The sequence below is a fragment of the Sminthopsis crassicaudata genome, chromosome 1 (genome assembly GCF_048593235.1).
Source record: "Sminthopsis crassicaudata isolate SCR6 chromosome 1, ASM4859323v1, whole genome shotgun sequence".
Taxonomy (NCBI): domain Eukaryota; kingdom Metazoa; phylum Chordata; class Mammalia; order Dasyuromorphia; family Dasyuridae; genus Sminthopsis; species Sminthopsis crassicaudata.
In genome coordinates, this window is record NC_133617.1 from 391,362,822 (window position 1) to 391,434,910 (window position 72,089).

Genomic DNA, 72,089 nt, shown 5'->3' on the forward strand with positions numbered 1-72,089 from the left:
TTCTGAGGATTTAAATTAAAAAAAATTCAAGGTGAACTTACTTTCTAAAAAGGGAAAATAATATATGTAGGAGAGTAATGGCCATGGAAAGAAGTTATAATTCTTTCTAAAATCCTTCTAGTGTTGGCAGTCACAGGGATTCTGAGTTGAACCACAGGGTAGTAGATTGTCATGTCCTTTCCGGTAGTTATGTTGAGATCAGGTTAATTATTGTTCCCAAAGCATGAGGTGGAAAGGGAAGGAATGGCTGGAAGATAGTGTCTTGGTAGATGACTGGATTGGACCTTAGTATATTTCATATACAATAATGACATGAGAAGCTTTTTATCATTTTTTTATTTTCTTTTTTTTTCTGTGGGAATTGGGGTTAAGTGACTTGCCCAGGATCACATAGTTAGGAAGTGTTAAGTGTCTGAGGTCAAATTTGAACTTAGGTCCTCCTGACTTCAGGGCTGATGCTCTAACCCCTATGCACCCTTGCTGCCCCATCATTCATTTTTTAATTGTTGAAATCTTTTCCCATTTTTCAGATTTAAGTCAGGCCGCATCCTTCTATGAAGTCTTATTGGATTTTTTCTAGGCAGAGGCAATCCCTGCTTTCTCCAAATTCCCCAAATTCTTCTCTCCAATACCTTCTTGTGTATTTATTTTATTATTATTATTTATATTATTGTGTATTGTGTACTTCTTGTGTAATTATTAATTCCATCTCTCATTATTCAAAATAACATATACTCTTTATTAATCTGTGAGTTCCTTGAAGGCAGAGATTGTGTCTATCTCTATCTTGCAGTCTAGCAAAAACAAAACAAAACAAAAAAAAAACCTTGTATTTTTTTTTAAATATGAATAAAATCAACACTTAATAAATGATTGTAAAATTGAATCTGCTAAGGCTCATTTATTCCCTCATTTTATAGATTCTATGACTAAGGCTAAAAGAAGAGAAGGCACTTGAATGAGGGAATAATAGAAATTTCTCTAAGTAGCACCTTGAAAAACTGGGGTCCTGGGTACCACCACACACCTCTCAGATTGGCTAAAATGATAGGAAAAGATAAAGATGAATGTTGGAGGGGATATGGGAAAACTGGGACACTGATACATTGTTGGTGGAGTTGTGAATACATTCAGCCATTCTGGAAAGCAGTTTGGAACTATGCCCAAACTATTATCAAACTGTTCATACCCCTTGATCCAGCAGTGTTTCTACTGGTATTATATCCCAAAGAAATCATAAAGAAGGGAAAGGGACCCACATGTGCAAAAATGTTTGTGGCCAGAAATTGGAAAATGAATGGATGCCCATCAATTGGAGAATGGCTGAATAAATTATGGTATATGAAGGTTATGGAATATTATTGTTCTGTAAGAAATGACCAGCAGGATGAATACAGAGAGGCCTGTCGAGACTTACATGAACTGATGCTGAGTGAAATGAGTAGAATCAAGAGAATATTGTACACAGCAACAACAAGGTTATATGATAATCAATTCTGATGGATGTGGCTCTTTTCAACAATGAGGTGATTCAGATCAGTTCTAATGATATGTGATGAAGAGAGCCATTTATACCCAGAGAGGACTGTGAGAACTGGATGTGGTTCACTCTTTCTGTTGTTGTTAGTTTTTTGTTTGTTTGTTTTTTTCTCAATTTTTTCTTTTTTGACCTGATTGCTCTTGTGCAACATGATAAATGTGGAAATATGTATAGAAAAATTGCACATGTTTAACATATATTGGATTACTTGCCATCTGGGGGAGAAGGTGGGAGGGAAAAAAATTGAAACATAAAGTTTTGCAGGTATGAATGTTGAAAATTATCTATGATATGTTTTCAAAAAAATCTTGAATAAAAAAAAGAAAAAAGAAAAACTGAGGTAAGTCCTAGCTTTTGTTTTGCCCACAACTCACTGTTATCAATTCATACTCCTAGTCTCAGTCCCCTCCCTGCCTTGTCTCTGATGTTTTTGGTTCTATATAAGATGAAAAAGTCCTAGTGGAATATTGGGCAGGGGAATATTATTATGGCCTATGTGCCACACTACTTTAGGATGTATGACCTACTAAGGCCTGCCAAGCCCCACTATTGGTTCAGTGAAGAGTGTAGTCTATTGTAACCCACAAGGTCAGGGCCTCGTGCCAAGGACTTGACCTTGCTAATGTTCACCAGGATGGCCTTGTCAAGCTTGACAAACTGGTTCCAAACTGGATTTGACTTCAGGCCAGCCTTCCTATGTGGACACAACCATACAATAAAGATTTCAGGAACACCAGAACTAAGGGTGAAAGACTATACAAATGTTGGAGATGGAGTTTTTCAGTCTGAGTTTTCAGTTTCACCTTTATTGGATGACTAACCTGTTCACTTTTGATAATTTATATCACCATCTGACATTTCTAGAGATGCTGGGGTGAGTCTGTATAGAATTCTGGGCAAAGCCCTCCAAGGTTCCAGGAGATTTTGACTTGGAAGGAAATTCCTTCTGGGAAGAAACTATATGGCTGAAATACAAAGAAGCCTTGGGGAGAGATGGAGAGAGAAGACTGATTTCCACAGAGAGTATATGAAGATGAGGCTGTTGGGGAGCAAGTTAAGGGAGTAGACTGGAGTGAAAAGTAGTTCTGGTGGTTGGTGAGTCAATAGGAATCCAGAAATACTTAGGAATACTTGAAATACTGCCCAAGAATACTGTCCACCTATTTTGTTTCCCTTTTTCTTTCAATGTGTAAAAGGTCTGGTAGTGAGGTCTCCCCTACTACTCCCCACAAATGTAGCCATCACGTCCTATAAGTAGAAGCCTGTTTTTTGCTTATTTGCATGTCTATATTTCTTAGAAATGCTATTAAATTATTTTTGTACAAATCTACTTGGACTGAGAAAAGAGACATAAACTCAAAAGGAAGAATATTTTCCTCATTCAGAAAGTAGAGTTTCGAGGCTGTTGTAGAGCCAACCATAAAGAAAAATTTTATATTAGTAATCTTAGAAATATCCCTATTGCAGATTGCCTATGAACTCAAGAAAAACTTAACAAGAAAACAGCCCTGAGCAAGAAGAGATAAATGTTGGTGTGACTGTTCAAGTGATCAATACCCCACCAGGATATAATAATAAGTCTATATCATAGGACCACAGATTTCAATCTGGAGGGAACTTAAGAGGTTATTTAGTCTAATCTCTAAGTTTGATGGATGAGAAAATTGAAATTAAATGACTGGCCCCAAATCACATGGGTAACAGGCAGCAGATGGGGATTAAACAGAGGAGCAAGACCTCTAAGATGTTCCAAATTAGCACATATCTCTTAATGTCTTACTTACTTACTGTCAAAAATATTTCCCAAAGATATGATCTTCCCCAACCTTTCTTGAAACCCATAGGGTCTCTTCTTTGTCCATCAACATCAAAGGTGTATTCTATTTACTGCTGCCATTCACTTCTCCTGAAATGCCCTCCCCTCTATTATACACCCAACAATTGTCATCTCCACCATAAAATGTTTGATTTGCACAATGAGAAATTATATTTCCTTTCTCCAAACTTCAGAAGCACTGTCTTCATACCTTCCTGTGACAATTAGCATATGCTCTCTAGTATTATGGTTACCTATGTTAAAATGTTATTTCCCCTACTAAACTGGAAGCTCCCTGAGAGCAGGAACTATATAATTTCTACCCTTCTGGATGGAATAGAAGTCTGTGCACATAGAAAATGTTTGCTTGATGCACGTGGTGGTCTCAAGAATATGGGTCTATTTATCTCAATAAAATAGAAGAGATAAAGATTTCTGGGAGGGGGAACTATTTCTTCTAGAGAAGACTTAGAAGACTTCTTTCAGACAAGTGTTAAAATCTATTTAAAAACACATACTTCTTGTGCAATTTCTTTTCTTTGCTTGTGGGAAATTCTCATTTGAAACATAGATATGTTTTCTCATTTAATTAAAATACACCTGCCTTGATAGATTAATCCTCTTTAATAAGCAAAACTCACATTGTCCTCTCCAGCAACCTTTGGATGAGACATTAATTAAATGCCCTGGCAGACTCTGATGGTGCATTGAGTTAGCAGTGTGAGGGGAAACACAGACCCCCTCAGATTCATTGCACAGTCAGAGTTGTACTGCTTCTCTCCAGGACTAGTGTCTTTTGTCAGCAAAACCCAATATTAAATGGAAGTTACATAACCAACACCTGTCAGCATTTTCTGTTCGCTTCAATGAAGAAAAGCAACTTTCAAAATAAAGAACAGAGTCGACCAAACTCCCATAAAAGAGAAAGAGAGAAGAGAGAGAGAGAGAGAGAGAGAGAGAGAGAGAGAGAGAGAGACTGAGAGACAGAGACAGAGAGAGAGACAGAGACAGAGAGACAGAGAGAGAGACAGAGAGAGAGAGACAGAGACAGAGAGAGACAGAGACAGAAAGAGAGACAGAGACAGAGAGAGACAGAGAGAGAAAGAAAGGGGGGGAGAGAGGAGGGAAGGGAACTAGAACTGAGATCAAGAATAACTGGAGTCAAATCCTATTTCAGAAACTTAGTAGGTAAATAATCCTGGACAAATTGTTCAGGTTCTTTTGACCTCTATTTCTTATATGAAATGGGGACAACCATGACTGAAACACAAGATTGCTATGGGGCTCAAATGAAATGATGTATGAAAAGTGCTTTGCAAACCTTACTATATTATATGATCATTATTTTGCTATAGCTATCCATAAATGGGATGTATATAAGGAGTATTAGGAAAGCTATGAGAATTTCCTCCTCTAGCCTACTATGTTTCCTAAATTTGCTCCACTTGAGTGTAATTCCATTGGAAGTAATTCTTTCCCTCTCAGGGTTCCTCTGTCTTAATATACCCCACCTCTGGGAGTGGGGTGGGTACATATATCTAGTACTTAAAACCAGAGGGAGCAAGTTGATCCTATGCTGTCCCTCTGAAGAGGAGAGCCTATTAGGAAACCTGCACTGAAGCTGAGGAAGGAAGTCAAGGGCGCAGAGAGGGCACTTGGGGGTGGCTGTAGACAAACTTTGCTGAGCTGGCCTTTTGTCATAGCCAGGTTTGCAGCCATCCTTTCCCTGTTATAATAGGAGACACTGAGCTGCTTGGACATTTAAAGAGAATTCTGAAGTGCCAATCTTTTATCTCTTACCAACAGATAGCAGAACATTAAAAAGAAAGATAAGACTGAAACCTTCTGTATCACAGGTTTAGCATCTAAGGAGGGCTCAGAGCTTGAGTTTCATACCCTGGATATTTTTACTTCAATTAGAGCTTGCCAAAAAGGTGGTCAAGGAATGGGTCCTGGTCTCATATTTTCCTGTCACCTTTGGTTATTAAAATGATCCCCCCCACCCCAGTTTACTCCTAAACCTGATGACAGGCTGACATCTAGAGTAACCCTTAATCCCAGCCTCAGGTCACAAAAAGGCCCTTATCCCTGACTATAGTTAGAGCCAAATTGAATCCTGAACTAACCTCTAGTTCTGGAGATAGATATACCTCTAGATTTAGTACTGACCTTAGTTTCAAAACAAGTCCAAACTCTGTACCTAAACCAAGGCCAAACTATAGCTCTGAATTTAGTCTTAACCTTGCTCCCTTATCTGCCATGACTGAAACCTCATCCTATTTTTATTTTGAGAACTAATCTTAGCAGAGAAATCCATGTCACAAAGGCATCTTTGGTCATAAAAAAGGGATGCTCAATATTAATCTATCCCTACAATATAACCGAAAGAACATATTTGACTAGTGAGAATGTATTTCCATACACAAACCCAAGGAGATTTTTTTGAACATGTTCAATAGTCTTCTTCATTGCAAGACAGTTCTAAAAACGGTGAATTAAATTTAGTGGATAGTATTGATACGTTAGAAAAATGTATCTATGTAACCTTTGGTTTACAGCCATTTTACAGCCATAGTATCCTCATTTGTAGAGACTGATTCCAAATGTTCCTCTCTTGTTTCTTTTCAGAGAGAAGAGCCAGAAAGGAGAAGATTCTGAGCAATACATACATACATACATACATACATACATATCTGCATCCCTTGCCCATTGTAGCTTTTCCCACTGTGGTTTAGATACATTGCGGGTCAACATAAAAAAACTAAATTGAAAGTTTTGAAGAGTTTTGGGGAAGCCATAGATGACACATGAAGTCCAGATGACATAGAAAAAGTTTAGAAACTCAGAAATACATAAAAATATATGTATAATATATTAACATCAACATATTTTATCTCTTAATGCCATAATAATTCAGACTTATTCTCTAGTATAAAGGGAAGGTCAAAATTTTTTACATAGATTTTTCACATCATGGGACCTCCATGCCCTAACCCATGTGATATGGAAGGGATAACTGTACATGTTACAAATATATATCCACATATGGAAATATATGTACACAAATATCAACAAAAGAATCTAAGCCCAGTTATATATCTTTAGAAAGGCATTGTGATGAAGCAGAAAGAGTTCTTCTAAGAGTCCAATGATTAAGAGTTCCATCTTGGTGAAATTTAATTATATAATTATAAATTTAATAAATATATTAATACATAAAATCTTAATTTAAGCAAACATTAATATTAATCCTAAATATTACAGGATTCTGGGGATAAAAACACAAACAGAAAATATAATTCTTCTATATAGGGCTTTTATTTTAATAGGGGAAGCAGATAAGTAAATATAATTGGAGGAGAGAACACTGCCCACCTGTGGCTGGGGAAGATTAGGAGAAGATCCCTGAACTGAGTCTTGAAGGAAGGATTCTGGGAGGCAGAAAAGAACAAGGAGTACCTTGTAAGGGAAGGGAAGGAGTCAGACTGTAGAGGACTTTAGATGCTCTGAGGTTTGTATTTTATTCTAAAGCAATAAAAGGGGGTCACTGAAAATTTTTGAGCAAGAAGGATCATGGCCAGACTAGTAATTTAGGGATATTATTTTGGCAGTTGTGCAGAGCTTGGATTGGAGAGAGGGCAGACTAGAATCTAGTCATCCGTTATTACAATCCAGACAAGAGGGCAAGAGAATCTGAACTAGATGGTTATAGAAGTGGAGAAAAGGGGATGGATGAGAAGAATGTTGAGACTGAAGGATCTGTAAGACCAGATAATTGATTGGATATGAGAAATGAAGGCAGAGCTAAGGAGAACTCTAAAATTTTAAATCTGAGTAGTTAGAAAAGAAGATAGATCTATACTGGGTAAAGCTGCATGGCTTTGAATAAGCCATTCAACATCTCTGGGCTCCAATTTTTTCGTTTGTAAAATAGAGATGATAATAGTTGTATTTCCTATCTCCCAGAACTCTTCTAAGAAAAATGTTTGGTAAACATAAAATGCTATAGGAATCTGATTTATTACATACATAAGAGTTTATACTGCCTACTCATACAGTTCTTTGTGATGACCATCCTTTCTAAAGCAACATAAAGTTATTATTGTTGTTTTTAAGTGGTGTCAGACTCTTCATGACCCCATTTGGAATTTTCTTGGCAGAGGTATTGGAGTGATTCGTCTTTTCCTTCTCCAACTCATTTTACAGATGAGGAAACTGAGGTAAGCATGGTTCAGTTACTTTTCCAGAGTCATATATCATACATACATACTTTGTAAGTGTGTGAGACTGGATATAAACTCATAAAGATGAGTTTTCCTGATTCCAAGCCCAGTGCTATATTTACTGTAGCAACTTGCTGCCTCAACATATAGTTATAAAATGCTATTATAAGAAGATTGCAATCCACCTGAATCAGCAATGTAGTTTTAATGCAAATTTTAGCTACATTTCTTATGTGTAGGGTATAGAGATAAGACATCTTTTTAGGTAGGTAGATGGAGCATTTATCAAGGGCTTACTGTCTGCCAGGCACTATGGTAAAGAAAAGCAAACAAGACAACTACTCAAAGAGATTTCATTTTAAAGGGAGATTTTAGCATGAAGAGAATTAAAGTAGGTTTTGAGTTTGTACCATTATATGTGCTATGTGAATGGAGAGAAGAGGAAGTTATTAATAATAATAATAATAATAATAATAATAATAATAATAATAATGTGTTTATAAAGCACTGTAGGGTCTACAAAATAATTTGTATCTCAGAACAACAACCTTGGATAGGAGGTGCTACTCTTATTTCTATTTTATAGATGTGGGAATTGACATAAACAGAAATTATATGACTTGACCAGAGTCATAGGACTAATGTATGAGATAAGATTAAATGTCTTTCTGATTCTAGGTTCAGCATGACTAACCTGACTTTTTTAGTCATAAATCTCTTTGAGAGTAGTGAGGTGATACAGTAGATATAAACTGGGTTTGGCATCAGGAAGACCTGAATTTTAATCCTGCTAAAGATGATACCTGTATGGCCCTTGTGAAGTCACTTCTTTTTACTTCATTTGGAAGATGCTTGGAATAATAGAAATATGATATTGTGGAACAAGGGCATGATCAAGGAATTTAGATCCAAGAGATATTGGAAAAGAGCCCCATTTGATATATACGATATATATATATATATATATATATATATATATATATATATATATACATATATATATATATATATATATATATATATATATATATAATGATATAAGAAATGATTTGCTGATCATTTCTTATAGAAAATTAATATTTCATAACATTTATATGCCATAACTCATTCAGCCATTATCCAACTGATGGGCATCCACTCAATTTCTAGTTCCTTGCAACAACAACATAAAATATTGCTACAAACATTTTTGCACATGTGAGTCATTTTTCCTTTTTAGTAATCTCTTTGGGATACAGAACCAGTAGAGAAACTGTTAGCTCAAAGGGTACACACAGTTTGATAGCTTTTTGGTCATAGTTCCATATGGCTCTCCAGAATGATTGGATCAGTTCACAACTCTACCAAAAATGTATTAATGTCACAGTTTTCCCTCATCCCCTCCAATATGCATCATTATCTTTTTCTGTCATTTTCGTTAATCTGAGAGGTATGTGGTGGTAGTTAAGAGTTATCTTAATTTACATTTCTCTGATCAATAGTGATTTAAAGCATTTTTCACATGACTAGAAATGGTTTTAATTTCATCTGAAAATTCTCTTTTCATATGCTCTGACATTTATCAATTGGAGAATGGCTTATATTCTTATAAATTTGAATTGACTCTCCATATATGTTAGAAATGAGGCCTTTTTTAGACCCATTGGGTGTAATTTTTCCCCAGTTAACTGCTTCCCTTCTACTCTTTTCTGCATTGGTTTTGTTTGTATAAAAGCTTTTAATTTAATGTAATCAAAATTATCCATTTTGCATTTCATAAAAAACTTCAGCTCTTCTTTTGCCACTAATTCCTTGCTTCTCCACAGATCTGAGAGTAGACATTCCCTTTTAATTAGGTCTATTTTTGCTTTTACTTTGTCTGAGATCAGGATTGCTACCCTGCTTTTTATTTTTTCTTCAGATAAAGAATAATAAATTTTACTGGAGCTGTTCATCTTTATTCTCTGTGTGTGTGTGTGTGTCTCTCTCTTCTCCAGGTATATTTGTTTTTAAAGACATATTGTAGGCTTTTTTTCTTTTTTTTTATAAAAGTTTTTTATTTACAAAACATATGCATGGGTAATTTTTTCAACATTGACCTTGCATAACCTTTTGTTCCAAATTTTCCCCTCCTTCCCCCTATCCCCTCCCCTAGCTGGCAGGTAGTCCAGTCTACCTCTCAGACCTGTGGAGAAGAAAGGAATTAGTGGCAGGTAGTCCAATACATGTTAGATCAAATACATGTGTACATATTTATACAGTTATCTTGCTGCACAAGAAAAAAAATCAAATCAAGAAGGAAGAAAAAGAAAAACTGAGAAAGAAAACAAAATGCACACAAATAACAACCTCTCTGTTGTGAGAATAGTGAGAATGCTATGTTGTGTTCCACATTCTGTTCCCACAGTTCTCTTTATGAGTGTAGATAGCTGAATTGAATCATCTCCTTGTTGAAGAAAGCCACATCCATCAGAATTGATCATTGTATAGTATTGTTGAGCCATGTATGTTTTCCTGGTCCTGCTCATTTCACTCAGCATCAGTTCATGTAAGTCTCTCCAGGTCTCTCCGAAATCAGCCTGCTGATTGTTTCTTATAGAACCATAATATTCCATAACATTCATATATCATAATTTATTCAGCTATTCTCCAATTGATGGACATCCACTCAGTTTCCAGTTTCTTGCCACTACAAAAAGGGCTGCCACAAACATTTTGCACATGTGGGTCCTTTTTCCTACTTTATGATCTCTTTGGAATATAGACCCAGTAGAGACACTGCTGGATCAAAGGATATGCACAGCCTGATAGTTTTTAATTAAGATAGAAGAAAAATGCTATGAGAGTTTTTTCTCAATTATCTTTTGTATTTCCTTTTCCTTAAGGAATTATTTTCTTCAGTGGATTTTTGTATCTCCTCTTCTATTTGGTCAATTCTAATTTTTAAGCAGTTTTCCAAATTGTTTTCATAATTATCTTGCATCACTCTTTTTCATCTATCTTAATTATAAGATTTTAAAGTTTTTTTTGAGCTCTTCCATTAGTTCTTTCTGGACTTGATACCACTTCACATTTTTCTTTGGAGTTTTACCCGCAGGTGTTGGGATGTTGTTGTCCTCTTCTGAGTTTGTGTCTTGGTCTTTCCTCTAATCATAATAGTTTCCTATGGTCAGGTCCCTTTTGCCTTGGTTTTTTTTTTGTTTGTTTGTTTTTTGTTTTTGTTTTTGTTTGTTTGTTTTGGTCTTTTTTTGGTGACATTTCCCCTTTCTTTTAAATTTGATCTCTGCTCCCACCCAGTAGTGTTTCAGTCTTCCTGTGACAGTGGCTGCAGGCCTTGGCTGTTTACCTGGTTCTGTTCTCATGTTGTCCTGAGACTCATAGGGGTATCCTCATCTCTGATGCTGTACTGAGGGAATGTGTGAGTGTGGCTGGCATTTATGGAAGCTGTAGGGGTCTGGCAGCTTACCTAGTGCTGAACTACAGCCCTAGTAGTGGTGACTGGCATGTTCTGTGGCCTGGTGGGGTATTTCTGCATTTCGCCAGGATTACACTGCATCATATGGTGGTTTGTAAACTGGAGGACAACTGCCTATCTTGAGCTATCCTGTTGCACATGTGGTCTAGCTTCCAGAGGATACCCACTTACTTGAGTCTAAAGCACTTGGAGGCCTGGTCAGTGGAGAATACCTGCTCTTCCAGGGGCTGTGATGAAGAGGTCTTGCCTCTGTATTGCCTACCATTGATCCTACACTGAAGCACTTGGAGGTTTCTAGAGCTAGTGTTTGTGGACTCTCCTGGATATGCCAAGGCACATGGGGAATCTTGGTATTGACATTTGCCTGCTCCATACAGGGGCCCAGGATCTTCTATGGTTTGCTGAGGTAAGACTTAATCACTGTTTCTCTGGAAAGCTTCCTGTCCTGGGCTACACCTTCTTACCCCAGTGAGATGGACCCTTCCTGCTGATCCTCCAGGTTTCTTGAGACAACAGATTGTTTTACCCTATCTCCTTTTTGGTTTCACTGCTCCAGAACCTTGTGTCCCTATTTTATGGTTGCCTAGAGGTGAACATGGGGAAGCAAATTCATTGCTTATTTCACCATCTTAACTCCTGTGATGATCCCCATTTTAACAGATAAAGAAACTGAAATTCATGGAGATGAAATAATTTATTCACATTTAGTTCACATAACTAGTAAGGGGTAAAATCAGGATTAAAAATTTCGTCTCTTAATTCCAACTTTAGTGACCTTTCCAATATGCCAGCCTAATTCAAGAAATCTGCATTCAAATACTACCTATGTGATCCCCTTTAAGCCTCAGTTTCCTTTTTGCCATTCAGCTATTATTATATTACCACCCACTACCTTACAGGATGGTTATAAGGGAAGCGTCTTATACACTGGAAAGCACTATAAAAGTGAGCTAGTATTATTATTATAGATCCATTGGGGAAGTGGGAGCAGATGCAGGCTTTACAAATTCTTGTAATAAATACCAATCTAGTATTCATCCTGACCATCAGTTTAAATAAGGATTGTGGGAGGCAGAGGTTTTATTGAAGCTGCTGTAACAATCAGATGTAACTCGGAGTTCTCTCCAAGGAGTGCTATGAATTATCGAGTTCTACCAGAGTTCATCACTAACATTCCTGTTCTCACGGGAAATTACCTTGTAGGAAACTGATGTTATATACAGGGGGCTAATTGTTCTGTTTCTGTCAACATCTTTGTGAAATCATTAGCAAGTCTTGATTGAAAGGTACTACTGAGCAATGAACACTCCTTTTCCTGAATCCCAAGGGAAAACAAGTGCTCTGTCCTTCAAACTCTATCTATGCCTGTTTGCACAGCACAATGGGAGAGAGTATTGAACAGCACCTAATACTAGGCATTGTTAGAGGCCAGTTAGTGTCATGGCACAGGTGGGCTTCCAGTATCTTGAATCTACTCCTCTGCTTGCCTGGTGGGAATTCCAGATTCTCTCAGAGGACAGTTCAATTACCAACTTTTACATCAGGCATCTCCTGATTCTCCCTATCCTCAGGAGTTGGTGTTCTCTTCCATTTACTAATCAGTGTACATGCTATATCTGCCCAGTAGACTCCCCTTATCCAGTAGAACAATTAAGTTCCTTGAAGGTATGGACTACTTTATGTCCCTGCATCTACCATAGTGTTTTGCACATATTAGGGATCTAATAAATTGCAGAGTCTTTAAAGCCTATCTAGTTCAATTCCATCGTTTTGAAGAAAACTACCCACTAAAAAGGCAGCTAGGTGGCACCATAGTGCATAAAGCTCTGGGCCAAGAGTCAGGAAAGCTCATTTTCATGAGTTCAAATCAGGTATCAGACACTTACTAGCTTTGTGACCTTGGGGAAGACACTTAGCCTTGTTTGCCTCAGTTCCTCATCTATAAAATGAGCTAGAGAAAGAAATGGCAAACCACTGCTGTATCTTTGCATGGAAAATTGCATTAGGGGGTCAGGACTGAAATGACCTAAAAACAAAAAGTAAAGAGGTAAAGTGATTCCATAATTACACAAATATTATGTGGCAGATCTTCGGTGTGAAGTCAAGCACATTCCCCATAATTTCATGCTGTCTACTGGCAATGATGAGATAGATACCCCCTGAAGTAGTTTATTCTCTCTTTAAATCTCATTGGTCATAAGAATTATCATTAGGGGTATGCTGGAACCAACTCATACTAGCTTTTGAGAATGAATTGTTAAATTTTTCAGTGTGGGGAAGATTCTGGAAGATGGTCAGTATATTTCAAGCTCTCCAGATTTGTCCAGTAAATAGAATAAATTTACACTTCAGGGCAAACATAAACTGGTGAAAAATCTAGAAGACATAGGACAGAACAAGGGTCCTCCTGGTACAACCCAAGGAGAGCTGAAGAAAGACCCCAGGGTCGGGATTAACCAGTGTAAAGTACAAATATCCCCAGGCTAGCTCCCCACAAGCATCCCCAGGCTAACTCTGCACAAACATCAGATGGGGACCCCAGGACAAGTTGGGTTTGGCTGGAACCTCAGAAGGAATGACAAAAACTTTTACCTCCAGCAATGCATGAGAAGTCCAGGGTCTAAGTCTGGGAAGATTGAGGGAACCTCAGCTGATTAGGAACACCAAACCCTGCCGCTTGCTGCAGAGATGCTGCACTGGGTGGAAAGGAGCCAGCACACCTGTCAGTGGATTAGGGATGCTTCTGACTCTGATGCTTTGTTTCTCTAGATTACAATAGTTCTCTGGGAGCAGGTTTCTTGGGGAGCCTCTGGAGGCAACCTTGGCTTTAGTTTCAGTTCAATAATCCCAAAATGCAATCAGGAGTTAAAGTCCTTTACTGTCTCTTTCCAAATCTTATCTCCAGATCCTTTATTTTCTGCTTCAAACCTTGTCTCCTTCACTTGGGGCTCGGCTAGATTTCTTATAGACCTCTCTCTCTCTTTGGTTCCCGAGAGCTCTTGTCCGAGTGTCTCCAGCCAGCATGAATGTCGAAGTTGGAATGAATCAGACTCCGCTTCTGAGAGTGTGGGATTGTGGGTTTCCCAGAAGTCAATCCTAGTTGTGAATCTCCTGGAAGTACATGAGCAGGCTTTTCCTTTAGATTTGTGAATCTCCTGGACTTGTGAATCCACTGAATCCTTTATCTCTGAATCTCCTTGAGCTTCCCTGAAGTTCTCCTGGGAAGTCCTCTCCTTGACTCAATCCAGACTCTCCCCACTGAATCCTTGTTCCTTATATCCTCCCAGAGAATGGGCTTGTGGGTACTCCCTGGGCTAGTGGGAGCTCCTTAAAAGTATGCTCTTAAAGGTGTGAATCTCATGTGTAGACCAATGAGAGAACTCCTTTAAAAATGTAAACTCCTTTAAAGGTTTGAACTCCTTTAAAAGTGTGAACTAAGTGCATAAGTACCTTGTAAGAATCCTAACAGCTGACTGCAGGTATTTACAGGAAGGAGAGCTTCTGGTTTGGGATTCTAAGTCAGAGGGGACAGCTAAAGTAGATCTAGAGGCACTATCCCACTACCTCACAATTGCCTCTCATAAAAAAAAAAAAAAAAAAAAAAAGAATAGGAAAGATCAGGATTCATCTTCAGAGTGAGGAGGATACTAAAGTAAACAAAACAAAACAAAATTTCTTCTACTCCAAAGAGTAACATGAAATGGCTCCCACCCAGAGAGAATTTATAGAACTCAAAAAAAATTAAAAATCAAATGAGAGAAATTGAGAAAAAAGGAAAAAAAAATTAAAACATCCAAGAAAAACAAGAAAATTATGAAAAAAAGTTAACCAACTAAGAAGGAGATAGACTCTCAAAGAGGAAAATAACTCTTTGAAAATTAGAATTGGGCAAGGGAAAGCCAGTGAAGCTATAAGAGACCAAGAAATAACAAAATAGAATATAAAGAATGAAAAAAAAATGGAACAGAATGTGAAACAAAAAACCACAGATCTGGAGAGCAGATTAAGAAAAAAAAGCCCTTGTTACAATAATACAAGAAATAATCCAGGAAAATTTGTCTTGGAGTGATAGAACAAGATAGGAAAGTAGAAATAGAAAAAAAAAAACACCAATCACTACCTCAATGAGATCTTTTGTGGAAAAAAAAAACATGAAAATGTTATTGCAGAATTTTGAAACGCCAAAGAGAAAATTTTGCAAAAAACAAGGGAAAAAATTTAAATATGCTGGAGTTACAATTAGAATTATACAGGACTTACCAGCAGCCATAATAGAAGAATGCAAGTCCTAGATTCATATCTACTGGCAATCAAAAAAAAAAGGTTTGTGGCCAAAAAATATTATATCCAGCAAAATTATTCATAATATTGACTGAGAAAAATGGATATTTGATGAATTTTCAGATTTTCAGGACCAAATCTGAACTCAATTGAAAATTTAATATATAAGCCAATATCAAAGATTGATTTCAAGGAACTTAACATGGACAAAGTGCATTTTACATGGAAATATATACCATATATTTAAGATTGACATCAATAATAGGATAGCTCAAAATAAAAATTGGGGCAAAGGTATTAGGGAATGTAGGAAGGCTCATTGTTCTGAAAACCTACTCACATTGGGAATAGGATAAATAGATAACACTATATCTATATATGCCATAAAGGGTATATATAACACTCTCCAAAATCTATAAAAAATAAGGGGGCAGGGATGGATGAAGAGAAAGCAAAGAATAGGGGAAGAAGACAAGAGAAGGATCCATGATTGGGGGAGGTTAAGTAATAGCAAGGCAAGTTAAAGGAGCAAAATTAAAGCAAAGAATTAGCAGAAATAGGAAAGATATGTGTGTGGGGGTCAGGTGTGTGTATATGTGTATGTATATATCTATATATGTACACATAAATATATCTTTGCTTAACTATAGCCAGCTTGGGGGAGGTGAGGGGAGGATAAAAAGGGGAAATAAGCCAATAAAGTAAAAAAAGTGCACAGCAGAGAACAAAAGAACATCCTATAAGGAACTAAAATAAAAATGGACACTCATGAAAATAATTTATTCTACTATTATATATCCTTTCTTGAACTGGTAATATATTTTTATATAATTTGAATCTTCCTTGATGGGCTTATAACAATGTTTTTTTTTTTAATATTGTTTTGTTTTCTTTTTTGTTTTTTCCTTTTTTATTATTTTTTTATTTAATTTGTTTATTATTTAATATTATAATATATTATTTTATAATATAAATATAATCAATGATCATCATGACTACCTCCAGTTATCCCCATGCCCTCCATCTACAAATTGCTCTAGGACTTTCATATCAACCAGTTTTACTTGAGTTCTATCTATTTACCTAGATGTAAGCTTGACATGTAAGGAAGACAGATAATATGAGAGCTCTTCCAATGTCTCCCTCATTCTGTAAACAACTAAAGTTGCTATCTCTGTACCTTCTCTATTCCTCCAAAGCAATTTATGTAAGGTTGGAACATAAAGTTAGTATTGAAGCAAAATTTGATGTGTCCCGGTCCAGCGGGACTCAGTTATTCGGGGGGTTGAGGGGAACCCAGCCTGAAAGAGAAACGGGCGAGAAAGAAGAGCGAGACCAAGCAGATTCTTGTCAAGGTCTCAGTTTATTGCTCTTGGGGTACAGCTTATATAGCAAAAAGCATGAGAAAGAGAAGTACGGTTGGGCCTGGGAAAGGAACATGGGGATGGCTGGTTCAATGAAGGAACAGTTTGCGGTTAGGATATGCAATGTTGGAATATTCTATGGTCCGCCGATTCTCGAAACTATTTGTCTGAGGGTAAAGCCCACTTAGGGGGGAGAGTCACCTGGGCTGAAGCCGTTGGCTCTCAACATTGATGAATATATTGAGTTGAATTGGTCTTCAATAACTATTGTCTCCCACCCTCCCATCCCAGATGCTGAACCCTTGAAGAGTAATACTTTACATTTTTGGACTTGGGGTACTCTCTCATTCAAAGTTTTGAGTCTGAATGGCAAGATAAACAAAAAATTTAAAAAAAAGGAAGATAATGGAGTACCCATGTGTCTGGGGTTGACACTTATATGATTAGAAATGATGACAGAGAGATTTCACTTTGACAGGATTACTTTAAAAAAAAAAAAAAAAGACTTCATGAAGTAATAAGGTCTTAAAAGCTTAGGATTTCCATAGTTGGCAAAAGGGAAGGGAGGGGCATTCTAGATGGAAAGACAATATAAACAAACTCTCACAGGTGAGAATGAGCTTGGAGTGTGATAGAGACAGTGAAGAAACTGGTCTGATTGTCATATGGTAGGTGAGAAGGCTACAGGGTTAAGGTGGGATAAGATTTTAGGAGAATTTGAACTCCATGTTTTGAAAACTACATATGCATACATACATATACATACACACTTATGGATACAAATAATTATATACATTCTGACTGGTTGTTGTCCTTCATGCTCAAAGAAAATCAAAATGATGTCATTATGTTGTGTCAATTATTTATCTAACACACATAAAAGCACAAAAACAGGCCCACATGTATGAACATGTGGGAGCTTTAATAAGTGAACCTTCAATAAATGTTTCTTGAAAGAATGAAATGCCAGAATCATTAGAAGAAATCACGAAACAATAACTATGGGGCAGGTACTATGCTAAGCATTTTATAATTATCTCATTTGATCTTCACAACAACCGTGGGATATAGGTGCTATTGTTTTCTCTATTTTACAGATGAGGAAACTTAGGCAAAGAGAAATTTAATAACTTGCCCAGGGTCACTCAGCCAGTAAGCATCTGCGGCCACATTTGAACTCAGATTATCCTGATTTTAGACCCACTGCTCTATCTACTATGCTATCTTTCTACCCATAAAATTAAACTCACTTTATTCACTAACAAGAACAGCTGAGATTTATGCTTTAAAACTTGCTAAGCAATTGTTCTGTATAGTATCTCAGTATGAGGTAGGCTTTGAGGGTATATGAGTATTATTGTCATCATTAGTATCATTTCCATTTTCATAGGAGGAAACTGAGACTTAGAGCTTAAATAACTTTCCAAAAGCACATTACTAGTAAATTTCAGAAGTGGGATTTGAAAAGAGGACTTCTAGATTCCAGCACAGGCATAAGTATTAAACTTGGAGACAAGGAAATCAGACACTAGATGTGTGATGGAAGTGACATAACCTCTCTGAGTCTCAGTTCTCCCTTCTCTGCCCTTGTTCTGCCTTTAAATAAGGATTATAATAGCACCAAGTTGTCCTGAGAATCAAATGAGATAATGTATATAATCTCTCTGCTAACCTTAAACTGCTGTAAAAATGTAAGCTATTATCATTACTTCTGCTCCACAACCCCACACCATTCTAATTGGTTCCCTATGTCATTCCCCGAAGCAACTGTTTCAAACCTTTTCTTTATTCTGCCCCACCACCCTCCTCCTGCTGACAGTTATAGCAAACAACTCCCTAAAATGTAGGATTAATATCTTCACCTGGGAGATTCCTCAGCCATCTCCTCCCCCTACACTCTTCCAGACTTCTTAGTATCTTGTCCTTTTCTCTCTTACTTCCTACCAATCACAGAAGTGGGAGGAGGGACTTCCCTTTGCTTGGTCTACTTCTTCTGCCTGTCCTCCTGATCCCATACCTTCCTGTCTCTTCCAGGGCCTGACCCTAACAGTAATCTCCCTATGTGTCCTATATCTTCATTCTCTCTCACCCTGGTGTTCTTCCTATTTACCTGCAAATATGCTTAGGTCTTCTCAATAATACAAATTGTCTTCATTTGAGCTTTCTAGCCCATCTGCCTTCATAATGAATTTCAGGTATATTACTTACAAAATGAAAAAGGTCACAAAGAGATCATAAAAGAGGAAAAGGGACCCACATGAGCAAAAGAATGTTTGTAGCAGCCCTTTATGTAAATGGAAAGGAACTGGAAATTGAGCAGATGCTCATAAGTCGGGGAATGGCTGAGTAAGTTATAGTATATGAATGAAATGGTATATTATTGTTCTATAAGAAATGATGAACTTTGTGAAATTATTTCACAAAAGCCCAGAAAGACTACATGAATTGACACTGAGTGACCTGAATGGAACCAGGAGAACATTGTACATAGTAATAACAAGATTATGTTACGGTCAGCTATGATGGACTTGGCTCTTTTCAACAATGAGGTGATTCAAGCCAATCCCAGTAGACTTGGGATGGAAAATACAGTCCGCATTTGGAGAAAGAACTATGGAGACTGAATGCAGATCAAAGCATAATATTTTCAAAAGACAAAAAAACCAAAACAAAACACAAAAAACAAAAACCAAAACAGAACAAAACAAAACAACAACAACCACCACCACAACAACAAGGGGGGTTAGTCCCTGGTAACTCCAGTTCTCTGTTTCAATAACAAAATAATTTACACTTCTATACTGCAATCCTGTCAGCTGAGCAGAATAAGTCACTACTTTGACTAGATAATAGTTTTAACTGAAATTGCTACTTCTAAAACAGGCGTTCCTAACTTGTTGCCCTAAATTTTTTTTGATAGTTGTATTTTGATATGATTGGTTTCTTTCATAATCCTTAGCATTTTATGTTGTGCATTTAAAAACCTTATCATGAGAAGGGATCCATAGACTTCACCTGACTGTCAAAAGGGTCCAGGTAACACACAAAAGTAAGATTCCCTTGCCTAAAGTCCCTAGTGGTTCTAATTGCCAAATACTGATTTTTGGACCTCACCCTCTTCCATCTCTTTATAGCTTTGCATATTATTGACCATTCTCTCCCATTGGATATTGATGATTTACTTGGCTTCTGAAACCCTCCACATTCTTTCCCCCCTACTGCCTTATCAATCTTAATCCTTTAAGTAGGTGTTTCTTGAAATTCCTTTTCCTTCTCTTTCTATATTCTTTCTCATGGCAAAATTATAGACCCCCATGACTTCAGCCATGAAGATTACTTACAAATCTGTATCAATAGCCATGATCTTTCTTAGGAACTCCAGAACTGTATCTCTAAATTTCCATTATATCTCTTCATTGAAATGTTTCACTGGCAACTGAAACTTATCATATGTGAACTATCACTCTTTATCTTTTCTCCTAAATCATTTTTTCCCTTTTGACTTCACATTATTTGCTCAGATTCTCTAATTATAATCATGGCATCACATCTGGATTTCCCTTCGTTTCTCCACATCTTAGATTCAATTAATTACCAGAACTGTGGTCTTGGTCTTCACAATATCACTCACGTCAACATTTCCTCTTTGTTTCATCTGCCATCTTTTTGGTACAAATACTCAGTGCCATCACCTGTATTATGACAATAGTTTATTAGCATATTTTTCTTTTCTCACCTTCCCATCTCCATTCCAACCTTTATAAAAGATCAGAATATCATTTTTTTTATATAAATCATCGCATTGCCTCTTTATTAACTACCAAGAAAAATCCATAGTTCTCTGCCTATAATTAGGGAATTAGGCACCTCCTCCCCTTGCATTTCCAATCCTAACTCATATACCCTTTGCTTCAAACAAATTGGACTAAGCTCTGCTCTCCCCAGCATTGTGTTCATCTACATCTGTACAGCTAGTGCTGTTAACACTATCTACTCCTGATCTGTGAAATTCTTGTTCATCTTTTTTTTTTAATTGAAGTTTTTATTTTTCAACATCCACTCTTGCAAAACCTTGTGTTCCAAATTTTTTCCCTCCCTCTCCACATCCCTTCCCCTAAATGGCAAGTAATTCAATATATATTAAACATATGCAATTCATATATATACATATATATATATATGTATATTTCCAAAGATATTCTGTACAAGAAAAATCAGATCAAAAGGGAAAAAATGGGAGAGAAAACAAAATGCAATGCTCATCTTTTAAACAAGGCTGCTCTGATTCCTCCTTTCAGAAACATCTTCCTTAACTGGACCTTATGCTTTGTATCTTATTAAACATTTTGTATTGTAACTATATGTGTTTCTTCTGCTAGATTACAAATTATTTGAGGATAATGAGACTGTGTCTTAAATCAACTTTGTATCTCCTACAAATTTTAAACCAAGGTATTTAGTGCAAGCATTTAAAATCACTGTTGAATGAATGATGAATGAATGAATGTCCTTGTTCAGCAACCCCTTCCACTAGTGAGAAAGAAACTGTAGATGATGCAAATGAGATTGCCTCCTTCCTTGTTACTCTCTCCCTTTAGTTGTAAAAAGAAGTGATAATTGACCTTATCACATCCTGCAATGGGTGAGTGATAAATTCTCTTCACAGCAAAGGGAGACAGTATCACTGATCAGAATCATCTGAATAAAGAGTATATTGGATATCACATCTCAAAAAAATGCTCAGTTGTTGAGTATGGCAAGCTGCATGTGTGACCTTGAATAAAGTTGTTTGTACTTTTCTCTGGGTCTCAGTTTGCCATCACATTCTTAGTTGGTTTGCTTAAATTTCTCCTGTACCAATCAGGCTAAACTCACTGTATGACCCAAAGTTGTCTCCTCTACTTTGATTCAAGCAGAAGATGGATTATTAGCCCCATTCTATAGAAGAGAAAGCTGAGGACTAACTGGTGGAAGAAGTAGAAAGTCACCCAAAAAATTATTGGCAGGGATAGAATCAGAACCCAGGTCTCTTGGCTCCCAGTGTTATAAATCCTTCCAACGTCTGTCAATCCATTGAATTGACAGAATTGATAAGTTTCTGAGTTAATGAATCACTTGGCTAAAATTCAATTGGATTCAACAATCATTTATTGATAATAGACATTGTTAAGTGCCCAGAATTGAGTGATGGGAGAAATTATATAATTCCTATCCTCGGGGAACTTATATTTACTAGGAGATAAGACAAAAACCCATATGACTACAATGCAAGATAGATTGTGATGAGAAAAGGCTCTAAAAGAGTCCATGTAGTCCTGGGCAAATTATCTTTTCTTTCTGTATTTCATTTCCCCATCTTTAAAATGGTAGAACTGGATCAATTCTGAGGTTATTAATTTGGTGTCCATGGACCCATGGGTCCATGGATAGATCAGAATGTTCTTTCAGAGTATTCATGAGCTTGGATGGGGGGAAATGACATTGATTTCAACATTTTTTTTTTACTAATTCTATGTACTTTATTTTATATATCTAAAGAGAAGAGCATCCAAAGGCTTCAACTAGGTTGCCAAGAGAGTCGTGTTACAAAAAAGATGAAGAACTCCTGAACTAGATAATCTCTTAAGTCCTTTACAAGTCTGGCATTTTCAGCTGGATCCCCATCTTGTGTTAATATTCTTTGTTCTAAGGTCTCTTCCAACGTCAACATTCCATATCCTGTGATTCGATGATTCTCTAAATGATGGAATCTTTAAGTACCTATTGTGTGGCTAGTCTAGAGTGAAGTCTTGTGGAATGGAGTAGGTTAAATAAGGGTGGGTCACAAAGTCTTAAAATTGGAAAAGACCATCTAGTCTAACCTCCTCATTTTTATAGGCAAGGAAACTGAGACTTAGAGCAGTTAAATAACTTGACTCAGTAAAATAGCTGGTTAGTATCAGAATCAGAATTTGAATCCTCATGTCTTCATGTCTCCAAGATCAAAACATTAATCCAAACATTTTGTACTATCAGGATCAAAGTCAGAGCTGGAAGGAGGAAAAAGAAGAAAGACACAGACATTGCTTTTGCCTTCACAAAAGTCGGGGGAGACGTGACTCACATACAGAGGGAAATGATAGAGAAAAGTAAATGTTAAAGGGCCTTAGCATTAATTACTAACAGCTTACTCTGAAGTAGGGTAGTCAAGTCAGGTTTCCTGAAGGAGATGAGATTTGACCTGGGAATGAAGGGTGAATATAAGTTTGGAAGGAAGGATATTGATATGAAGAGCAAGGAACTTCCCCCTCCCCCCCTGCCAAGAAGCTCTGACCATACTGTACACTAAGTATATTTGAAATAAGAAAATGAAATTAAGCCCACCCTTTAAAGCTGAGTTATTTTCTAGTGGGGGTAAGAAGAGTGAGAAGATTTTTGTCTTAACTCTAATGACTTTACTGTACTCAGGAATATCTACTCTTATTTCCTGAGGTTGACTGATAGCTTATTTTTCCATAGTCCTCAAAGGGAGGACCTTTTTTAGCATGAAATCCAACAAAGAGATGTACGAGGCAGTTCCCACAGTCCTCCAGACCTTTCTGTCTGAGTTTAAGCCATTGGGGTTTGTCTGGTGGTTTTGTGTCCTAGATTGTGCTTAGCACAAAGAGTGGATGCCTTTGATGCTATGCTTAGGGTCTCATAGACTGTATTAACCTTCCTGGGTTTTGGAGTCTTACAGAATAAGAAATTCAGAGGATAAGGTTGAAGTTCATTCAACTGGAATTTGGCACTACTTTGTAGCTGTGGTTAGATTTGTGGCAACTGGAGAGTTGAGATTTGGCACGAATTGGATTGTCAAGCAAACTTATCTGTGTTTTTCTCTGCTCACCATGACTCAGTCAGTAATTCTGTCTTCTCATATATACTGGAAAGATGTGAGGACCACCTTCGAAGATCTGTGCATGGCTCAGCTGTAGTGAGAAAACAGAATCCAGAGCACTGCCTGTCCCAGGCTCAGTTCCAGGGATGACTCCACAGCTTGCCCAATTTCCTTCCTGAGTCTCCAAAGGGCAGGAACAGGGACAACTGCTAGATACTAGATGGGGTCAATCCTGGAAGTCTATTCCAGTTAGTCATGGATTCATGGAGTGATAATATAGTACAGTAGAAAATGGTTTAATTGAGAATCCAGAAACCTAGTCTCTAGTCTTATGCTGCACCAAAACAGTTAGATTAGCTGATTGTAAAGATTCCTTCTGGTTCTAATATTTGATGGTTTATATACTTACTCCATGGGCAAACTTGCATAGTCCATATTATATTAGAGGTAGAAGAAAACTTAGAGATAATATTTAAATCGACCTCTTCACCATGGTAAAACAGACCAGAGTTGTGAGTACATTGGAAGCTCAATTTGAAGGGGAAAAAAAGACCTGGGTTCAAATTCTGATTCTTCCCCTCACCCTTGGACCCTGGATAAGTCATTTACCTTGCATGAGTCACACTAATCCACAATATGATAGTTCCTTCTAGCTCTAGATGTACTAATCAATGAGATAGTTAATATGAAGTCAAAAGTTATCAGCTTAGTTGGGGAAATCACAAATAGGCACAAAGAATAATAGGATATAAGACAAATGAGTGATTAAGAAAGGGATAGAATGCTATGAAGGTTTAGAGGGGATAAGAGTTCAAAGATTTAGGGGAGAAAGAAGAGGGCTTAGAGTCAATTAAGCAGAATCATAGAATGTTAGAGCAGAAAGAAATCTTAGTGGTCATCTAGTCCAGGATTTCTTAATCTTTATTTACTGTCATGGACCAATTTTGGCAGTTTGATGAAGCCTGTGGACCCCTTCTCAGAATAATGGTTTTAAATGCATAACACAAAATATGTAGAATAACTATAGCTGATGTTTAGGTGTGCTTTGAGGTTTGCAAAATTCTTTGTAAGGAATCATCTCATTTTAGTTTCAGAACAATCCTGGGAACTAGATGCTATCATTATGCCCATTTTACAGATGAGGAAGATGAGGCAGAAAGAAGTTAAGTGACCTGTCCAGGGTTATATAGCTATTAAATATTTCAGGCCACATTTGAACTCAGGTCTTCCTGTTACCAGATTTAATGCTCTATCCTCTATGTCATCTTGTTTACAAAGGAAACCAATTATATTGAAATAGTATTACAAAAATATTTTTAGAAATAAAACACATTCACGAAGACCAAGTTAAGATTCTTTGAAGCCCAACCTCCTTTCTTAAAAAAGAGAAAAAATAAGGTCCAGTAAAGGAAAGTACCTTGCCCATGGTTACACAGCTACTAAATGGAAGACCCATGATCCAAAACAGAATTTATATCACTCTAGGTCTAGCAATCTTCCCAGCATCCTTTATGCTCTATGATACTGTAACCCCAGGACCTTGAAAGAGAATCCAATTGTAGATCATTTTTAGAAGAGGTGGTTTTTCTTAGTAAACCTCATATCACCCTCTCTTTGGCTCTTATGTGAGAGCCCAAAGCTAGCCTTTCTCAGTGATACTAATAAGTCCATCTCTTTCTCTCTCCCTCTCCCTCTCCCTTTCCCCCTCCCTTTCTCTTTCTCTCTCTCTCTCTCTCTCTCTCTCTCTCTCTCTCTCTCTCTCTCTCTCTCTCTCTCTCTCTCTCTCTCTCTCTGTAAATTCCACAAAATCAGGTGTTGTTTTTTTTTGGGGGGGGCAAACAGTCTAAATCTCAGTCTCCCTTTGATTTTTTTTTTGCTGTCTCCTTACCTGGTTTCTCCTCAACTCTCTTCTCCCCATTCCTCAGGAGAACAGATAAACATTAGCACTGGAAATTAAAGAAAAAATTTCATATATCTCCTTGTGACTAGAAAGAAACAACCCATGAACCTAATTTTATTTTTTTTCCTGTTCCTGACTGTCTCAATTCATATGAGTCACAATATCAAAGATGAAAAAAAAACACACATTAGAAATCCATTCCTAAACTTTAATTTGTAACTGAGGAAACTGATAACTATGGAGATTGTGATTTTTTCAAAATCAGATAGCTAATATAGAACTAGAACCACAAATTATGGAATTTTGAAATAAAGACAAATTTCTTATTTGAACAGGACTGTAGTAACTGAGATTTAGTCAGAAGGCCTTATTAAAAGTCTACTTTTCTAGAACATGGCCAATTCCTTCCTAGATTTTAAGCTCCATAAGGGAGGGACACATTTTTTTAAAGTCTTGGTATGCCTAGAGTTCAGAAAAGGACCTGAGCATAGCAGATGCTTACTAAATGTTTTCTGGATGAATAAGTGAATCAATGAGCTGCATCATATATCCAAGCTGGATTCCCATGCAACACCAAAAATCATTCATTTTGCCCTAAAATCCAAAGAAGCCCTTTGATCCGCCAGAAATAATCATGTGCATTGGCTGGAGAGGTCAATCGTTTGGGAGAGAAGAGGATTATTCCAAATGCAGTTATGAGTTTCTTTCTACTAGTCTTTTGTATGGAAGAATGGGGAGTGGCCTTTGTTTCCAATTTCTTTGATTGCTGCTTGGTTTTCAGAGGGAATGATTCATAGACTGGCTGGGGAGGTAGGACACACACAGGAAATAAGAGAAAAGATAAATACGCCTTTTATTGTGTAAAATTGACAGTGCTTGCACTGAAAGAGTTCAATTTAATTAAAAAAAGAGCACATCTTAAACATTATGTTCAAGGTTTTAAGATAGAGGCTAAATGACAATTTCAGAGGAGGGTGAACACATTATAAGTTAGAGGAATGAGGGGGCTGAGGGGCTTAGGTAGGTCACTGCTGAGCAGGAGTATTTGGAGTAGATACTTTATAAAGTTGTGTGTGTGTGTGTGTGTGTGTGTGTGTGTGTGTGTGTGTAAAAAAGTAGAAAGGCCAATGTGGAAAATGGTGAAGGGAATGTATATTTGTGGAGCAGTGAGAGATAATGTGGAAGGGTGGAAGAACGGGACCTTGAATATCAAATGGAGTTTGGATTAGAGTTAGAGCTAGCAAGGACCTTAGTACAATCTTATTTTACCTAATGGGAGAAGAAAACCTTTAAAATGAAAACCACATACCAAAGTTAATGCAAATGATAGGATTTGAACTCAGATTCTCTGTACTTGATTCCAAGTTCAATGATCTTGCCACTACATTACTGCCTTATTTTAGAGGTCACTGGGAATCACTGAAGATTCTTGAGGAGAGTAATTATGACCCATTTGTCATAAAACCAATTGCTTTAAGACTAAGCTAATATTTTTGTGTTCTCATTCTGTTCTCTGAGGCCATGTAGAAGATTAACTTTCCTCCACAGCCCTACTTTCTTTATTCATGATAGCATTTTAGATCATCCACAGTATGAAACAAGGGGAAAAATGACTAGCTTTCTAACTCCAAAGCTTAGTCATTTTACATGTATATAATTAAGTTTAAATCTTGATTCTTCAACTCATTGCTTATGTAGCTTCAGGAAAAGTCAGAGAGAGTTATGAAGAAGAAAACCATATACTATTGAGCCTCAAGTGAGCTAGACAACAAGCAGATAGGTGGATAGAGTGCCAGGCTGAAGATCAGAAAAACTTAGCTTCATATATTTAACCTGAAAGATTTTAAACAAGACTTGGGTGATCCTTTATTGGCAATGCTGCTTCCAAAAAAAAAAAAAAAAGGATGAAATATGGTGAAATTGATAGGGCATTGGATTAGGAGAATTTGGGTCAAAAATCTCAAATGTGAATCCCTGTGTGATTTTAAGTAAGTGACTTAACTTTGCTGGGCCTCAGTTTCCTTATCTGTAAATAAAAATTTTAGTGCAGCTGGCCTCAAAGGTTCCTTCCTGCTCATAATCCCAGTTCCTTGACTGAAGACCCAAACCCATTCTAGAATTTTAGGAAGTTAAAGGGAGAACTCAGTCATAAAGCTAAAGATGGTATTTACCCTGGATAAAGTTAGGGATGAGAAAAAGGAAAATTGGTTTAATTACCACATGACCCTGGGTAAATCACTTCCTTTTATTGGGCCTCAATTCTTCTTTCATAAAACAAAGTGTTTACATTAAGAAATTCAGCTGGTAATGAATTCATGGAACACATTACTCATAACTATTCATTTCTTAACATTGGAAAGATTCTTCCAAATCACTAATATTATAAGAAATGCAAATAAAAATATTTTTGATTTTTCACCTAAAATTTAGCAAATTGTCAAAGATGACAAAGATGGAAATAGTTAATGATAGTGGGATTACATGAAGACAGTTATATAAATATACTATTTTTTGTTTTTCTTTTATTTTTGTCAAAACTTTTTATTTTCAAACATAATTTTCAACATTTACCCTTGCAAAACCTTGCACTCCAATTTTTTTCTCCCTCCATTACCTCCTCCCTCTCGCCTAGATGGTGAGTAATCCAATATATGTTAAACATGTGCAATTCTTCTACATATATATTTCTACAATTATTATGCTGCATAAGAAAAATCAGATCAAAAAGGGAGAAACAAAAACAAAAAGCAAGCAAACAACAAAAAAGTGAAAATACTATGTTGTGATCCACGCTCAGTCTCCACAGACCTCTCTCTGAGTGTAGATGGCTCCCTTTATCACAAGGCAATTGGAACTGGCCTAAATCACCTCACTGCTGAAAAGAACCACATCCATCAGAATTGATCATTGTATAATCTTGTTGTTGCCGTGTAGAATGTTCTCCTGGTTCTACTTACTTCACTTAGCATCCCTAAAATCATTTTTCTGATTGTTTCTTGTAGAACAATCATATTCCATAACGTTCATATATCATAACTTATTCAGCCATTCTCCAACTGATGGATATCCACTCAGTTTCCAGTTCCTTGCCACTACAAAAAGGGTTGCCACAAACATTGTTTGCATATGTGGGTCCTTTTCTTTTTCTTATAATCTCTTTGGGATAAAGGCCCAGTAGAGATACTGTTGGATCAAAGAGTATACACAGTTTGATAGCCCTTTGGGGCATAGTTTCATTCCAGAATGTTTGGATCAGTTCACAACTCCACCAACAATTTATTAATGTCTCAGCTTTCCCACATTCCCTCCAACATTCATCATTATCTTTTCCTGTCATCTTAGCCAACCTGAGAGGTGTGTAGTAGTACCTCATAGATGTCTTAATTTGCATTGGAAGAATCTACCATTGACAAAGTTGGAAATTTGCCCAACCTTTTCAGAAAACAATTTTAAATTATTTTTTTAAATGAACATATCTTTTGGCTTAGAGATGGCCCTGCTGGACATAAATATCAGAAAGGTCAAGATGGGAGGTCAGAAGGAGATCTCTTTGCTAGCTACCTTTAGGTAGGACTCTGTTACTTTGCCCATACCCAGATCTGGGACTCAGGCTTGGCTCACAATCCCAATGCAAGGAGGAGCACTAGTGCACTAGAAATGATAGCCAGAGTTTATTTGAACCTCTTCACAGTTCCAGGGCACAAAAGAATGCTTGTGGTCCCTCATAGACCAAAGCATAGTACAGGACATTAGTAAACACATTTCTTCTTAGATCATACTACCTTGGAAGAACTGAAAATTTACAGGTCTCTGAAAATAGATGCACAAATCCCCTGTAGCTTGGAATATTGCACCCTCTACCCTGTAAACAGAGCTTTACTTTAACAAAGTGCTACGAGACTAGGAATAATCTGGGAAATGAGCAAACAACAAAAAAAGATTCTAACCATAGAAAGTTACTATGATGACATAAAATAACACTTAGAAAAAGATAAAGTCAAACTTCATTCAAAGCGTCCAAAAATTAAAAATTGGTCTCAGGCCACCAATGTGCTCAAAAGGGATTTTGAAAATTAGATAAAAGGTAGAGGAAAAAATGGGAAAAGAAAATACCTGGGAGAGGAAGACCCTCAGGGTTTCTCTTCTCTCCTCTTCCTTTCCATTCCCTCTACTTTCTTCTCTTCCTCTCCTTCCCCTACTTTCCCTTCTCCTCTTCTTTTTTCTTCTTTTCTTTATCCTTCTCCTTCCTTTCCTTCTGTCCACTTATGACATCACATCCTTACCTGCGGATGCTGTGCCCAAAGGAATATAAATTTTGGGCACTGATACCTCCCAAGATATCTTGGGGTTTAAATCCTAGGACCATGCCTTACACCCAAATCACTTTGACTCTTAGTGATTGAACCACTACAGGTCCCAGAACAAGTGTACTTGATCATTGTGTGGGCCTTGATTGTCTCAGAGTGAACAGCAAATAGCAATTGTTTCTCTTTTGTTAAAAAAAAAACCACAAAAAAAAAAAAACCAAACAAACAACAACAGCAACAACAAAAACCTTGACAGTCTTCCTATCTCTGATATTTATTAATTTGCATTTATTTATTTATTTAGACTAGGTAAAAGAGTCCATTTTTTGCCATATTTTTTACTTATCCTTAATCATTGATTAGGTGTTGCCTTAGTCAAACTGAGACCTTAGCTTAAAAAGTCCAAGATCTCCCACTGCATCTAGGGCCATCTCTAGTCACCCTGATCTATGCCTGGCCACTGGACCTAGATAGTGCAGGAGGAGAAAATAAGGCTGGTGACTGCACAGCTCCCTTTCACTTATATCCAATTCATATTATATCAGTTCGTATAAGTTTTTCCCACATGAAAGCCCTTTATAATATCCAAAATCAGCTATGGATAATATCCTGTTCTTCAGATAAATATTACTTCAACTGATTGTTTTGTAGCATATCCTTAGGACTTTTCACCATCCCTGCCTGCCCTGCTGATGCTTTTTAGTTTACCAATGATTCCCTTTAATCTGGCTCTCAGAATGGAGCACAATATTCCATGTGTTTTCTGATTGGGGCAAAGCATAATTACTTCACAAAATTTTCACTTTTGGGGGAACATAAGCCCTCCATTAATATGACCCCAAATAACATTAAACATTAAAACATTAAAAATTGGTCTCAGGCCACCAATGAGCTCAAAAGGGATTTTGAAAATTAGGTAAAAGAGGTAGAGGAAAAAATGGGAAAAGAAAATACCTGGGAGAGGAAGACCCTCAGGGTTTCTCTTCTCTCCTCTTCCTTTCCATCCCCTCTACATATCATGATGATGTCTCATATTGAACTTATGGTCCACTAGAGCACTGAAATCTCTTTCAGACAAAATATAATCTAACTATCTTTACTATCTTGTACTTATGGAATTAATTTTTAACTGAAATGTGACCTTATATTTATTCTCATTAAATTTCATCTCATTAGATTTGATCCAACATTCAAGCCTGTCCTGATTCTGTCATCTAGTATGATTCTTTCCTACTTTATTTCTTTTGAAAATTTTGATAATTACCACCCATACCTTATCCAAATAATTGATAAAAATGTTTCAAAAAAGCATGAGACCAAGGACAGATCATTGGGTGATTGAACTACAGATCTTCCATGTTGGCATTCAACTATTCTTGGCTGCTATTTGCATCCAGGCAGTCAACCAATTCCAAGTCCATCACACTGCATTATTATCTAGCCTACACCTCTCCAAAACATTTACAAATATTTAGCAAATATTTTGCCAAAATCTTGGCACATTATACTTAGGGAACTTTCCTGATCTACCAGTCTCATAATTGTTACAAAATATCTTCATTACATGGATTTGTAAGAATATCTACAATATGACCATCCTGGTAGAAGACTAACTAGTACCATTCTTCTACTTTAATAGCATTGTCACTTCAAGAACTTAGTCAGATGGTTGATGTGACTTGGTCTTCAAAATTATTTACTTTCACTTGAGGGTGCTGCTCCATTCCTTAGGATACCATTAAATATGTGGCAAGCAGGACCATGAAAACTATCCTGTACTGTATAGAATCCAAAAGCAAGAGGGATTGTGAGCTTCTCCAGATGTCCCTGTTTGTGAATTACACTGGTCCAATTTAACTTATCCTCCAGGAGCCCGCCAGTGAAATCTAGTTCCTTTAGTCATTCATACTTGCAATGAGTTAACACAGAACAATAGCTAGAGAGCTGCTCTCAAAGGCAGGAAGATCAGAAGATCAGAGTTTCTGTCTCTGACTCATACTGTCTCTGGACAAATCACATGGCTGTGAGCCTTCTCAGTGCTCTAAGCCAATTGTATCAAACTGTGCAACTATCTGCAACACTACCAATTTAAACCAAATTTAAATGTAATTGGGAATATTTTGCAAAGTTAAAAAATTCAATAAAATGTAATGTTACATTTTAAAACTAAGTCAATATGTGGTCTGCAGAGATTATTATGTATGCATGTATGTTTGAATTTGAACTCAGCTTCAAATAACTGGGTGGCCCTCATTTCTATTTGAGTTTGGTACTACTGCTCTTTCCAATACTATAATTTGCAGAGAAGATGCTGGCCTAACTTGGTAGAGGCAGTTTTCTATGATAATCATAGGTGCATATCTATCACTCTGGGAAAATAAAACATTTTTCCTGGATTACCCCCATGCTGTTGGATGGGAAGTCTGAGAGTTACTACATCAGGACATGTATGGTGGGCAGGTCCTTTAGAAGGATGATAATCTGGGCCAAGATTTCGAAGGTGGAAATTGGGCTGTATCCTATTTGGAAGGAGGATTAGCAGTTGTTTTAAAAGCCTGTCTTTTTCTTTGACACTGCTATCCTTTCAATGATGCTCCACAACTGAATTATGGAACAACATGATCTCAGGAAAATAAAAACTAGCAGGAGTGATAAAAAGCAATGGAAAGATAAGAGGTAGGTGTGAGTGTGCTGTGGAATATGACTGACAATGGCTCCTCTGAAAGTAAAAGGCTTCATCAAGGACACACATGTGAAAGACCAAAGAAGGTAGGGAGACCACATAGCAAGTACATCCGGTTCACAGATCACTTATTTCCTCAGTACCCATGGAATAGTCAAGGAACCAGAGAGGGCTTCCTCTGGATAATCCATGGGAGATTTGTAGAGAGGAATAGAGGGATTGTCTTTTTTTGCTGATCCAGAGGGGTGTGATAATGAGTTGCAATGAGTTAACACAGAACAATAGCTAGAGAGTTGCTCTCAAAGGCAGGAAGATCAGACCCATACTGACTCTGGAAAAATCACATAACTGTGAGCCTTCTCAGTGCTCTAAGCCAATTGTATCTTAAAAATGATTCAAGGTCAAAGGTGAAAATGGAATTTTAGGGGCATCTAGGTGGTGCAGTGGATAGAGCAACAGCCTTAAAGTCAGGAGACCTGAGTTCAAATCTGGTCTTAAGACACTTAACATGTCCTAGCTGTGTGACCCTGGGCAAGTCACTTAACCCCAATTGTCTCAACAAAGAAAAAAAAAAAAAAAAGAAAATGAAATTTTACCTCTAAAGACAAACGTCAGCTGCTTTGCTGATCATCTGAAAGTCATAAGTGACCCGAAAATATGGCAATAGATTGAGGATATAGGCTATGAATTCTCTGCAGATTTCCTACTGTGCTTTACAAAGCAAAAATAAGGGAGCTTTCACTGAGTGAAGAATATAACAGTTTTTCACTGATCCCAGAAACCATATTGAAAGGGAAACATATACTTAACTTCTGAGAAAGGACCTATGTTGGACCCCCAAACAAAATGGCTTTAAATGCTAAGTTAGGGAGCATGTTCTTACTTTATCTCTTTCAGAGAATAAAATTTTAAAAGCTCTTCTCCAAAATGTGTGTAATCTTAGCCCATAAAATACTAGATTTATGACAACACTTAACTGGCAATTAGGTATTAGAATAACTGAAAAACGCACAACTTTACACATGTAAGTCAAATATATTCAGGGGATTTCCCTTTTATTGAGCATAAAATGCCAGTTTTTGATTTCTCAAGTGAAAAATTTACATGGTAATTTGTTTTCCAGTATTTATTGACAAATGGGAAGTTCTTTAGAACTGAACTCACAAAGGGTTGTGGATGAGAAGAAAATGATTTGTGTCCATTTGTATTTTACATTAAATTCCAACCAGAAAGGTACACTGCTTCTTAAGGAGGCTTCTGTGGGATTGAGTACTATCTAACTGGAGGAAATACGGTGTGTTAGGAGATTCAATACAGATATATCTTGGTAAAGCCCCTTTCCCTGTCCCATGAGTCTTAGGCAAGGCATCTTTTAGCAGAAACCCATGACCCATTTTTGACTCTCCCTTTTGCCAAGGGCCCTTATGATTCCTCTTGGCTTGCTGATCCTTTCCCAAAGCATATTCCCTATAGCCCTATTCTGTGTTCAGGATAACCCCATAAACAAATTCATGCAGAGGTGTTAATAACTAAATATTAGCTTAATGTAGTTTCCTTCTCCAAGGAACATTTGTATTTTAGCAATAGCCTTTTATGCCCTACCTCATAATTATCTGTGTGCCTATCTCCTTCCATTTACATATTTCTGTGTACCATCTTGGGTTTTTAATCTCTTATTGATATGCTTTTTTTAAAACATATATATAAGCACACATTTGTATATATGTCATTATCACTTCTCAATGACCCTCTCCCTAATAAATGTATCAATGGATCGCTCCCATGTAACAAATAAGTATAATTAGAGAGCAACACATCAGCCATAGTATGATAATGCATACCTAATTCCAAAAGGGGAGAGAGAGACACACTTCATCAGCAGTCCCCAGAAGCCACAATTACTCATTCCATTGATTATAGGACAGATGTCTTTCAGTGTTGTTTTCCTCTCGTGATTGTGGTCATCTTGTAAATTGTTCTTCTGGTTCTGTGTACTTCACTTTGCATCAGTTCAAATAAATCTCTGTAAATTAGTTTGAATTCGCATTTGTTATTTCTCATGGCACAATAATATTTAATTACATTCATATATTCATATCCAATTTGTTGTATATATTCATACAATTTATACATTAAAATATAATTTGTTGAGTTATTCTATAGTCAACAAACATCCATTATCCTTCTAATTCTCTATTATTACAAAAAGTGTAGTTATATTTTTGTACATATGAGGCTTTCTTCTTTTCCTTTGACTTCCTTGTAGTATATGTTTACCAACAGTATCATTGAGTAAGAAGATAATTATTTTTGTTATTTTTAGCATAATCCCACTGTCCCCATAATTGAACTTATTTGCAGCTCTTCTGATAATATAGTAGTGTGATCATCATTATGAAGCCTCTCAAAATTTACTGTTTTGTTATCTTTGTCAATCTGGTAGAAATTAAATCTCAGAGTTTTTAAAATAATTTTCTAAACTATAAAATGGATATAATAATATCTATCTTATAGAGGTGCTATGAGGATCAAATGAAATAATCCATTCAAGTTCTTCACAAACTTTAAAACCATATATAAATATGTATTTTATTGTTATTATTATGATTTGGAATTTTTTTCATATGGTTTCATATAGGTGGTACCGTTGGATCTAGAGTTAGGAAGGCCTGAATTCAGATCTAGTCTTAGGTACTTCCTAGCTGACAGTTCCTGTGCAAGTCATTTTGTCTGCCTTAGTTTCTTCATATGTAAAACAGGAATAATAGCTCCTACCTCCCAGGGTTGTTGTGAAGATAAATGGAATCATATTTGCAAAGTGTTTTCCAGAATTTAAAGCACAATATAAATGCTAGCTATTATTATGAGCTATTATAGCTGTCAATATTCCTCTTCTTTACTTTTGAGGTATAGGAACCATGCCTCATTAATCCTGTAGAAACTAAGAAAAGGCAATTTAGTAAATGGGTCTCCGCTTTAGAATACAAATATTTAGGTATGCTTTACCCAAAGATGGATCACTGATATTTCAATGGTCTGAGGTTTCACTTCCATGGCACAGATGCCATACACAGTTGCATGAGAGGAAACACTTCATCTACCATGTAACTCTACTACAATCCCACAATACCGTAATAATTGTCTTCATATATTTTTGGAGCCAAAAAAAAAAAAAAAAAAGCCCTGTCACCTAATGAATAAATTAGTCTGGAGATGAACCTGTCTGCCCTTAGCTAAAGTATTCCTTGGATGAAAAATACACACATTTATCACTAGGTTTTCCAGCTTGGTAATATGTCTTTCTAACTGAACTCCTACTGAAGAGTCTGTAATAGAGGGTAATATTGGGAACATTTGGAGATTAGGTGAGATAAAAAGACTGGAGCTATATTGTGAAAGGCTTTGGATGTCAAGTCAAAGGATTTGGACTTTATCCTTAGTGCAATGAAGAGCTCTGTGAATTTTTGAGTGGGTGGGTGACATGATAAAATCAATGTATTGTCTGCTGCCAGACAATTTGTTGTGATAATTTAAGATCACAATGTAGTAATACATCTCTCATCAATGTCATTAAAAATCTAGAATCATATCCATTACAATTAATTTGACAGATCTGTCTTGGATAACTATTATGTTCTAAGCTCAGGGTTAAGGACTAAGAAGACACAGAGCTGATAGATTGGGGGGAAAAGACCAAAGTATACTGTAATCAGCTGGGGATGTGTGTAGGATGTGTGCCTAACTAAATCAAATAACCAACTCCAGCTGCTTGTTGCTACTGGATCACTTCTTTAAAAAGTCTGTCTGTTTGTCTTTTTCTTTTCAGAGAAGTTTAGGGCTGTACAGGTATAACTCAGACATTATTTAAATTGCCTAATCCTTGCCTCACTTGAAGTTGACGAAATTTGACTTAACTTCCTCACTCTCAATCTCTAACTTACAGGATTGGCTATAAATTACATAATGGATATATCCTTTAATAACAATTTCAGAAAACAAACAAAAAATGAAAGTAATCATGAAAAAAGTTTTCCAGGGCAATTAGAAGGCACAGTATATAAAGTACTGGCCCTAAATCCAGGAGGACTTGAATTCAAATCCTGTCTCAGACATTAGCTGTGTGACCCTGAGTAAGTTACTTTCTTTGGGTCACCCTTTGACAAAATAGCTTGGGAGTGGAGGAAGAGATAAGAGGTTCCAGATGCTGCACTTTGGTGTCTCACCAATTACCATACTTGTTGGCTCCTGGCCATCGCCACCCAGTCTATTGTTAACTTCATCATTTTTCTTCTGGCATTCATGTACATTCTACTATGCCATGAGATCTCAGTTTCACTTTGTTTCCCCACTTTTTGAAGAGGCAGACTCCCAATTCCCTACCAACTTGGCAAGAAAAGTATGGCATCCAGAACACTTCATGGTCCTTTTCTATCTTCCTATGTAATTTCTCTGTCTCATCATATGACCTGAGTGGAAGCAACTTCCTTACAAAGTGAAAGTCTGAGAAACCAGGGAATCTCTTAGATGATGCTTGTGGGCTTGTGATTATATTTTTTAAAAAGGCCATTTCCCTAAGGAGGGGTGACATTTAGGAAAAAATTAAAGAGGGAGTATTTGTAATGGAAAGAGTGAAGGACTTGCAGTCAGAAGATCTGGGTTTTAAGGCCAATCTTTTATTTACTGACTTCTGTTAAATCACTTGACCTTTTTAAGACAATTTCTTCATCAGAAAAGCAGGGATAGGAATGCATGTACCCCCTTATGGAAATGAAGGGATCTTTCCTTATTCTGTTAATTTCTGTACTATCCCATTAAATGTCTTTTATTTTCCATTAATGGATACTCTGCCTGATTGTTAGAAATAAATACATTGGTAGGGCCTTAGAAACTCTGGTTTTGAGTGGGTCCTCGCTCCAGAGTGCTTCAAACCTAACATAGTGTTTTTCTGGGGGCCCAAATATAAGAGGAACAATTTCAGGTATTCCAATGTAAATCATAATCAAAAGCTAGGCTGTTTGACAGGACAATAATGACATGTTGTAGTTCATAGGCAAGCAGGGCTTTTAAATTTTCTTCCAAATATAGATGACTCACCTTCTCCCCATGTAATTATTGTCCAACCTTTCAGTCATTGCAAAGGCAAAATTAATTATAGCAGTGTCTTTGCAGATAAGTGTCGGGAAGCATTTCATTGTTTCTGTGTTAAATAATCATTCCGACGGATTTGGGTTATAAAACCATATGTGGGGAAGATAGTGCAGAGAATGCTGGACTCATGGCCCAGAGTCTCAGCTCCGGCCATGACTCATTACGTGACTGTAGGCAAATTTCTTCTTTATTTTTTTCATTCTCCTCTGTTTTTCCTTCTATGGAATGAAGGAACTGGGCCAGATGATGGATCAAGTCTATGCTGGTCTCCATCCTTTGTGTACTAAGTTCTACCATTCTATGTTGTAGATAGGGCCTCTTCTTCCAGCTCTGAGGCTCTGGGTTCAAAGGTCTAGGGTCCCTTCCAACTCTGTCATTCTATGACTTTAATTCAACCTTGTTCTTCTGCTGTACAACTTGAGGTAATTAAGTATTATTAACGTGGCAGTCCATCTTCAGTACATAGCTTGAAAAGCAGCAACTGTGACTTGTGAAGCTGAATCAAAAAGCACAACAAACAACATATCTTTATTCATAAAAATAATTTACCTTAATTAATGACTTCCCAATATAATCATAGCTCCTTGATGTGTGCCTGCCCTTTCCACTTTGGCAAGTCAATAATTTTTAATATTTTACAAAAACCATAATTAAGATGCGCATAATGATTGCTCTGTGATGGCTGATAATCATGACTATGTTTATATGCTAATTTCAGATTACATAAAATCCTAAATCCCAGAGATAGAAGGGACCTCGGAGGATGTCTTATCTCTTCCATACTTGCACTACAATCATCTTTCTACTATGTAACACACAAATACTTTGATTGAAATCTTCCAGTGAGGGGGAATCTATTCTTTTCCCAGGGAAATATTTTCCATATTTAAGTAGCTCTAATTATTAGGGTGTTTTTTCATCTCAAGCCTAAATTCAACAATCAACAATTATTTATTAAACAGTTATTATGTATGGCAGCTGAGCACTAAGCTTGGAATCAGAAAGACATGAATTCAAATCCAATCTCAGACACTTACTAGCTGTATTGTGCACAGCAAATCACTTAACTGCTGTCTGCCTTAGTTTCCTCAACTGTAAAATGGAGATAATAACATCTAACTTCCTGAGTTTTTATGAGGACGATATGAGATCACTGTAAAGCACCTAGCATATTAGCTGGCATGTAGTAAATGTGAGGTAAATGTTAGCTATTATTAAGAATCATTATACTAAATGGAGAGAGATTGAGATGAGATGGAGAAAAAAAAAAACATAGTTTCTGCCTTCAAGGAGCTTCCAATCTAATGGAGGTGGGAACAGATACAACATGCAAACAACTATATATGGATGAAACATGTAAAACTAAGATATATAGGATAAATTGGAGATAATCTCAGGGAAGGCTAGTGCATATACCATAAATGACAAAGATATTTCTTGTAGAAAATGTGCTTTTAGATGAGACTATAAGGAAACAAGGGAAATCAGGGGATGGAGAATAGAAAGAGAATGTTCAAAGTATAGGTGGGGATGGGGAGAGGGTGGTGATGTGGGGTGAGGAAATAGGTGATAGCAGCTAGTAAAAAATAAAAGCAACAGATAGGAGATGGAACATATTGTTCAAGGAACAGGAAGGAGTCCAGTATCAAGTCTTAGAATAGAGATCATTGGGGATGTTTATAACATCTATCCATCATTCCTTTATCTGTTTTTTTCCAGGTAGAAAACTGCAACAGGCTTGTGAGAATTGTACCTTAAGGACCATCTCTAATTTATAGGTTAGAAAACTGAGATGATTGACCAAGGCTTCACTAATCTAGTAACTGGAGGAGCCAAATCCAAGTCTTTTGACATTAACTTCCAGATTTTTTTCTGGTTTATGAAAAATAATATTTTTATGATTTCCTCAGCAGTCCCTTCCCTTTTTTTCTGTGGAGTTGAACTTTGTTTGCCTCTCTAATAGATTATTCACCTGATCATTCTAGGCCTCAATATTTTAAATAATGATTTGCCATTAGAAGCTATTTCTATACACCAGCTGTACATAAGACTTGGGTATCCATCTCTTAGAGAAAAAGAAACACTGCTCATGGTCTCCTTGGATAAAGAGTGAATGTGGGCTATTACTTTCATGATGAAAGAGCAATGAGTAAATTAATAATTAGTGTTTCTGCTTACTCTTTTATTCCCAAGGGTAATCTTTACTTTAAGCAATAGCTGCTAACTGGGTCATAGGGGTTTGGGTCATATGAACTGAGGCTGGCATTCAGTATGAAACAGGGTACCAATCTAGTTGTGTCCATAATAATAGTAACAATGGATATTTTCATAATGTTTTAAGACTTGTAAAATGTTTTACATGGATTACCTTGTTTCATCCTCACAATAGGCCCTTGGGGTAAGTCAGAGATAATATTATCACCATTTTAGGGATGAGAAAACTGAGACAAAGAGAAGGCAAGGAACATATTTATGGTATATACATACATATATAGATAGCTAGGAAGTGTCTGAGTTGCGATTCAAATTCAGATCTTCTGAACTCCAAGTAGAGTTATTAATATACCATAGGTTAGCCTGCCTTCAAGCACCTTTTTGTTTATCAAGGGTTCTAACCAAGACAGAACTCTTACTGAAAGAATGACAAAAATTTATTATTTCTGCTTTTCTTAGTAAGCACTGTAATTCAAGAAGACCTATGGAGACATGATGACTAGATAATATACATTCCACTTTTGTTATATTGGCAGTTCCTGAAGGTTTTTTTTTCTTTTCTTTACATCCCTAGTGCTTAGCACAGTGTTTTGCACACAGTGGGCCCTTAATAAATATGTATTGACCAACTCTTATGGGTAGAGTATAAGGCAGCAGCTTTGCCTGAAGTATGGAAGGACATGGAAGGATGTTCATGACTAACTCTCAATAAATAATTAGGCTGGCCAGATTTTGACAACTTTTGGCTAATTGTTCACAAAACAAGAGTAAGTCTTCATGATTCTAAATGGATGCAGCTACATTTACTAGAATGCAAGCTTCTTAGGGCAGGGACAGTTTCATTTTTTATCCTTGTATCCCCAGAACCAAGCAAAAGTGATTAGCACATAGTAGATGCTTAATAAATGCTTACTGAAGAAGTAAGTATTTTGGCTTCCTGGGAAGTCCATTGCTATCATATATCTTTGGGTTTGTCAGTGTTTTGATAAGCAGGGAGGCACTCAGGGAATTCAAATGCCCATTTTTTTTTTTTACAGGGAGGACATTTCCAGGAACAGATAGAATTTTGTTTGACCAGCTTCTTAGGGGCCATTCTTATGTGGTATATCCACATGAGATACTCACTTTCTGTTTTATCTCCTCTCTGGTGAGATCCTTAGCTCAAAGAAAGGGGATGCTCCTGGTGACCTCGCGGAACAGCTGCATCTTTTTACAATTTTCAAATTATATGAAGGATCATGAAGAATATGATTTGTAAAGAATGCCTAGATATTCTTAAGTTCTGGTGACCTTTTCTATGGTTTCATCATTTTTTATACCAAATAAAGTCATTAGCCAGACACTCCTTGACTTCAAAGGTTCTCCTTCTGTGTCTAAACCTTCTTAGCAAAGATCTTGTGTTCAGTAATACATTCCTGGGGAGACATTTTAAACTTTGAAGAGAAGAAAGCAATTATTTCTGTACTTTAAATTGTATCATCTGCAGAAACGCTGTGTGACATCTCTTAAATGGAGCTCACTAAGCAGTCTCCCCTGCTCTCAACCTTGATTTTTCACTTTCTGTGTTCTCAAAGGAGGTGAGACCAATCTTTATTTCTTCAGCACAGGCTCAGGATACCATAGCTACCTTAATGTAGTTGAGGATTGCATTAGTTGGGGTTTTTTTGACCATCATATCATATTGAACTCATATTCCACTAAAACCCCCCAGATCTTTTTTTTTCCCAGATTAATTCCTAGAAATATCTACCTTATTTAACCATTGTGAAGTTGGTAACATCCAAGTGTAAGACTTTCAGCCCCTGAATTCATACCCTAGTTCTGATACTTACTAGTTGTGTAAATTGGGAAAGTCATTTTTAAGCTCTCTAGGTCTCTAGTTCCTCATCTCTAAAATGAGAATGTTGGATCGTTTGACCTCTCAAATTCCTTCCAATTCTAAATCTATGGTCTTATATTCAGATTAAGTTTGAGGGAAAAAGTGACATGTGAATTGTAGGGGCAAGATGACAGAAGACAAAGATGGGACAAACATGAGAAAATGCCTATAAAGACAAGGAAAAATAGGATGAGACAAGAGAGCAAGTCATAGCCCAGTTTGGCTGTAATATAAATTCAGGAAGAGAAGTAAAATGAAATAAGCCTGGAAAGATGGAATGGAACCAAATTTACTAAAGTTAGGAGTCTGATTTTATGCTACACATGTTTTTTTCTACTGAACTCCAAGTTTTATGAGGACAGGGCTCATATTTGCACTTCTTTCTTTACTTTGCATTACTCTCTAAAACCCAGTATAACACTCTACAAACAAGATGAACTCAATTCTCCTTTGCTGAATAGGGTGACAATAAAAAGTGACCCAGTGGTTTAGAAGAGAAGCAATAGGTTATCAGATGTAAATTGGGCGACTGGGTGGCACAATAGATGGAGTGTTCCACCTGGAGTCAGGAAAATCTGAGTTCAAATTTAATTTCAGACACTTATTAGCAGTGTGACTCTGTGCTTCATTTTTACCTCAACTTGATTCAGTCTTTTCACTGTAAGATGGGAATGATAATAATAATGATAATGATAATAATAATAATAATAATGATAATGATAATAATATCTTTGTCCCAGGGTTGTTTTGAGGATAAAATGCAATTATATTTGTAAAGCTTTTTATAAATATATGAATGTTATTTAATCTTTTTGTTATTGTGATAAGATTATTATGGCATTACAAAAATGATGTATTACAAAAGGTAGGTACTAAAGATATGGGATTATTCCAAAAACTAGGAACAAGGTAACAAGGACTACAAATTAGAAAGTGACTATGGGAATGAAAAGGACAGGAGGGTTGTAAGCAAGATTATAGAAGTAATGGAATTGATATTTTATGTGGACATGGAAGACATTTTTTTATTTCCAATACAAATTTGACAAGATGTTGCTCCCACATCAACTTTTTAAGACTAATCAAATTGACACTATTCTACTTGGTAGCAGGTGAGGTGGAGTTCACTTGCAGGGTAGTGACTGTGGTACACAAACTGTAGGTTCTCTTTTAGGCTCCTGCTCAGTGCTTTCTGTGTTACTAACTGTTAACACATAAGGGCAGTTAGTTGGCACAGTGGATAGAGCACAGGCATTGGAATCAGAAGATCCTGAGTTCAAATCCAGCTGATACACCTAATCCCTTGTGTGTCTCTAGGCAAGTCACTTAACCCTAATTGTAAAGACCCCTAAAATTCACACACACACACACACACACACACACACACACACACACACACACACCCCAAAAACCTTTGGTAACACCTTCTAAATTCCAGCATTTTGGTAAAAAGCCTCATTTGACCAACTCTAGTTATGCCTCAAATGTAGAAGATAAAGAGGGAGAGGAAGAGAAAAATCTCACTTTTAACTTTTTTTTTTTTTATCCTGAGCAAGTCACTTAACTTTTCTGATTCTCAGTTTATACATCAATAAAGAAGAAATAAGCTTCTTCAAGTTCTAATTATAGGGATCAGATATTGTTATTATTGTTATTAGTTAAATAAGAAATCATTCTCAACACTATGAATTTTAGATAAAGGTATAGTTTGAATGAAACTATATCCAAGAGCAGTTTTGGGGGAACAAAACTAGTTTTTAAAAGTCCTCTTTCCATACCCAGCAGGTCGGCTAAGTTTTAATCAGCTCTGAGCTACTCTGTCCAACTTGTGACGTTCTTCGCCTATTACTGAGGACTGTGTTGGTCAGGAAGAGATGCTGTGCTCCCTTTGGAACACAGAAGAAAATTGGAGGGATTATTTCAATCCGAGCCTGATAGTTGCTAGCAGATCAGTACAGATGCTGGGTAGATGTGCTGGCACCTAGCATGGATAGGTTTTGGAAAAAGATAGTTGAGTTGGGGAGGTAAATTTTTTCCTGAAAAACATAACTGATGAAAGGAAAGATGATCCCTTCATGTTAATGACATATAATTGTCTATACTCCCCTTGCAAATTACTTTCCATTCATGTTCATTTCCCATCCATTCCTATTCATTCATGAACTCCCCAAAGAATATCTTCAGTTGTTTCTTCCAGTTCAGTTTGAGAACTGGAGCCCGGAGAAAGCAAAGTGATAGACAGGCTATGAAAAAATGTCTCTTTCCTTATGAGTGGGAATTGTATCACTCTACAGAATGGAGGTAGTGATAAGAAAAATAATAACTCGTATTTCTATGCATTGTAAGGCTCATTAAAATGCCTTCTTCAGAACAATTTACCAGATGAGAAAATAAAATCTGAGGGGAAATGACTTGTCCACAGCCACAAAAGTGCCATAATACAGTTGTTTTTCAAGTGAAAAGAGACTTGCTAATATGACAGCTTGATGGTGGCCAGAAGCCCTGACTTCAGATGTTCATGGACTTGGTCTAAAGAGGCCTTGCTCTGTAAATCTGTTTAATCACTGAAAATATGTGGACCTCAGTTTCCTTATCTATGAAATGAGGCTTTCCTAGAATGATCTCAAAGGTCTTTTCCAATAATCCCATGATTTTTTTTTCCTCTTTTGTCCCTTTAGGTTCTAGTAAAAACATTTTCAAGAGTAACCCAAGCTCTGTTTCTAAATAAGCCAAGAAGAAAGAAAGGAGGCCCGAAAAAATAAATAAGGGGTTGTACCCCAATTATTATTGGAGTCAGTGAACAAATATCAAGTACAGAGTAGGAAAAGAAGAGGAAAACCTAAAGTGAGATTGGGATTTAATCGAATTCAGCTCCTAAAATATTAGCATTTTAGAGCTAGAAGAGACTTTGAGATCATCTTGTCCAAATCTTGTTTAAAGGAGGAATCTCCTCTCTTGTGACTATGACAAGTGGTTCCTCCAGGAACTTGCTCACACAAGCCCATAGACCAGAAGGTAATATGTTCAAATGGATCTTGTTATTTAAAAGAAGTCAACCTTCTGACCCTTGCTGGGCCTCTTCCCAGGCTGGATCCTGTTTCCCAATTTGCATAAGATTCAGCAGTAGTTGGTCTGGTGCCAGGGATAGTTTCTCAAAGCAGACCTTTGAAAATGTCTCTTTGAGTGGGTCCTGAAGATGGCCAGCTGTTTATTAGGGAGCCACCTGGCCCTCATTTGCCCACTCAAGCTTCTTTTCATGTGGTTTCCTTCCATGGGCTATTTCCATCTCTGTTGCCCTGCCGCCACCATGTCTCCAGAGCTTACCCAGTGTTTGCTTTGGCTAAATATGGCCTGGATTGATAGGCACAGAAGGCCAGGATCAGGATAAATGAGGCCTGGAGAGCCCAGCATGGAGATTGGTTTACTAAACATTCGCTATCTTTATTGATCCGAGAACAATTATCTGGTCTGAACTCTATTATGTTCTTCATGCTCCATTAAATAGTTTAAAAAATAACAATTTATCATGTATTAAACAGTCCAAGGTACAGGACAGAGTGGCTTGTGCATTTGGTTAAAAATGGGATTGTTACATAAATAAGAACTAATCCATTTTTTTAATGGTGGAGGAAATCATAGAAGATATGTGATCTTACAGGCCTAAGAAAGAATTTTAAGATATATAAAGATCATCTGTACTTGAAACATGCATATATCATTTTTTTAATAGCTTCTAGATCTGAATCACTTACTAGAATGTTAGTTTTCTTAAGTCTTCTATAGGACTATCCTTATCTCTTTGATAGTATGTCTCAGTAAGAGCCCTTTGCATTGTAAAAGATTAAAAAGATTGTGCTATTCATTCTCCAGTTGATAAATGATCAAAAAATTTGAACAGTCAGTTTTCAGATGAAATACTGAAAGCTATCTATAGCCATATGAAAAAATGCACTAAATCACTATTTTTGGAGAAATACAAATTAAAACAACACGGAGATACTTCTTTACACTTATTAGATTGTCTAAAAGGACAGAAAAGGAGAATTATAAAAGTTGGAGGAGATGTGAGGAAATTGAGATACTAATACATCGTTAGTAGAGTTGTAAACCAGACAACCATTATATAGAGTAATTTGGAGCTATGCCCAAATATTTATAGAAGTTCTTTTCTGGTGGCAAAGAATTGGAAAGCCCATCAACTGGGACTTGGCTAAACAATTTGTGATATAGCATTATGATGGGATACTATTGTGATATAAAAATGATCTGGAGAGATTTCTATGAACTGATTCAAAATTAAATGAGTCTTAGCAGGAGAATATTATATCCAGTCATAGACACACTGTAAGATGATCTGATAAATATAGAAATATGTTTAGAAGAATTACACATGTTTAACCTAAATCAAATTGCTTGTTGTCTTGGAGAGGGGGGAGGAAGAAAGAAAGAAAGAAAAATTCGGATGAATATTGAAAATTATTTTCACATATATTCTGAAAAATAAAATACCATTTTAAAAACTGTAAGATGATCAACCATGAATGACTTAGTTATTCTAAGCAATACAATGATCCAAGACAACTCTGAAGCACTTATGAAAAATCCTATCCATCCTCAGAGAAAGAACTAGTGGAGTCTAAATATAGATTGAAGCATACTTTTAAAAAGTCTTTATCTTTCTTGGATTTTTATTTTGGTTTATATTTTCTTTTACATGACTAATATGAAAACATGTTTTGCTTGATTCCACATGTATAAACTATATCAAATTGCTTGCCTTCTCAATGAAGAAGAGGAAGAGAAGGAGATAATTTGGAACACAGTTTAGAAGATGAATATTGAAAATTCTTTTTACATGTAATGAGGAAAAATAAAATATTGAATTAAAAAGAAGTTGTGCTATTGATGACAACTGAATAAAGATGTTCACTTGGGATTCCTGAGTCTTGCTTTCTGTCTTATTTTGTAGCCTCCATCTCAGACTCTAATAGGCTATGTAGCCTCCAAGGAGTTCAGGAGACAGATTTCAGCTGGGTGGAATTGTTTGGGGCAGGTCACAGTGTAAGGTTTGGGACAGAAGGCTATATGATTTTGAAGTGACCTAGGGTTCCTGGATCCAGGAAACATTACTGACTTAAAAGGAGAAGGGAGAGTTATAGTTGGTAACTAGAGTTGTTGACTTCTGGCCAAAAGCAGTAGTTGAAGAAGTTGGGTCAGAACCAGGCAACTCAATCAGATGTTGGCATGAGGTAGGCAGTGAGAGGTGAAGTCTTGAGGTCAAAAATCCAGGGCTTGCATTACTTGGTGAGCAACAGGATGCTGACCCTGATAAGAGGAATTCAATTTGTCATACTTATTGTTACAGGTGTATGCAAATCTCTAGACCAGCTGTGCCAGACCCCACCCACTAGTTTCCTCTGAATTCCCATCAGCTGGTGAGTTCCAGCTGCCATCATTGCCTTCATTATCTTCCATAGCAACCATGGACTCTGTAGCAGAAAGGCTTCTTGGGGGAAGAAAATCCTGGACTTAATCTGATGAGAACTCCATTGATATTTACAATCTTGTGATTCTGTAGGGATCAATCAGCTAATCTCTTGCTTCACTTCCTGTCAGAGAAGAAGTCAGTAAGATTTGAAAAGAAGTTCTTGGGCTGCTTTGGGCCATTACCCTACCAGCTTCCTCTCAAGATATGGAGTATTGCCTGGGATTGAGTTCAGATACATGCCAACCAGATTGTTCCCCCCTCAAATGGCCAAATTCAGCCAAATATTTTGGTTTATTTGTTTCCTTTCTTTTCTGGGTGGGTGGGGGTGTTGAGGGGAAATAGGAAGTGTTAACAATTGATCTAATTCAATGAAGGGAAAAACCCCTACAAAACCTATAGCTAACTAACCTGTTTTTTCTCCTTTTATTTCATTCACTGTCATCAATTTAAGCCACATGTGTGTGCATTGAGACAGAACCTAAGTCAACATGGTAAATGTTTTTATTTTTTCCTTTACCCGAATAATAGAGATAGTGCCCCTTATCTTGGGTATTCTCTTGGTCATAGAATTTCAGAACAGTTAGAAAAGACTTCACAGTTTCATCTAGTTCAACACATTCTTGAATAAGAATTTCCTATATTATATATTTGACAAATGGCCCATTCAGTCTTTGTTTGGATCTTTGCAGTGGGAGGGAATCCATCAGTCTTCAAGTATCTCAGTATATTTTTCAAGATCTCTAAATGTTAGGACATATACCCCCCTGACATCAAGGTTAAATTTGCCTCCTGGGATCCTCCAACTATTGCTTCTAATTCTGCTTAGTCTCACTTGTTTCCAGGGCACACATTGCCTCTGTTCCTTTTCCCAACCCCATCATTTTCATGGAACAATAAATCATAGAGTTAAAATCTAGGGAAGCCTGAACCACAAAACTATTTGGCACTTTTGTCCAAAGGACCATTGGTTGATTATAGACAAGCTTGCAGATGAAGATTTGGTAAATGCACTGTACTCAACATAAGTTAGGTGAAGTCTCTCTCTCTTAAATGAGAGCTAGTTCTTTATCAGGAAAACTAGTTGAAAGGAAAAACTAAGCCTAAAGAATAATAAGTTGTTGGTACTATACTACTTTCAGATCTCTTTCCTGGGAGATGGAAAATAAAATAGAACTTTGTCTTTAAAAAAAAAAAGCAAGGAATTCAAGAGACTGAGATTTGTAGGAGGAATATAACAGGCATCAGGGATTGCCTTTGCAAAACCATTGAAATGGCAGATGGAGTGTCCTCATATTTGAAGAAAAATTAGTAAGCCATTGCTGGATATTAGAGTGTGCAGAGGGAAATAAAGTTTATGAAGATTGGAAAGGAAGAGAAGAGCATACTTGTAAAGAAGCTTAAGTTTTATATTTGATTCCCTCCACCTGACCAAATCAGAAGCACCCACGTTTGTCAGACATTTACTCTTTGTGGGACACTAGTCCAGTTAAAACCTCTGTCAATTCCTTCATCTGTAAATGAAAATAATAATTGTGTCCAATTTCCAGGGTTGTTGTGAGGATAACATGAAATAATGATAAAGTGCTTTACAAACCCTAAAGCTTAATTACATAAAAATCAGTTGCTGTTATCATTTTTGTCATTGTTATTACTGTGATTTAGGACTGTTTTGATCTAAGTGTTCAGTTCATGGGGCATCTTAATGGGGGAGTGTGTGTCTGTGTGTGTGTGTGTTTCTGCATGAATATAGGTTCTTTGGTAACTTTCTTTTGTGCTATTATTGTTTGTCAACACTTATGGAATCAGTCAGTTTCAACCCTTACTCAAAGTACTTCAAAATCCTGAACCAAATGAATAATAAAATTACCGATAAATCCATACAGTGAAGAGTCTACACCAAAGTATCATAGTGAACTAAGGGTAAGATCATTCCAAAATCACATGTTGTAGTTTCAGTAAATGTCATTACCATCCAGCAGGAATTTATTTAGAACACCAAAGCAGGACAGAGTGGGGAAGGGGGAGGGCATCTTTCTGGGGCACTCAGCTCTTTAATAACAAGCAACAAGGAAAAAAATATACCACACCCACATAAACATGAGGCAGTCTGATGTGGTCAAGGGCTGTCTGTGATAGAAGGACTGTTGTACATTAGAGCTAAGCTGTAAAAGCAATGAGAGGTCTAGAGGGACCAACTGCAGAGAAATCATTAGAAGAACAAAATATTGATAGGCTAGTCAAGTGACCATGGGGTGGGAGTGGGTATGAGATCAGACTAAAGTATGTTGCAAGGTGAAAACATCCAAGAAGAAAATTCAGGGTGCAGCTAGAGAGACACAGATAGACATGATGGATAGAAAGCACGGTTTTAATCTGCCTTGAGCAGGAAGTATTTAAAATAGGCTTATTTAATACGCTATGGATGCTTCTAGGGTAATTATTAGAGTTTATATTCTAATAGTACTTTGGTTTACAAGATTTACTACTACTGCTACTACTACTATACCACTACTACTACTAGCACCACCATTATTTATATAAATATTTTAAGATTTGCAAAGCACTTAAAAATATTATCTCATTTGATCCTCACCACAATCTTGAGGAGGTGCTATTATTTCTATTTTACAATTGAGGAAACTGTGGAAAATGATGGTTAAATAATTTCCCCAAGTTAGTAAATGTCCAAAGGGTCTTGAACCCCAAGTCCAGAGCTCTATTTGCTATGTCACCCACTAGCTGCCTTTATATTATAGTCATCCCAAAGAGGAGGGCAATATTACCTAACCCTAACTGCCTCCCTCCACAAAATGCAGTAGTTTTCTCACTAATTCCTGTGTAATATCTACTCTCCTCACTTTGACAGTTCAGGTGTTCCAGCATGTGGCCCTATTTTGGGATCTCATGATTCTCTTGCTTTTATATCTCTCTGGTAAGCCTGGTATCACCTCTCTTTCCTAAGTCAAGAGATTTTTAATTTGTTTATGTCCTAAGGCAAAGATTCTTTGTCTTTTGTGTGCTGAACTTCTCTAGCAATCTGGTGACACTGGTGGGCCTCTTCTCAGAAAGATACTTATTGTCTCTATGAATAATTGAATGAACACTAAGTTTAATTTAGAGGTTAGTGAAAAAAAGATGTATTTTTTCCTATTTCAGTTCATATACTCCCTGAAATCTACACACAAATATCTTGGGTGTCTTTGGATCCCATTAAAAACTAGTCCTTCTGCTCCGAGGCCTCTGTAAGCTCTGATATTTTGAAGTTTCTGTTCTAGGGTAAGATCCCTTTAAGTTTTAACTTTCTATGTTTTAATATTTCTTTCATCCCAGACACATAATAGATCCATGACAAACTATCTCACTTGCTTATTTCTTTCATTTTATCTACTGGGAGAAACCATTCCAACCTTCCTATTTGCTCCTACTGAAATGACTACTAAAATGACCATCATCAATTAGTCCCCCACTACCACCACCACCATCAAAAAAAATTCACTTTCTTTTTCTTACTTATCCCTTCCTTCTGTGTCAACAAGCACTCTCTACCTGGAAGTTCTGCTCAGGTCCCTGACCTGGCCAAGTTGCATAACTGGCCTAAATGCCTATACTTCTGGGATAGCCTAGGCATTTCCTGGATGGAAAAACTCTGGGGATATTATTCCTTTCACTAAAAATGAGTTCTGACTATGCCTATGGGTCCCTATGATACTCCATTTACTGATCTCACTGTTACAGGCTCACTGTTTCCCGGATATCTTGACCAGACGTATCAGATTGATTTGTATGATTACATAAGGTGGGTTGGGACAAAAAGCTAGGAAGGTTGGATTTTTCCCCAGACAGCTGTCAGACAACCTAGCCATACATGACACCTTGAGGCTATGCTGCTTCTACTTCTCCCAGACTGGAAAATACCTCACAATAGGGTAATAATGCTGTCTAAACTTCTTAAGATATCAAACACACAATGGGAGAAAGTATTTTTTAATTTTTTTTTCAAAAATATACACAAAGCTTATATTTCAGGATTTTTTTTAGCAACATGTTCCTATTTCCCAAAATGACAATCCTATGTGATTGAAAATCAAACCATAACTATTTATGACTCTATGCCACTATGAGACATTTAATAGCACAATTAATAGAATGCAAGATTTTGACTCAAGAAGATCTGGGTTCATATCCACACATAGGAACTAAATAGCTGTGTGATCCTGGGCAAGTCACTTAACATCTCTAAAAGGAAGAAAATAATATCACCTACCTCCTAGAGTTGTCAGGATAGGTGGAATCATATTTTTTCAAACGTTTTTGAAAACTCTTAAGGAACTATATAAAGCAAGCTATTATCATTATCATTATTATCATTGATACTATGTACTCATGAGAATATCAATATGGTTTCATGGAGACTGGCATGGGACCCAGAATATTTTTATTTCAGTGGTGAAATGGAGACTAGGGGATGCCTATCTCATCAGTTACCTAAATTCTCAATCATTCCACATGCTTCCTAAGTGGAATTTTGTCCAAGTTTGTGGCCTCCTAAAATCTTCAAAATTGGGCATATTCTCTGGCATTCTCACCTAAGTACCCTTAAAATATTCTAAAGCTACTCCCAAAGAGTCACAATAGAAATACATATTCCTTCTTACACTCAGCAACTCAATTGTGGAAATCATAAATAAGTTCTTTTCTTTCACTGGAGCTACATTCAATGTGGAAATGGTCACCATGATACCTTATCTCCTAGCACTTAGCTTCATATTTCAAATAAGGTGCATTAGAACAATATACTGGATTTTGTGTTTAAACACACTTGAGGTTTATATTACAGGGAAGTTATACAATGTATTTTCTTAATTTAAAAAGGTATGATTTATTATAATGTAAAATACATTAGTTCACTGGAAACAAATGTTCACTTCCCCATCATCCCTTCAGTGTCATAGCCCCATTTACTATCGCTCTTGAGGGCCATGAAATCTCTGCCAATTTGTCTTCTAACATGGATCGAGAGCCTTCCATGGGACTTTGGAGTAGTTTCTTCCAGTGGTATGCTAATCAGGGATGTGCTGAGCACTGAAGGAACAATTAGAATTACTTATGAGATAGAGGGTGGGAGTTGAGGATAGGTGGGGAAGACTCATCATTTCCAGTGATCCCTGTTCTACTTGAAAATGCAACTACCCAGAATAAAATTAGAACATAGAAACCCAAAGTTTGAAGGGATCTTAGAGGTTGGCTATCCAAAAAGCAGTGGCATTTTACTCCAGACACACACACACACACACACACACACACACACACACACACACACACACACACACACACACATCACCTTTGTTTTTACTTGCAATTCCCTCTCTCTCCCTTGATTACTGAATCTCTTCCCATTCCTTAAGGTCCTGCTCAAAAACATTCCCTGATGCCTTAATTACTAATGATCATTTTCTCTCTGTTTTTTATTCAGCTTAATATGTGTCTTATATGCCATCATATTCTATTCATATTCTACTTCATGACCATTCTACTTATATATATGGTCATGGAAGTAACCATGTAAGCTCTTACTAATAGACTATGAACCTTGTGAGGAGGATTATGATATATTCATCATGGTAACCTCAGTACGACCTAGCACACAGTAGGAGCTAAATCAATAGTTGTTGAATGAATGAATGAATGAATGAATCTTCATTTTGTAGATTGTGAGCCAAATGAGAAGAATTATGATGCAATCATCAAGGTAACCTCAATAAAACATAGCACATAATAGGAGCTGAATTAATATTTATTGAGTGAATAAATGAATGAACACACCTAATATCTAAGATCTTCATTTTATAGACTGTGAACCTTGTGAGGAGGATTATGATATATTCATCATGGTAACCTCAATATGACCTAGCACACAGTAGGGACTGAATCAATATTTGTTCAATGAATGAATAAACAAATGAGATTATGATGTAGTAATCATGGTAATCCCAATAAAACATGGCACACAATAGGCATTGAATCAATATTTTTGAGTGAAAAAATGAATGAAGAAACCTATTGTCCAAGACCTTCATTTTATAGACTATGAGCCTTGGGAGAAGGATTATGATGTATTCATTATGGTAGCCTCAAAAGGACCAAGCACAAACTGAATCAATATTTGTTGAAAGACTGAAAGAATGAATGAACAAGCCTAATATCTGAGACCTTCATTTCTTTCTTTTTTTTAATTAATAGTTTTTATTTACCAGATATATACATGGGTAATTTTACAATGTTAACAATTGCCAAAACTTTTGTTCTAATTTTTCTCCTCCTTCCCCCCGACCCAGATGGCAGGTTGACCAATATATGTTAAATATGTTAAAGTATAAATTAAATACAATATATGTATACATGAGACCTCCATTTCATAGATGTTGCCACAGATGCCCAGAGAGGGCAACATCACCCACATCCAGACAGATCCCGGGTCTACTGACTATCAGCCTAAAGCTTTTTGTTTACCAGTCTAAGGTCTCATATCCCTCTTTTGAGTTTCTTATTATGGAGATTCCTTAGAATTCTTTCATTATCTGACTAAATGTGCTTGGTCTGCTTATCACTTATCTATGAAAAGGTGACAACCTATATAAAGGTGTCAAAGATAATGACAGCTAACACTTATGTGGCAATTTTTTAAGATTCACAAAGGTCTCCATACATATTATTTGATTTGATCCTCATGATCACCCTAAATTATAGCTATGATTACATTCATTTACCTCACAAGTAAGGAATTTGAGGTTCAAAGATGCTAAGTGCTTTGCCCATGGTCCTACAACTAGCAAATGTTTGATGTAGGCTTTGAATTCAGATTCTTTTTGTCTACTATACTATGCTATTAGGAAAGATTTACTCCACTTCCGGGTATATCTTCTGGTGGTGTTTCCGGACATAATGCATACTGACAATCCCCTTTGAAGAATGAACAAATGAAACCGGGATTAACCTCAGCTCTTATTCTGCTAGGATTAGGATTAATGTCCATTTTTTTGATGGATATTAGCCATGTCATAGATTAAACTATCCATATGACTGGACTTTTCATAGAAACATAGTCTTTTTTTTTGGTTTTAGAACTAGAAAGCACCTCTGAGGCTGCTACCATAGTGACCACCCAGTCTAACATTCTCATTTTACAGTTGGGAGACGGAAGTCCAGAAAAGGAAGTGATCATAAAGTTTGTGGCATAGGGAAGTATATGAATGACTATTTCCTGACTCCCATTCTGTAATTCCTCATGACACTTTGCTTTGCAGAATATCAGGAATCAGAGCTAGAAGGAAAGTTAGATATTGGGGGATTGGAATGGAAAGTGGAAATTAGCATTGGAGTGTGCCATGTACCCTTCTCCAGCTGAACCCCTTGAATTAAAAACAAATTCCCTCATTTTACAGATCAGGAAGCTGAGTTCCAGAAAAGGGATTGACTGTTTATGGTAATACCAGAGTTAAATGGCAGAGCTAGAATTAAAAACCAAACTTTATGATGCCAAGTTCAATGTTTCAACCTAACCTTTATCTGCTCTTTTTCCTGACATTGGGAGAGGGATTGACAAGCATCCAGTAGTTGCTTAATAAAGGCTCACAATCTTGACTTAAGATAAACAATGAAAGGAAATCAAACAAAACGAGCTCTTTCATTTCATACTAGTTTGCTCCTCAGCTAGTGTGTATTGAAATTGATCAGCCCTGCATCTGGCTTCGGGTGATGACATTTTATGAACAAATGAGGCCTTATTTAATTAAACACACGTAGAGTTTGGAACACTGTAGCACAGTTACTCACTGCCTCTCCCTACAGACTCCCCACAGCTGCTCATACCCTGGGACTGGTTGTGGCTCTACGAGAAAACAGGCTAGTATCTCGAAACTAGCAGGATCAGAATACTGACTCAGCATCAGGCGAATTTAATGTTGGTATATAGACCGGTCCCTATTTCTTCGTCGGCTTCCCATCCTTAGCTCTCTCTAGTAAACTACGTAGCAGTCTTAGGTCCAATTCAGGGCTATACATTTTAAGGGAGACACAGGATAAAATAATTCAGGATGGTGAGGTTACTCAAATTATTATTTATGAGGATTGTTTAAAGGAAGTGTTGATATTTATCCCCAGGAAGAGAAACTGCATAATGGACATGGAAGATGTTCTCAAGACTGAGGATCTGGATTCAAATTTCACCCCTAATACTTGCTGTCTTTGTGACTCTGGGGAAATTACTTTACTCCAACATCCTGGTCTCAATTTCCTTATTTTTAAAGTAGAAGTGGAAACTCTGAGGTCTCTATCATATGAAAGAGGATTACTCATTCTGGGTGGCTCTAGAAGACAGAACTAGGGCTGAGAGAAGGAAGTCATACTAGAAGGAAATTTGATGTCCCTACTAAGAACTTTCTGCCTGATAACGAAATGCTATGGAAGTGTGGTTCAAGAAAGATTAGATGACCACTGGTCTAGGCACTGGAGTGGGGGTTCCTGAAGTAAGAAAAAGAGAGAGTTGGAGCTGAATGCTCTGATTTCGTTCTTATTCTGAGAAGCTATGATTTCACTGGAACCTCAAAGCAGCTCTGGGAGACAGGCAGTCTACAGCTGTGTCTATACACACACTAGTCTGGGGGTGGGTGAGGGGTGGAAACAGAGAAAGAGGATTTCCATCCAAAGCAGATTCGTAATTAGCTCCTAATAGGCTCTTTTCAGAATAATCAGTAGTTTGATTCAATTAAGCCTGTTATGTTTTTCAGACCAGGTTGTGAGTGTAGACACAGACAAAGATTTTGGAGTCTGGGAGCAAAGTGAGTCGCTACCCCTCCCACCTTCCCAGCCCTTGACTTGGGCAGTGTAATTGGTAAGGAGTACATCGGCTCTTAGGGGCTAAATTTAAGCCTGACAGCTCTTCAAGCATCCAACTTAAAATCAGAGAAATTGGGGGATTGGAATGGAAAGTGGAAATTAGCATTGGAGTGTGCCATGTACCCTTCTCCAGCTGAACCCCTTGAATTAAAAAAACAAAGTCCTTATATAAATCCTAGGTATTTCTTTTAAAGGGGTTACTCTTCTGCCTCCTCCAGGTTACCACTAGGACCTTCCTCTTAGTCAGCTCTATCTAATGCCTTGAAGGACTTTTGGACAAAGGACTGGATGTCCATGAATAGATGTAGCTAATTAACTGGCCAGTTATATAGGAAAGCTGCTGAAATCTCAGCTTTTGGAAATACCATTCCCCAGAATCACATGTATATTTCTTTCCATAGGCTGTTTCCCTTTCACAGTTGTTGGGATTGGGGCATAGAAAATCGTTGCTGAAAATGTCATTTCAAATCCCCCATTGGCATTCCTTAAGAACAGCAGGGATTCAGACTCTTATTTGTCACCCCAGGGATTTACTCATCTAATTGGGAATTATGTATTTTTGAGGTAGAAGATTTGGTTTTATGGCATAAGTTCAACCCATCTAGAATCCTCCACCAATCCAGGGTTCTCTAGTAGAAATTTTGTGTTTCCAAAAAGCCTCACGGATTGGCTAATAGGATTTGGATCTGAGGTATGTTTGTTACAACTGTGGGTTTCTGAGGGGGAGGGGAGAGAGGGATGAAATAATTATATTTTCCTTAAGATTCTGTCGTTTGCTTTTTTTCCACATTTTTGAGGGGGCCAAAGATGCTTAACTACTTAAGGATTATGCATGGAAAAGACAGAGAGAACTACATAGTATCCCAATAATGCCCTATATCCTTCAAGATCTTAGTAGAGGTGATTTGATGGATTCAGAATGTAACAAAAGGAGAGTATTGTATTTCAACCAGGGGCATCCACGTCTATGAGCACATAAAAATATAGTCTCTGTGTTGTGTATATGGATGTGTATTGTATTGTGGGTGTTGTATGGCTATGTTTCTCTTGCACACACACATAGTGCATGGCGAATGTATGTCAGTGTATATTACATGTGGGTTCTAGATACAATGTACTCTCATCCATATATGCTAACATGAATGAGAAAAGGAAGATGCATACGTGCATTTGAGTTTTAGCATTACCTTCATGCTCACAGAACTATGATATAGTGGAAAGTAAATTGGTTAATGTCAGAAGTTTTAATTTCTTATGCCTATTCTGCTGCTTTCTAGCTATGTGGTCTTGGACAGCTTACTTCTCTGTATCTCAGTTTCATCCTCTCTAAAATGGGAAATAGAATAAAAGACTTTCTGTCTTTAGAACACATATATTTCAAAAGTTTACATGTGCTCCAGGCCATTTTTTTCAAATAAGAGAAGGCATTTGGTGATTTCTGTGGTTCCCTCTATTTCTGAGATTCTGAGATTCTTTAGAGCTTGTATGTCAGATACCCCTTTAACAGCCTAATTAAACAATTTTTGGAATTTTGTTTTTAAATGTATAAGATAGAATATCAAGGAAATCAATACAATATATTGAAATAAAGGTGTAGTTTTTTTGCTCATCATGAACCCCCTGAAAACTATCCCTAGATCTCCTACCCACCCCCACCCCAGTTAAAAACTTCCTGCTCTATATTATCTCCCAGGTCTTTTTGGTGTTTTCAAAGCTTTACACAGCCCTGGGTATCTGTGGCACAGTTGTGAAGCAAGTTTCCAGTAGCACTTCTGTGTGCACCAAAAGTGTGATAGGTGCCTGCCCTTCCCCCAACCTGGGAGCATACTCCTCACCATTCCTAGTGACAGCACAGAAGCTGAGGTGAATGGAGGGAGGAAAGTCCTTAGGAGTGGAAGAGCGACCCTGGAATAGGAGCTTGGAAGACAGGGCAGGGATCCCACCTCTATGCTCCAACCTCCATATTCAATGCCAAATGTAAGTCATTGTTTGGCTGTGAAGTTCAGATCATATGTTGGGATGTAAAATGATTTGAAAACTTTAACTAAAGTACCATCAAAATGCCAATTGTAATCATACAATTTTTTTTCTTATTATTTTATTATCTTTTTCATTCTCCAGAGCCCCATTTCCTGTCTTGTCTCCCCCTCCCGTTTTCTTCAGGAATCCCCACTTTGGCTTCTCTCCTAGGAGCTCTCCATCTCAAACGCAGCTCCGGAAAACTGCTCACCCCTGCCTTTTATCTCTTAAAATCTGTACTTAGAGAACTACATCAAAGGCCCAATCCTAGCATCACAATGATGTTTCAGGAGAGATTAAAAATTCAAAGTGATCACAGCAGAGGAGCCGGGCTCATTATTTCCTGTGCAAAAAGCCTTTTCTCTTTCTCCATTCTTCACTCCACTGGTGTGTGGGGGGGGGATGGAGGGAGGGTGTGTAGTGTGTGTGTGATATGTGTGTGGTGTGTGTCTGTGTGTGTGTGTTGTGTGTGGTGTGTATGATGTGGGGTGTGTGTCTATGTGTGATGTGTGGGTGTGTGTCTCTGTGTGTGTTTGGTGTGTGTAATATGTGTGTGGTGTGTTTGTCTATGTGTGTCTGTGTGTGTTTGGTGTGTGTCTGTGTGTGTCTGTGATGTGTGTGTCTCTGTGTGTGATTCATGTGATATGTGCTTATGATGTGTGTCTGTGTTTGGTGTGTCTGTGTGTCTATGTGTGACTGTCTATATAGGGTGTGTGTGATGTGTATGTGGTGTGTGTATAGTGTGTGTCTCTGTGTGTGATGTGTGTGTCTGTGTGTATAGTGTGTGTCTCTGTGTGTGATGTGTGTCTGTGTGTATAGTGTGTGCGATGTGTGTGTGATGTGTGTCTGTGTGTATAGTGTGTGTCTCTGTGTGTGATGTGTGTCTGTGTGTATAGTGTGTGTCTCTGTGTGTGATGTGTGTGTCTGTGTGTATAGTGTGTGTCTCTGGGTGTGCGATGTGTGTGTGATGTGTGTCTGTGTGTATAGTGTGTGTCTCTGTGTGTGATGTGTGTCTGTGTGTATAGTGTGTCTCTGTGTGTGATATGTGTCTGTGTGTATAGTGTGTGTCTCTGTGTGTGATGTGTGTGTCTGTGTGTATAGTGTGTGTCTCTGTGTGTGCGATGTGTGTGTGATGTGTGTGTCTGTGTATGTATATGGTGTGTGTGTGTTTTCATTCTTCCCCTTCTCTTTCCCTTTCAGATCGGGGTTAGGACTTTTCCAGTCAGTCATGTTAATTTTCTTCCCGAGCTCAGACAGCTAATGAGGGGTGCGTGGGCGAGTGTCTCCAGCAGCATCGGAGCCGTTTCACATGGAGGCTGACATGTGACAGGCGCGCCGCACCCCCAGCCTGCCCGCCGAGGCCCCCCCATCCCCTTCTCCAGGGTTGACCCCTCCCCAAGGGGCGGGGGAAGAATGAGAGTCCCTTCTTCGTCCCCGGCCCCCGCAGTGCATGGCCACGCGACCCCCTGAGCCCCTACCCCCCCCCAGGATGGAGGAGGAAGGGATGGCAGTCTTCCCCCAGTCCCAGGGGAATCCCATCTCCCTCTCCTCCTTCCTCGGGCACCATCCCCCACTTCTGGAGGCGGGGCGGGACTGAGACCTCCTCCCCCATCCCGCATCGGGCCAGACCCTCCCTAAGAGCTCAGCCCCTCCACCACAAACCCTCTTGCTCTGGAGGTTAAATCGATACATTATCCCTCTAATTAGTCGCTTGCACTGACTGGATGGCTTTTACGGTAAAAAGCCGGCAGAATTACCTCTTTGCTCTGACTTCCCACCGAGCCAGGGAGGGGGCGGGGAAGGGAAGGGGAGATGGATATCCAGCCGTAATTCTTTGTGGAACAGAGTATGTGGCCTGGGCGGGGGACGCAGCGCGGCCTGAATTCCCCGTTGTGAGGACGGCTGCGGGGACGAGATGCACGTGGGCGTTACCTGGGCAGGCTCGGGTGCTCTATTCCTTGAGAGGCTGAGGGTCCAGGCCAGGCCTGGCCTGTGCGGGCTCGGAGTCAGCAAATCCCAGTCTAAAGTACAGGTTTCCCTTCTTACTGTCAATCAGCGTGGCCATGCCATCGCTGAGTTAGAGCTTAAACTGAGGACATCTAGTCTGCATCTCCCCATTTAACAGATGAAACTGAGATTCAGGTTGTATGACATGCCCAAAGTCCCACAGACAGTAAGTGCCAGAAGCAGGTTTTGCACCCAGGCCCTTTGACTCCAAAACTATATACACATAACTCTTGATTCTGCCTTTGTATACTCGGTGCTTAACAGTGCTTGTGGCATAGCAAGTACTTAATAAATGCCTGATTGATATCCATTCAGAGCCTGAAATCTATATGCTGAGCCTATAAATCAATAATTCCGAAGGGACCCCGGCAAATCATTTTACCCTTTGGAGTCTCAGATCCTCCAGTTGTAAAATGGGGATGACAACACTTGCCAGGCACCCAAGTGGCAAAGTGGATAGCATTGGACTCTCCCGTCCAGTATGTATGGGGGAAGGCAGGGGTTCAAGTCCTACTTCTGATGCAAAGTGGATATTTGATCCTGGGGAAATTAACTTAACTCTCCGACTATAAACGGCACCTGCCTCCATGGGTCACGGAAATTTATTTATTCTGGAGCACTATATGCCAGGGATATCATAGAGCCAGGAGCTTCCCCTGACCTACTAAACAATATCCATGATAACTAAGTCCCGACACCTCTATAACATGCTCATATACACATTATCCTATTTAATTCTCCCATTCATCACTCCCAAGAAACTGAGGCAAGGAGAACGTGGATTTTCCCCAAACTCACTTGGTGAGTTACTGACACGGCTAAGACTTATCCCAGCTCTCTCATATCAGAGTTTCAGTGTTGCCCCAGCGGTGTCCTGATGGGATTTTCTGTAATGAGCAACCCCACAGCAATCTAGGGTAGAATCTTGGGCTCCCCAGACAGAACGCCCACAAGATCCCAAGGACATTATTTCCTTTGTAAATTAATCAGACAAGTCCACAGTGAGGAATGAAGGCTTCCCTTTGGGTGGTTCCCCTGCCTGTGAAACAAGCTCACTAATGCCATCTACCTCAGAGTAGGAAAGCGAGCTTCTAAGTTAAGGACTCTTTCACTGGAGGCCCCCAACCAGGTTCAAATCCTCTGGTCCAGCCCACAGGTAGAAAAATACCTCAACCTTTCTGATCCTCTTCTTCTTCTTTTTTCCCCCCATATTTATTTTAATGAATAGGGGAAAACCAAGATTTCTATAACGGTATAATAAAAAAAAAATGATTGCATGTGAAATTTAAGATCTATTGTATACAACTTGCTATTCCTTTTAAATATATAATAAAGTTATCATATTTTTTGTTCCCTCCCCTTCCCCCACCCTAGATGATGACCATTTCTTCTTTAAAGTCTCCAGATGTGGGGACTTCACATCTTCCCTCCTTTTTCTTCACTGAAGCAAGAGGGGTGTGTGTGTGTGTGTGTGTGTGTGTGTGTGTGTGTGTGTGTGTGTGTGTGTGTGTTTAGGTGCAGATTCCATGTTTTCTAACTTTATGATCTCTGCAACAAATCTGAACAAATAAGAATCATTTATTAGAGATATTTTGACTGTTTTGACTTAGACTTATAGATTCCCCAAAGGTGAGAGAGATGTCAAAGGTCATCCAGCATCTAGTACTTTTTAGCCATGTTACACTAGAAGTCACTCCCCTTCTGTCAAAGAAATGCTAATATTTATACTTCTATCTCAAGGGATAGTTGTGAGAAATAGACTTTTATAAATTTTAAGTGTTATAGAAATGTGAGCTGCTATCATCATCATTATCATCATCAATCATCATCATCATCATCATCATCATTATCATCTAGTTCAACCTTTCACTCAGTACAAATTTCCTTGTATCCTCCATGGTCATCTATGTACTGATTATAGTTCTCCAGGGATAGAAAACTTACTACCTCATAAATCAGTTAATTTTATTGCTAAATATCTCTGACTTTTTTTGTGTTAAGGTAAACTCTGCCCTCTGAAACCTTCCCATTGTTATTTCTGCCTTCTGCGGTCACACACAACAAATCTATTCCCCTTTCTACAGAAGATGTCTTAAAACATTTTAAAAACCAGTTGTGTTATTCTATTCTTCTCCAGCTAAAATATCCAAGTTTTCTTCAAATGATCCTAATAGTCATGGAATAGATTCCAATTCTCTCCCATATTGGTCATTGTCTTCTCGAGGTACCTTGGTTTGTCAATGTCTTTTCTAAAATGGAAGGCCCTGAACTGGACCCAGTACTATAGCTATCCATTACCATAATTAGGGAGGCAGGAAAGCTGAGCTGTGAGAAGAATAAGGCAGCAGACAGCTACCATTAATAGTTCTAAGGAAGGCATTAGTCTCTCCTACAGTAAGGCTTCCTGTAGACCACAGATAAAAGAAGGGGCAGGAGGTGAGGGAAGGGTTGATCTTTAGGATGATGTTTCTTAGCTAACTTGCATATATGTTATGATTATAAGCCTGATTATTTTGGGAAGTAGATAATAAAAATAACTAGTATCTATATAACCCTATAAGGGTTGCAAAATACTTTAGAAATTATCTCATTTGATCCTTAGAGCTTCTTATGAAAATGCTATTATTATTATTATTATTACTATTTTACAGATAAAGAAATTGAGGTGGAGAGAGATTATATCACTTACCTATGGTCAAGCTAGAAAGTTTTTGAGGCAGGATTTAAACTCATTGACTTCCTAGATCCCAAGTCCACACCAAGTAGCTACCCAGTGAAAAGAATCAGTTGGATCTTCACAATGGCAGCTGTGGCTGGTTGACAAGGCAGCTTTCCTTATGCTTGTGTTTCCTTGTGTTGGAGGAGAAGCTTATGTATCAGGCTGTGCTGGGAGTCTTTCCAGGCCTTGGGCAGAGAGACCAGGGAATATCTGTGCATTACTGAAGTGCTTGTGACTACCACAAGCTCAGCAATGGAACAGCACCTTCCGAGCCCTTCCCTATTTTTTCAGGTGTGTCTTGTGCTGTGTGTTAGGGTGAAAAGAAGAGTGAATTTAAGGTCATGGAATCACAGGCTTTCTGAATGGGAAGGGCCCCAGACACTATCCAGCCCAAGAATCCACTTACAGCACAGTCATGAAGTGGTCATTCAGCCGTTTCTTACAGACTTCTTGTCTTCTTACAGACCTGCTACTCTCTAAGATGACCCATTTCACATTTAGATGCCCTAATTGTTGGGAACTTCTCCTTGCCCTCCTATCAAAGCTGAAATTTGCTACATTAAACTTGCACTCATTTTCCTGATTCTGACTTCTGCAGCCAAACAGAACACATAGACTCTTTCTTCTAATTGCCATCCTTTCCACTGTTTTGAAAAGAGTCTGTTGTCTGATGCAAGTTTTGTTTGCTCCAGGACAGATATCCTCAGTTCTTTCAACTGATCTTCATAGGACATCATCTTGATGGAGGCTCCCCAGCCTGCTTTCCTTCCACTCAGTGTTCTTCAGCTTGTCCATGTACTTCTGAAAATGTGGTTCCTAGAGCTGCAGAGTGGAGCAAGATTATCTTCTTGCAAATTCTAGGTACACCACACTTATTTTTTTATTTTTTAAAATAAAATTTCATTGATTTTTTTATATCACCACAGTTTCATCCAATATCTTTATGTCTACTCCTCACAGAGTACTATCCTATAAAATAACATTTTTAAATTATAGCTTTTTATTATCAAAATGCATGCAAAAATAATTTTCAACATTCATCCTTGAAAAACCTTGTGCTCCAAATTTTTTCTCCCTCCCTTTCCTCCACCTCTCCCCTAAGACAGCAAAGAATCTAATATATGTTAGACATGCACATTTTATATACATATTTCCACATTTATCATGTTGCACAAGAAAAAAATCAGATCAAAAATGAAAAAATGAAAAAGAAAATTAAAACCAAGCAAACAACAATAAAAGAGGTGAAAATACTGTTGTAATCCATATTCAGTCTCCACAGTCCTCTCTCTGGTGCAGATGACTCTCTCCATCACAAGTCTATTGGATTTAGCCTGAATCACCTCATTGTTGAAAAGAATCTAGTCTATAATTTTGTTGTTTCTGTGTACAATGTTCTCTTGGTTCTGCAAACTTCACTTAGGATCAGTTCATGTAAGTCTTTCCAAGCCTCTTTGAAATTATCCTGCTGAATGTTTCTTATAAAACAATAATATTCCATAGGATTTATATACTATAACTTAACTAGCCATTCCCCAACTATCCACTCAGTTTGCAGTTCCTTCATGCCATACTTCTTAAAGCAGCCTAATATCATATTGGCTCCTTTCTGGTGACCCTATCTCACTACTGACTCATACTTAGTTTGATAAGTTTACTAAGACTTCAAGATATTTTTCTAATGGCATCTAACCCTGCCTCACCTACCTCATACTTCAGAAGGAACTTCACAGATATTCTGGGCTTGCATCTAGGCTCTGTTGTTGACCAGTATTGGGACTTTGAGAAGATCAAGCATAAATTTTTGTAGCTTCTGTTTCTTCATAAAATGAGGGATTTAGTCTAGATTAGATAGCCTTTAAGGCCCTTCTGGCTATCAATCCTATGATCCTGGTAGTCACAGGACACCAAACACATAATGGAACCTAGCTGCTAGTTAGTCTGGAACAAGGGTCCATGGACTATTAACCATAAGGAGCTAGATTTTAGGAGGTCCAATGAATTTGGGCAGAATAAACAAGTTCACCTTTATTACAATACATATGATTTCCTTTATAATCCCATGCATTTTGTCTGATGCATTTAAAAGTATTATTCACAGAAGGGCTGCACTGGATTCAGATTGCCATAAAGTTCTACAATATTAAAAAAGTCAAGAAACCCTGATCTAGAGAGGTTAGTGGAGGCCATGTATTGGATTAACTTTTTTGGCCAATGTAGATATTATGATAATGGAATCTGGTCATCCCAGTAGTCATGAGGTCATTTTAGGGAAGAAAGTCCTAGGAATTCTCTTTAGTAGGGACTCAGTAAACTTCATGTCCCAATAGCAGTCATTTAAGCTGATCTTGGCTAACGACTTCTGTATAGGGGGCCTGGATCTTGAACTTTATGGCACAGATTTTTCTCCTTTCACATTAATGGGAAATCATGGCAATCTACTTCCCCGGAGTGAGTGAGAAAAGTAATTCCAAAATCTTTCTCAAAATTCAATCTTAGTGACAATGGCCAATTGCAATGTCTCCTGGGGGAAGAGCAAAAAATGTAATAAAACTTAGAGGATATTTCAAAGAGGAATAGAAATCAACCAACAAAACAGTTATTAAATACCTATTATATTCCAAGCACTGTGTGAAGCCCTGGAAATACAAATACAAAAGTGAGATAGACCCTGCCTTCCTGGAGTTTGCATTCTGCCAACCTCCTTATTACAAATAATTTTGGAGCAAGAGTTCTTGTCTTATTAGGGAGAGAGGGGGAGTTTGGGAATGAAGCCCAGGAATTGACACCTTTGATTTTAGGCCTCTAGATCATTTGAAAAACCTTTGGGAAAAAGAAGGTCCTGGAACCAGCAATTTACATTTCTTGGTTAAAATCTAGAGGGAAAAAAGATCTGGGGAGTATTGGAGTTGCCCTTTAAACTTTCTGGGGGGGGGGCAGCTAAGTGGTGCAGTGGTTAAAGCACCAGCCTTGAAGTCAGAAGGATATGAGTTCAAATCTGACCTCAGACACTTAAACTTCCTAGCTGTGTGACCATAGGCAAGTCACTCAACCCCAACTGCCTCAGGGAAAAAAAATTAAAAAAAAAAAACTTTGTAGGAAGAGAGAATGAAGATGTATAGGGAGAAACTGAGCAAAGGGTCGAACACCAACTGAGATACACAGTCCAGATCTCAAGTTTCTCCTAAGCATCTGACACTAGGGAAGGTGGCCAACTAGCAGCATCCTGGCATGAGTACACTGCCAGCCTCACTCTACTGCATTCCAATAGATGTAGGCAGGATGCCCATGTCCTTGCAAGTGTGGGCCAACTTCCCCCAAGTACATGTAAAGAGAGACCAAATCCAAGCAGAAGAGGAAAGGAAGAGATTAGAAGAAGCAGAAAGAAAAATAATAAAGAGGCAAGACAACATATTCCTATAAAGTAGAAGAGAAAAGGAGGAGACTTAAAAGGGGGGATAGTGTCACTATAACATGGGAAGCAGGTCATTTGAGTTATGGGATTAAGAGAATTTCTCAATCAAAGGAAATTGCCCCTTTTCTCTTTCTAATATTACCTGTAGATAAAAGTAGGTAAGAATATAGGCCTCTGAGCTGGTATTAAAAATGGCCCAAAAGTATGGCTAAAGAGATAAGTATGTGGGAAAGAAGAAGAGTGAGAGAGATTGAGCCCTCCTGGTGGAACAGTTGTTTTTTGTCCTTCATTCTCAAGGAGAACCATAACATCAGGGAGGTGATGTGATGACATCCAAGTGAATTGGATTTCAATGAGGGAGGGCTGTGAAAGGTCGCCTGCCCTAGTTTCTTCTCCAGAGTCATCTAGGCTCAGTGGTCAGATGTAGATCAGGGTGACTAAAGATGGCCTGGGTGCAATGAGAGACCTTGGCATTTTTTAAGCTAAAATCTTTTACAGGTCTCACTTAGTGATGGATCAGTAGAATAGATTAGATTCACACACTATAATAATCAAGACCTATAGTACTCTAGCATTTGATAAACCCTCAAGCTCCAGATTCTGGAATAAGAACTCACTATTTGACAAAAAATGCGGAGAAAACTGAAAAATAATATGTCAGAAACTCAGCATACACCTACACCTCACACCCCATACCGATATAAGGTCAAAATTGCACATGATTTGGGCAAAAAGGATGATACCATAAAAGAATTAGGAGAACAAGGGATGATTTACCTATCAGATCTTTGGAAAAGGAGGAATTTATGACCTGAGAAGAATTAGAGAACATTATGAAAGGCAAAATGGTCAACTTTGATTACATTAAATTAAAAAAAAAAATTGTACAAATAACGTCAACAGAAACAAGATTAAAAGGGAAGTACAAAGTTGGGAAAAAATCTTTTTAGACAGTGTTTCTGACAAAGGTCTCATTTCTAAAACATATAACAAACTGTGTCAAAATTATAAGAATACAAGTCATTCCCCCATTGATAAATGGCCAAATGATATGAATAGACAGTTTTCAGATGATAAAATTAAAACTATCTATAGTTATATGATAAAATGCTCTAACTCATTATTGATTACAGAAATGCAAATTAAAACACCTCATAACTCTCTGATTGGCTAAAATGACAGGAAAAGATAATGATAAATGTTGGAGGGGATGTGAGAAAACTGGGACACTGATACATTGTTGATGGAACTGTGAAATGATCCAACCATTCTGGAGAGCAATTTAGAACTATGCGCAAAGTGCTATAAAACTGTACATAACCCAAAATGTTCCTACTGGGCCTTAAGGACCTACATGTGCAAAAATATTTGTAGCAATTCCATTTGTGGTATCAAAGAAATGGAAAATGAGTAGATTTCCATCAATTGGGGAATGACTGAATAAGTTGTAATATATGAAGGTCATGGAATATTATTGTTCTATAAAATTGATGAACAAGCTACTTTTAATAGGCCTGGACAGATTTAAATGAACTGAAGCTGAGTAAAACAAGCAGAATCAGGAATACATTGTACACAATAACAGCAAGAGTGTGTGATGATCACCTATGAAAGTCTTGGTTCTTTTTAGTGGTTCAGTGATCCATAACAATCCCAATAGACTTTGGACAGAAAATGCCATCTGCACCAAGAAAGAGAACTATGGAGACTGAACGTAAGTCAATGCATGCTACAGTCACTTCTTTTTACTGTTTATTTTTATAAAATTTTTACCTCTCCCATGTTTTTCCCCTTTTGCCCTGACTTTTCCTTCCCACCATGATTCCTAAAGCAATGTATATTAAAAATAAATAAATTAAAAAAAATAAACCAGATCTCAGTTTGACTGAGGCCATAAACATTCAGTGATATCTGCCAGATAGCAATAGAGGCAAAGAATGTTCTCTTTCACTTAGTCCAAAAAAAGGAAAAAAAATCTGGCCAAAAAGAAAAGATTGCCATTTATTTTCACTCTAATTGATCAGGACCCAAAAATAACCAGTTGGTGTACTCTGAATCTCATTGATTGGCCAACAGTAGGTCCCAGGCCAAGCCTCCTTGTTAGTCCCTATTTGGGTCCTGATTGACCCAAAATCACACATATGTATATTTCTGCACACACACACACACACACACATATAAATATATATACACACACATAGATATGTACAGCTGTAAATTATGTATTTATAAAAGACAGAACTGTATAGCACAGAGAAGAAGGGCACTTACCCACATTTGCACAGTAATTGGCAAACTGAGTTAAATTATTTGAAACCTAACAAAAGATTTCACAATGAAATTTTCCCTAAGTAACTAATTTCCCCAGGGCACAACTCTAATTTATTTGATCTCTCTGTTCTCTTTCATTATTTCTTCTCTATAAGCTATGATAAAAAAAAATATTTTCCTAAAGCACAGTCCTAGCCATATCACACCCATACTCCAAAGCCTGCAGTGGATTACTATTGTTTTTTACATGAAGTATAGACTATTGATCCTGACATTCAAGGCCCTCCACATTATGATTTCCACTTATAATTATTAGCTAGGTGAGAAATAACTTCACAATGGTTCCCTTCACAGCCTCTATGTTCCACCCCAAATCATCTAACTGTTCCCTGAACTAAACATTTCATTTTCCACCTCTGTGCATTTGCATAAGCTGTGCTCTGGAGGAGAAAGTAAGGCTGCATAGCCCTCTCTCACTTAAATCTAATTCACTTGCATGTTATAACATCACCTCCCTGATGTCATGTTGTCCTCTTGGAGAAAGAAGGACAAACAACAATAAGAAGCCCATGTCTGCAATGCTCTCACTTTCAGTTAGCCTAGTTTATTTCCTCTGTGGAAATCTTCTCTGATACCATGTCTATTTGTTAATGCTTTCTTCTCCTCAAATCATTTTGTATTTACATGAGATATTATATTCTCCCTGGAGACTATAACTTCTCTAAAGATCAAGGATGCCTAATTTTTTTTTATCTTTGTGTCCTCTGAGTCTGGGACAATTCCTTATACTTAATAGATCATTGACAAATGTTTATTGGATCAGAACAACAGAATTCAGTTTACAGACATCTTTTTTAGGAGTATAATTGCAATTGTGTAAAGTGAGACTCACCAGTATGTTAACGATCCTCCACTGGGTGAAGGTGCCAAACATATTACCCACTCAAAATTTCATTTATTCCGTCTGAATTTCTTTTCTCCATTAAGCTATAAATTTGCATGTGAGAATTTGTTTACATATTCACAATGTAACTCTTAGATATATCTTACAAATGGACAATGAACTGAGTCTGAGCTGAGCTGGGAAGAGAGTGGGATCACATTTGGGAAATTACACACTTCTTTACTGATCCCAGACTGCTCGGTGCTTCAAAAGCTCATCTTTTTTAACACTGAGATTCTCTTTAAAACCAATAGGACATGGCTATGAGTCATGGAACAATGTGATCTTAGAGGAATCAAAATTGCAAGTGACCTGAAGGGCAGTCGAAAGACTGATGGTGGGTGTAAGTTAGCTATGAGATATTACTATAATGTCTTATGCTTGAGAGATAAAAGGCATTTTCAGGGATACACAAGATCAGAGAAGGAGGGCGTCCAGACATGTAGACAGAATAAAAGAAAGCAAATTGACAGCCCAAGTGTTGTTGTCCTTGAAATAGTACAAGTCAGGAGAAGGTCACTATGAAAGATCTATCCAAAGACCTAGACAAGATTCTTAGAGGATGGAGAGCAGGACACAGATGGGAGGAATAAACCTGCCTAAGAGATAATGGATCCAATTTGATGTTATTTTCCTTTTCTTCTCCCTTTGAGGATGCCTCTGTTCTAATTCTGGAGAAAAGAGAGCAGGAACAAAACGCTTCCTATAGAATTTCAGTTCCATTTTCTTGAAATCAAGAGAAAAAGACAAAGACAGAGAAAGAGACACAGAGAGAGAGACAAAGACAGAGAGGGAGAGGAAGAAGGAGAGAGAGAAAGAGAGAGCGAGGGAAGGAGGAAGAGAGAGAGAGAAAGAGATATATCTATATCTATATCTATATCTATCTATATCTATCTATCTATCTATATGTATATGTATACATATAGATAGATAGATATCTCTCTCTCTCTCTCTGTATATATATATATATATATACAGAGAGAGAGAGAGAGAGAGAGAGAGAGAGAGAGAGAGAGAGAGAGAGAGAAGGGAGAGAGAGAGGGAGAGAGAGAGAGAGAGAGAGAGAGAGAGAGAGAGAGAGAGAGAGAGAGAGAGAGAGAGAGAGAGAGGAGAGAGTGCTGTGAAAAGAGGAGAATAATCTGGGTTCTTTGCCCAGTTTTTGTTTTGCTCCTAAACTTTGGACTCACCTTCGACATTTTCATTCATTTGAGAGTCATTTAATAAACATCTGCAATATGTAACACACTTTCCTCAGTGATGGTGATATAAGAAGATGAGTAAGGTATTGTTCCTATCCTTGGAGAACCAATATCCTAGGAGGAGAGGATTTAAAACAAACAAACAAACAAACAAACAAAAAAACCTTAAACATGTATGTATAGGGAAATATAATGGAAATCTTGGTAAACACACAGAAGGAGTATAAAGTACTATAACATCAAATCAGGAAGAAATTACTCCTATTTGGAGAGTCAGGGAAAACTTGGAAGAAGTGATATTTGAGCTGGGCTTAGATAGGATGGAGAAAACTATCAGGAGATAAAGTGAGAAGGCAATTGAATAGTCTCTTCCTGCCTCAAATTTCTCCCCACTCCAATGTCTTCTATAACTCTAAAGTGATTTTTCTAAATTGTAATGCTGACCAAGAAATTTTCCCCCATAAAAGAAAAAAAAATTAATCGCCTTCCTATTACCTCTTGGATAAATGAAGTATTTAAGTAATGTTTGTTAAAGCCAAATTCTGTCATGTCTGTAATTCCTCCTATGGGACAGGAGTGACTGGGGCTAATGGCTTACTTGAGTTGGGGTATTCTGAGATGCAGTAGAGCTAAAGCTACAGTTTGACATATAATATGTGCTTAATAAATATTTACTTCTAGTCTTGGGAAATAAATAATATGAGCAAGAAATGAAGGTGGAAAAGTCAATTCCTTTTCTGAGTCTTATTTTCTTATCCATAAGTTGGGGATAAGATCCCCTCCTCTGATCCTACTTCTTAGACATATATATATATATATATATATATATATATATATATATATATATATATATATATATATATATATATATATATATATATATATATATATATATATATATATATATATATATATATATGAATAAAGCTATGATATGAATATACTTTGGAAATAAAGATGGTATGGTCTCCACAGCAGCTAGAAACCTTCATCCTCTTTGAGTAAGAAAATCATCTGACTACATTTAATTTTCATTTATTTATTTGTTTGTTTGTTTTATTTTTATTAAACTCAGCTTGGATACTTGTAAAGACTTCTTGTGAACTTAGGAATAGGGCCTCATGGAAAGGAAGGGAACATTTGATGGCAGATCTGCTTATCAGCAATAGCTTAATGAAATATAGCTTGAGGATGCTTATTTCTCTCATGGTTTGATGAATAATAGGGAAAAATGACTACAGCTCAAAATCCTTGCAATGCCAGAATTATAATAGATTTTACCTACTTATCTTTGGATTTTGTTTTCCCATCTGTCAGATGGAAGGCTAAATTACATCCTCTTTCTGAATGTTATGTTATAAGTAAGTTCTAGAAATCCCTTTAAACAAAATAACAAGGAAGATAACAACAATGATTTAAATTTATAGAGGGCCTTATGGTGGTAAAATGCTTTTCAGACATTATC